This window comes from Gossypium raimondii, chromosome 13 (genome assembly GCF_025698545.1).
Source record: "Gossypium raimondii isolate GPD5lz chromosome 13, ASM2569854v1, whole genome shotgun sequence".
NCBI classification, from domain to species: domain Eukaryota; kingdom Viridiplantae; phylum Streptophyta; class Magnoliopsida; order Malvales; family Malvaceae; genus Gossypium; species Gossypium raimondii.
In genome coordinates, this window is record NC_068577.1 from 39123546 (window position 1) to 39195634 (window position 72089).

The 72089-nt window shown below is 32.9% G+C and overlaps 1 long non-coding RNA gene and 1 other non-coding gene across 2 annotated transcripts; both read right to left on the reverse strand.

The window, feature by feature from the left end:
• Positions 1 to 6283: 6283 nt before the first annotated feature.
• On the reverse strand, positions 6284 to 6390 carry LOC128036496 (small nucleolar RNA R71). The gene has a single exon (XR_008193291.1). It is a non-coding gene; the product is annotated as a small nucleolar RNA R71 (small nucleolar RNA).
• Positions 6391 to 27168: 20778 nt separating this feature from the next.
• On the reverse strand, positions 27169 to 28757 carry LOC128035887 (uncharacterized). Its single transcript, XR_008192395.1, has 2 exons — positions 28503 to 28757; positions 27169 to 28190 (listed from the first exon to the last, which is right to left on the reverse strand). It is a non-coding gene; the product is annotated as an uncharacterized LOC128035887 (long non-coding RNA).
• Between the last annotated feature and the right edge of the window lie 43332 nt (positions 28758 to 72089).

Genomic DNA, 72089 nt, shown 5'->3' on the forward strand with positions numbered 1-72089 from the left:
CATGGTTTGAGGAAGTATGAAAAGGGTCTTCTATTTAAGGACCTTAGCTTTTTGATTGTGCACCAACAACCCTTAGACTTCGAGCTGGAACCAAGATCTAGTAGCAGCAATCTGAGGGGAACCCTATGAGCAAGATGAGAATGTCCACTCAAAGCGACCAGATGGTGATGGGTATGGTCAAAGCCAGTAAGATCATGGATCACTACCCCGATAGACTTTACAAAGGTCCTCCTTCCAAAAAAATCTTCTTCCATTCGCTTCCTCCTAAATTCATTCCATTTTCCCTTGACCGTTTGGCACTAGACAAAGAAACGTCTCTTGCACCATGTAGCCAATACAAGGGTTAATTTTGAAAAACCAAACAAAAATGTGAATAAAACCACCATAAAAATGGTGATCACCGGACTCACCATCACTTGAAGAAAAAGTCTCTAAGGAAACTATGTGGCAATCATCTTGAAGCTAAGGAATGATTGGGTTGGTGCCTGGTGGCACATTTTATGCACATAAAGAAAGGTAGAGCAATATGGTGATATAATAGATAAGTCCCAAAGTCACTCCCCAAAGACATTTGGGTAATGTAGACCTTACATGAAAAGGAAAAGCATAAGAAACTAGAGGCACGGTTTCATCATTTCAAAATCGTCAACTATATCTTAGGTAGTGTACCCACTAACACCCCTCTCCATAAGACAATACTTGTAAACACTTTTCAAAGTTATCTTAAGGGGGACCACCAGTGACTCCTCTTGGTTCATCATCTTGAAATGATGAGAACCATTACGAATATCCCGTAAGTGTGGACGTTAATAGAAAACCTAAGTGGAAGGATGCGTACATTCTATAGGAAAAGTGAATCTCCTTCTAAACTTCAAATCTACAAGGATATACTTGTTGTAATCAACTAACATTGTCACTTTCCCAACATAGAATAAGTTCATTGTTCGGGGGTGGATGTTCGAGGACTGAATTTCAATAACCCAGTAAATTAGTCCTCTTTCAACTCCTTCAAGAAAAACATGTATCGAAATAATCAATCAGAAAGATATATTTATTCTTACGAGCCGTCATAATAAAACCAACAAGTATCCACCAGGAAAGATCCGTTAACTGACTCAGTGCCATGTGTAACTCATACAAAACATCTTGAATGAAATCTGGATGGAAGGGCGAAACCCGCTTAAAAAAGAAATAGCGAAACGTAGGTGGTACAATTGAAATGTGCAAGTGTACACAATCAAAACAAGTAATAAAGTGACAAGTAAATGTCGAGTTATCATACCCACAGAGACTGTGAAAGAAAAATATGTATGAAATGTAAATCAAATTCTTTGGTGATGGGAAAATGTTTTGTTTTGAATAAGTGTTTAAGAAAACTAGATTTTAACTAAGTAACTAGATTTTAACTAAGTAAATTAACTAAGAAAATTTAAAAAGGTAAAAATTTCAATGCACGATTTACGAAAAAAAATTTAATCAATATGACATAATTGTGTTAGATCAATTACATTTCTTAGCTTAATATTACTAAAACAATATTTATGTTGTTACGGATAAATTCACGGGAACTTGGTAATTTGTTAACTATAGCACATACAGACTTACAAAATTAACTAATCTCTTGAACATGTTACTATGTCAATTCAAACAATTAATCAATTTTAATAAGCAAGTAAATGATTAAGTGAAGTAACAATATATACCTACATTGAAACAGTTTAATCACAGTAATCTTGCAAGTTATGCAAGGCTAATGTACCATTTAATACCGTCGCTAATTTAACCCTCAACTACATTAGAAGATTAAACATGCACTAATTAAGTATTGTGTCAATTAATTATAATTTCAATATGATTAATAATTAATTCATGAGTTACCTCACAATTGTAATGCAAGTATAACATAATCATGATTTTACTTGATCAAACAATTTATCAAGACATATAACAACACAAACATGATTTTAATAACTTAAGTTGATGAAATGCAATCAACCTAACAAGAATTAAATTTAAGCCATGTTAATTAAATTTAGAATAAAAAAATAACAAATATTCATAGACATGTTCATAACAACAACAATGTAAGTTAAAGGATAGGAAACTAGAATCAAATTTGGTGTTTCTCCGAAGTCTGACTAGTTTGCTTTGCTCCTCCTTCTTCGCTCGTTCTTGTTGAATTGAGGCTTCTACAAGCACTTTAATGCTACTCCCCAAGGTGGTTGAAGGGATCTTTTCCAAGAGAGAAATCGTCAAGGGAATGGAAGGGAAAAATGGGAAACAAAGAGAGGTTTAGAAGAGAGAAAGAGAGTGAAAATGAGAGAGATGTGTGGAATGAAAGGTGTGATGAATGAAGAGGGGAAGGGGGTGTTCATAGGTGGGATTGGCTGCTAAAAGTAGCAAAAAATCAGCAGCCATATACCCCCCTTGGCCGGCCACACATGTGGCAAGTTTGAATGTTTCAAACTTGTTAAATTTAGCTTGGGTGAATCTTTAAAAGCATAGAAAGTGGAGGGGTTTGAATGTAATTTCAAGGAGACTTCAAGGGCTGATTTTCAAATCAATAAATCAGCTATTTTTAGCTGATTGGTTTAGAATTTTGGATGCTTTTGGGCAGTCCGATTGCTAGGTTGGATCAGTCTCTCGTATTAGCACAACTGGGCCTCCTTTCATAATATAATTAATAATAATTATTTAACCTAAAATAAATTTGGTAAAAATTAAAATTAATTATATTATGTATTAATATTCATAATTTGGGTCGTCTTAGGCTGAAAATTTGCCTCGATACTTCAAAAATCGCTTCACCGTTTTTTGCTTCTAGTAGTGTCTGTCGAGCCAATTTTCACCTTTGCAAATCTATTGAAAATATATGAAAATTTATGAAAATTTATTATAAAATTAATTAAAATTAAATATTTTAATAATTTAAGTATAATTTAATTATTTTATAATTATATGATATTTTTTGACAAGAATTACTACGAAACTGCATGAATTTGAGTTACAAAAGGCATGAAAAATTCTATATGTTTTCATGTTTCTAGTAGAACCTGAGCATCCACTAGTAAAATCAAGGCTAAAAATTTCGCATAGATAATGTGACCCTTCCAGGAAACTAAACTCATATTCATGATGTTTAGCGAGCAAACCATGACATAGTAGCAAATTTTCATCTCCTGATAGATTGTTGAACATGGATAGTTGAGACCAACAGCAGGATCTCATGTTAAAAAAAATTTTAGATTTTGTTGTGGAATTTTTTTATTTTTCACCATCGATCTCAGCGGAACACGACCTAAACAATCGCCACCTTTTCCCTAAGTTTTACCAAATCATTCATTTCCCCTAGCCATTTATTAGTAAAATTTTAACAAAATGGTCAAACTAGCTGCAATAATAGCATAAAACAAGAACTATGAAACAAATTGAAACGAAAGAACTTCAAAAAACTATAGAAATTTTCCAAAAAATCAATACAAACTAGTAAATCTCTAACAACAGTTGCAAAATTTTAAAAAAAGAAAAGGAAGTAAAGTAATCTCAAAGAAAAAAACCTAGAGAATATATAGACTTATCTCTCAAAACGCATCATTTTGAAAATCATGCGACACCCAATTGCAACTTACCACCTATTCCAAAAAGCTATTGTTCATGAGTATTACGATTCCCTAGAAACACAATCCTCATAATAAATTTATGACAGAATCTCATATGTTTGGATATAATGTTTTACCATAGAATAAAGCGACTGTAAACGGAAAAATACATAGGATTTTTCCTATATAATTCATCACCTTTTTACTTAAAATTGTTGTTTAAACCAAGTAATTGTTTAATAAATTAATGAAATATGTGAAAATATGAAATTAGGACATAGAAATTATTAAAATGAGATTTTATGTTTTATTATATAGTTTTCATGCATAAAATGACTTATTTTATATTAATTTAAGCATATTATAGTTTTAAGCTATGAAATGGGCTATGCATGATTAAATTAAATAATAAAATATAATGTTATATTCTAATAATTCATTTTAAATATTTCATTGATAAAATTGGGTTTAATTAATAAAGTAAATTGATTAATTAAAGTGGTTAAATTAATTCATTTGGTCATCTAAACTATCTGCTATTTTTGATAGGTCTGAGAGTTTTCTTCTAATTGTAAAACTGTCCAAAGTGGGGACCAAGTCAACCCAGTTTTTGGCTGCACATGGATGATTATAAACCAATTTTTGGTTTAATTACATAAGGCCCTTGAGGAGTTAAAGAAATCAAAGATTTACCTAAAGATTTGCTGGAGACTGAGTCTTAGTCCTGAGTTGTTATGGCATTCAAATTGACCAAAAATCAAGGAAAAATCAGCCACATTTCCTCAATTCATGGCCGGACACTCTTGGAGGAGGTTTCAAAGGATGGACACTCCTAATTTTAGTAAACTAACTCCCTTGCCTCATCTATAAATAAGAGCTCATTTCTCACTTTTTCAATCATTCCTTAGCCATCATCCCTCTCATCTCTCATCTCTCATCTCTCATCCTCTCTCTCAACTCTCTTAGCTTTCACGCATATCATCATCCTTGCATAAGGATTTTAGCAAATTAGCCTCTTAAAAAGTCCTTGGTTGGCCACCTTGGAGAACCATCAGCAAAGGAGCAACGCAAAAAAGTGAAAGAGCCTCGTCAGTCAGAGTCTTGGGTGACAGCCACTCTGAATTGGGTTGAATCTTTCTTGTCTTTAATTTAATTTAATGATGTTTGCTATGAGTTCTATGTTCTTGTTTACAACAATGATAGCTTATATTTTATTTAAGCTGCGATGATTATTTTGATTAAATAATATTTATGTGATTCATTCTTGTAATGTTTGTGCCTCAATCGATCATGTTTTTAATTAAAATCAAGTTCGTATTTTGTTCATACGTGATTGAAATGCACCTAAATTAGCTGAACGATCCTAACCAGACGACGGCTAATGGACGCATAATTGAAATGTGCATGCTCAATTTAGATCCTAACCTGATTAAATTGTAGGTTGCATAACAACCCTAACTAGGCTCTGTTATCTACATAGTTTTTACATTTGTGTGATTAAATTGTTTCAAACCTAACACGTCCCTGTTACCTCACACGAATGCTAAGAAACCCTTAGTAAACAGGCCTCAGTAAAATGTGTATTTACTAAGTAAAGGATTCCGAAAGGACATAATTTGGTTTCCAAACTCATGAAAGATCGAGTTGCTATGGAATGTTTTTCCAAATATTATTAAGCATGATGATAATAAATTAAGTTTAATTAAAGTAACTGTCCTAGTTTATTTATGTTTTAATTGTTGCAAATTGTGTTAAATTTTGCTAAAATCTATTTCATTCATATAGTCTGCATATTAGGATAATTTACATTAGGGATCATTGCATCTAGTTTATACTACTTCTCAACTATATTTTGTTTTTATTTTTAAATTGTTAATATAATTTTACAAATTAAGTGACTTAGCACAAATACAATCCCTGTAGAGATGATAACTCGATACTTACTTATTACTTGATAACGACTGTGTACACTTGCACAAACCGAGTGTTGCAAGTTTTTGGTGCCGTTGCTTGGTATTGTCAACTGTTGCCATAGTCATTTTTTTCGTGAAATTATTTATTTTCAATTTGATTTATTTCTAACATTACTAACTTATTCTTTTTAATTTTTTTGATTTTCTTCTCAGGTGTTTATGAGCATAGATCGAATTATCGATTTACTCCCTGTAAACCCTGAAATTGAGTGAACTTTCAGACAAAGAAGACGTGAACGAATAGCTCAAAGACAAGTCGAGATGGACCTTGGAAATCAAAATCAAGACCAAGGTAATGAAGCCGATTATGTACGAAATCTCATCTTCATTGCCGATGATAGGGATCGATGCATCAAACAATATGTTGTGCCACTTTTTAGCGAGTTAAACTCAAGAATTAGGAGGCCAGATATTGAGGCAACCTAGTTTGAATTGAAATCCGTGATGTTTCAAATGCTACAAATGGTGGGCCAATTTAGTGGTATCCCCACAGAAGATTCACATCTCCACTTTCGATTGTTTATGGAGGTGAGTGATTCATTCAAGATAGCAGATGTGACTGAAGACGTATTGAGGTTGAAGTTGTTTCTAGACTCGTTGCGAGATCGAGCACAAGCATGGCTCAATTCATTGCCACCATGTTCCATATCTACATGGCAAGAATTAGCAGAGAGATTTTTGGTTAAGTATTTCCCACCTAGCAAAAACACTAAGTTGAGGAACGAGATCACAACTTTCCAGCAATTGGATGACGAGTCTTTGTATGAGGCTTAGGAGCGATTCAAGGATTTACATCGTAAATGTCCTCATCATGGGATTCCTCATTGTATCCAGCTAGATACATTCTATAATGGTCTCAATGCACATATAAGATTGATGGTAGATGCTTCCGCGAATGGTGCAATTTTGTCTAAGTCTTATAATGAGGCTTATGAGATCATCGAGAGGATCGCGAGTAATAACTATCAATGACCAACAAATTGAACAGCTTCAGGAAGACGAGTAGCCCGAGTTCATGAAGTTGACTCTCTCACTTCATTATCGGCTCAGGTATCGTCTATTTCCTCTATGTTAAAACAGTTAGCCGCTAATAGTATTAATAATTTTGCAGCTCAGCCACCAAGTTCGTTTGAAGTAGTTTCCTATGTGTATTGTGGGGAAGGTTATTCTTTTGAGAATTGTCCATAAAATCCCGAGTCAATGTACTATGTGGGTAACCATTATAAAATAGGAGTGGACAAGGAGCCTAGTCCAACTTCTACAATCCTTCATGGCGTAATCATCCTAACTTTTCTTGGAGCAACCAAGGAAATGGACCAAATAATAGCTTATTACAGCAAAGACCCAACCAATCTCAATGGTTTAATTAGCAAGCTCCAAAACCACCTCAAGCTGAGGCATCAAACAGTTTGGAGAACTTGTTGAAAGTGTACATGGCAAATAATGACGCTTTGATCCAAAGCCAAGCAGCAACACTAAGAAATTTGATAAACAAAATGGGTCAGTTAGCTACGGAGCTTCGTAATAGACCGCAAGGAACCTTGTTGAGCGATATTGAGAATCCAAGAAATTTGGGTAAAAAACATATCAAGGCAGTGGCATTAGGAAGTGGAAAGACTTTAGAACCCCGATTGATTGATGTAGATGATGAACATGTTGGAAAGGAGGAAAGTCAACCAGCTGTTGACGTTCCTACACCAAAGGAATTAGAATCTGCAAAGACTGGCAAGGTAAACCCTGACTTAATGAATTAAAATATTTTAACATCTTCTTTGGATGCAGATTTACCTACTCAGAAAAGTTGTCCGATTCAACGGAAAGTTCCATCACCTCCATATCCGTGAATATTGCAGGAACACAAACAGAAACAAGACGTGCAATTCAAGAAGTTTTTGGATGTTCTGAAGTAGTTACACATCAATAGTTCATTGGTGGAGGCTTTAGAACAAATTTCAAATTGAAGTTTATGAGGGATATACTGTCCAAGAAAAAATGACTGAGTGCATATGAGACTGTTGCCTTGACAAAGGAGTGCAGTGTATTCTGCAAAACATATTGCCACCGAAATTGAAAGACCTAAGAAGCTTTATTATACCCTGTAACATTGGTGAATCTTACTGTGGTAAAGCTATGTGTGACTTAGGAGCGACAATCAACTTAATGCCTAAGTCTATTTTCAAGGTGTTAGGAATAGGTGAAGTAAGACCTACAACTGTGACGCTTCAGCTAGCGGATCGATCTTTAGCATAACCCGAAGGAAAGATCGATGATGTTTTGGTAAGAGTCGATAAATTATTTTTCTTGCTGATTTCATTATTTTATATTTTGAAGCAGATAAGAAAGTACCAATTATCCTTGGGAGACCTTTCCTAGCCACAGAAAGAACGTTAATTGATGTGCAGAAAGGTGAAGACACCATGCGAGTTCAAGACGATCAGGTAACCTTTAACATTCTTAAAGCAATGAAATTTCTCGATCCGGTAGAGGAGTGTTCAGTTATGGAAGAGATAAAAACCTTGGTTTCTTTAGAAAGCAACTTTGAAGAATATCCATTGGAGAAAGCTTTAGATCTTGACCCTTTGGAGGATGAAGAAGGTGAAGAAAACATGGCTTTGATGAAAGCCAATCCGAGAAATTATATTTAATCCACACGGTTTGAACCGTTGGAGTTGGAAGTTAGAGAATTTCTACAACCCAAGTTATCAATCGAAGAACCACCTAAACTCAAACTAAAGGTACTTCCTTCCCATTTCAAATACATGTATTTAGGTGATTGTTCTACTTTGCCTATGATTATTTCAGCGGAACCGACAAAAGATCAAGAGGAGTGATTAATTACTGTTATAAAGAAATTTAAGAAAGAAATTGGTTGGAGCATAGCTGATATTCGAGGTATAAGCCCTTCATTTTGCATGCATAAAATCATTTTAGAAGAAGCTGAAAGAGCTCTAATTGATGGGCAGAGGAAGCTCAATCCTATTATGAAAGAAGTTGTGAGAAAGGAAGTGATTAAATGGTTAGATGCAGGAATCATCTATCTTATTTCAAATAGTTCATGGGTAAGTTCGGTGCAGTGTGTGCCGAAGAAAGGTGGAATCACGATTATTGAAAATGAGCAAAATGAGTTAATTCTAACGAGTACTGTTACCGGTTGGAGAATCTGTATTGATTACAGAAAGCTGAACAAAGCCACTCGGAAGAACCATTTTTCGTTGCCTTTTATGGATCAGATGTTAGATCGACTGGCAGGTAATGAATTCTATTATTTTTTAGATGGCTATTCGGGATATACCAAATAGTTGTAGCCCTGGAGGACCACATAAAACAACCTTTACTTGTCTGTATGGTATGTTTGCTTTTAGGCGAATGCCTTTTGGTTTATGCATTGCACCTGTAACTTTCCAATGATGCATGATGGTAATATTTACTAATATGGTTGAAAATTTCGTCAAGGTTTTCATGGATGATTTTTCTATTTTTGGTAACACTTATGATATCTGTTTGAGTAATTTAGCTAAGGTACTGAAGAGATGCGAAGAGACAAATCTTGTTCTTAATTGGGAAAAATGCCATTTTATGGTCAATGAAGGAATTATCTTAGGTCACAAGATCTCAAAGAAAGGAATTGAAGTTGAAAAAGAAAAGGTGGATGTAATTGAAAGATTACAGACCCCAATTAATGTGAAAGGAGTCAGAAGTTTCTTAGGCCATGCCGGTTTTTACTGAAGGTTTATCAAAGATTTCTCAAAAATTTCTAAGCCGCTGTGTTTGTTGTTAGAGAAAGATATGGTGTTGAATTTCAACAAAGCACGTTTGAAAGCTTTTGAAGATATAAAGAATCGGTTAATTACAACCTCAATAATCGTTACACCTGATTGGAACTCACCTTTTGAGTTGATGTGCAATACAAGTGATTATGTTGTTGGAGCTATGATGGGTCAAAGAAGAAATAAAGTATTCCACCCCATTTACTATGCAAGTAGAACCTTGACGGGAGCCCAACTCAATTATACGACAACTGAAAAGGAACTACTTGCTATAGTTTTTACTTTTGAAAAATTTCATTAATATCTTATAGGTACCAAAGTTACACTATTTACTGACCATACGACCATTAAATACTTGCTCATGACGAAAGATGCAAAACCAAGGGTAATTCGTTGGATACTTTTACTCTAAGAATTTGACCTTGAGATCCAAGACAGAAAAGGTGTCATAAATCAAGTGGCTGATCATTTGTCGAGGTTAGAGCAAGATAAGGTAACCTAGTCTGGTGTGCCTGTCAACGAGAATTTCCCAGATGAGCACTTGTTTGCGGTAAGTCAAATTCATGAAATACCCTAGTTTGCTTATTTTTCCAATTATCTTTCAAGTGGAATAATTTCTCGAGAAATGACATACCAACAAAGAAAGAAATTCCTTCATGATAGTCGACATTATTTTTGGGAGGATCCGTTTTGTTTAAACAGTGTGCAGATAATAAAATCCGAAAGTGTGTAGCTAAAAGTGAGATTACTGAGATCTTATATCATTGCCATTCATCTCCAAGTGGGGGACACTTTGGTGGTTCACGTACTACAGTAAAGATTTTGCAAGCAGGTTTCTTTTGGCCTACACTATTTAAAGATGCTTACGCTTATGTAAAGAACTGTGATAAGTGCCAAAGAACTGAAAATATATCAAGGAGGAATGAGATGCCCTTGAAAAACATTTTGGAGATTGAATTGTTCGACGTATGGGGCATTGACTTCTTAGGCCCATTTCCTTCTTCATATGGGAAAAAATACATCTTAGTTACTGTGGACTATGTATCCAAGTGGGTTGAAGCTGAAGCATACCCTACAAATGATGCTAAGGTAGTCATGCGATTCCTACATAAGCATGTGTTTATATGATTTGGGACACCAAGAGCTATTATTAGTGGTGAAGGTTCTCATTTTGTGAACAAATAGCTTAAGTGGTTGCTTGATAAATATGATGTGAAGCACAAGATTGCTATTGCCTGTCACCCCTAGTCTAATGGACAAGTTGAAAGAGTGAACCGTGAAATCAAAGGTATCCTTAAAAAGATAGTATGCCCTAACAGAAAAGATTGGTCTCGAAGGCTCGATGATGCATTATGGGCCTATCGAACAGCATTCAAGACTCCGTTAGGAATGACTCCTTATTGGTTAGTCTTTGGAAAGGCATGTCATTTTCCATTAGAATTGGAGAATAAAGCTCACTGGGCTTTGAAGTAATTAAATTTTGATCTTAAGCAAGCCGGTGAGAGAAAGATGTTACAACTTGATGAGTTGGAAGAGCTGAGGTTGTTTCCGATGAGAATGCCAAAATGTGTAAAGAAAGATCAAAGAGATGGCATGATAGTCATATACAACCTCACGAGTTTAAAAAAGGTTAGAAGGTGTTGTTGTTTAATTCAAGGCTGAAGTTATTTCCTGGGAAGCTGAAATCCTGATGGAAAGGACCTTATACCATCCACCGAGTTTATCCTTATGGAGCTATTAAATTGTACGAAAATTACTGAGGCACGTTTAAAGTTAATGGTCAACGTCTCAAACACTACTGGGATGGTGAAGTTGAGCGAGTTGAAGCTTCGTTCAAATTAACAGACCTTTGATTTTTCATAAACTTGTCTTGTAAATAAATAATTAGAATTTATTTTCTTAAATTAAGTACATTTAATTAATTCTGTCTAAGGAAATTGGAACTTAAGCGGGACTGTTGTGACCCCTCTAACCCTTCTTGGGAATTAATTTAATGTAATTTGTTAAGAAGAAATCTTCTAATTAGGTTTTAAAATGTTTTTCTAGTTTAAATTATTTTGTTAAATTTTAAATTTTTATGTTAATAAAGGGGGTCAAATTTAGCCTAAGTACTAATAAGTTTTTTGAGTGAGATATAGTCTGAGTTTGAGTCCCAATATATCAAAAAGGAGGGAAAAATTTAACCCTTGCCATCACACCCATTACTTGTCGCCCAAGTAACTTTAATTTAGCTAAATTTTTGCTACATGATGTCGGAAAAGGGGTTTAACCTGAAAAGCAATGATGTGATGGTTGTCCCTGTGCCGATTAGAAAGATAATCAATGCTCTCAAGTGGGAATGATTCTGTGATGCTCGTTCACTTCCCGATGATGAACTAGTTCGAGAATTCTATGCTAGTTTGACTACACAAGATGCTACTGAAATCATCTTCGAAAGAAAAAGGTATCTCTTAGTTCTAAGTCCATCAATGATTTGTTTAATTTACCTGGTGTTGAGGAAGATGAGTACTACCCTATGATGAACAATATCAATTTGAGTTTTCTTCAACAAGCGCTTGATGTTGTGACAAATCTGGGATCCCAATGGATTATAAGAAAGTATGGAAGCCATTCTTGTCGAAGAGAATATTTAAAACCAGTAGCAAAGGTATGGTTTTATTTTTTTGGCTACAGCTTTATGCCTATCTCACATAGTTCCACCATCTCGATGGAACGAATGCTCTTGTTATATGCAATTTTGAAAAAAAAAGTCCATTAATGTTGGGAAAATTATCCTCAAGGAAATTCACGATTGTGCTAAAAAGAAGGCAAGAAGTGCTTATTTCCCATCATTAATCACTTCACTTTACTTAATGGCCCGTGTTAGAAAACAACCAAATCTGAAGGGGCAGTATGTCCAAGGGTGCATCACAAGTCATAATCTTGAAAGGTTAGTAGAGAGAGTGCATGAGCTGAACCAAGGAGAGAAAAAGAAACCAATTGAGCCAGAAACTAAAGAGTCAACAAATAAAACTGAAACTGAAGCTGATTCAGTTACAGACTCTAGAGAAGAAGAATCTGATAAGGAACCAAATAGTCCTCAACCAGCTGAAGGAACTGAAAACTCTGAACCAAGGGTTGAGCTAGAAGAACAACCAGTCAAGCTAAGTGTTGAACCAGAATTTATGACTCCAATGATGACTCCTGCGAGTACTTCAAAGAAATCGGAGCTGTCAATTTTGATGGGTATGTGCAAGTTCATGCACAATCAACAACAAACTTACTGGAAATATGAAAAAATTAGGGATGATTCAATTAGAAATACTTTTAAGAATTTCTTTAGCACTTTTGTTCGTGAGTTCCCAAATGCTATCTTTGAGACATGGACTAAAGATACTGACGATACAAGCAGAGATGGAACTAAAGAAGACGAGGGGAATGAGTTAGAAAAATAAAAGGGGGGATTCTTGTCTTGTTATTTATTTAATTGTTTTTTAGGTCTTTAGGAATTTATTTCTTTAGTAATTAGAATTTAATATTTGCAAAATAAAACATAGCAAGCATGAATAAATACTTCTTTAGAAAGAAAAAGACTAAGTGATGTGGCAATGAGAATGAACATGTCTAAGATTGGGTTATTAGGAAAGACTTGGTATTTAAGCAATCTTAATGACTCACCTTTCTTTCTGTACAACCCTACCTGGTGTTCAGTTTTCATTCATTACTTTGTTCTTGCAATGAGGACATTGATTCTTTTTAAAGGGGGTAAGGCAAATAAATTGCTCAAATTTTAAAATTTTCAAGAATGTTTCAATCATTTCTTTCATAAGTATGTTTTAATAAATGAATGCTTAGAGAAATTCTTTTTAATAAGATAGCTTGTATGCAAGTATGAATGATGATTTTATCTCAGTGATTGCATGTTATCGTGAAGAATTTATGATCTCAGTCTTAGGTAATGTTTGCTATGAAAACTTAGTTTCTCTTAAGATCAAACATGCATGAAGGATTATATCTTTAGAATTGACTTAGTAACTTTCTTAAGGCGAAATCCTAGGGGACATAAAAATCTAAAATGATATAGGCACCATTTTTTTGGACCGTTTGAGCCTTTTCAAGCCCACATTATGATATTAGACCCTTGAAACTACAATTTTGAGCTTTAAAGCCTGTTTTTGAAATGAACCTACATTATAAGCCGGTTACCATCTTTTTAAAATTATCCTAATTTTGTGCACCTATTTTAACTTAAGTGTCTTGGGAATCAACATTTGAGGAAATTTTCATAAAGATGAATGTGCTTATGCTTAAAAAAAACAATCACAAAGACAAAGAAAGAACGAAGAAAAGTTCGCCTACTTTTCAAAAAGGAAAAATGTATGAGGTTGAGTTCAAAATAAGTTTGGGGGTGTTCTAAAGGTTCACTTGAAGAAAAAGGTTGAATTTCGAGAAATCTAGGACAAGTTAAAGGTTAAGATTTTTGAAACCGAAATGTCCCATCTCTTAAAATCCCTACCTTTAACCAAGCTCCATTACAACCTTATAAAAGACCTATTGATTTTATGATTATGTCACATACATTAGTGGAGAGGAAGTATTAAGTTCAGCATATGAAGATCATAAATAAGCCTTATGATTGTTTGCTTGATTGATGAGAAATTGTGTTGAATGAAGAATATTATCTATGGCTGTGACATACATGCAAACTATGATTCATGTTGGAATATCTTGGAACTTAGAATAAAATTTTAAAAATTTTTGTATATGAGTTACTTGTTAATAAAGAAGATCTATGAGCATGAATTTGTTGATGCGTGATTATGAGACGAAGATTGATACTACTTACACTTTTAGCAAAATTTGCCTTAGCAAGACCTTGTGCTGTGCATGAACATTACTCGGGATGAGCAATGATTTAAGTTTGGGGTGTGTAAACGGAAAAATACATAGGATTTTTCCTATATAATTTATCACCTTTTTACTTAAAATTGTTGTTAAAACCAAGTAATTGTTTAATAAATTAATGAAATATGTGAAAATATGAAATTAGGACATAGAAATTATTAAAATGTGATTTTATGTTTTATTATATAGTTTTCATGCATAAAATGGCTTATTTTATATTAATTTAAGCATATTATAGTTTTAAGCTATGAAGTGGGCCATGCATGATTAAATTAAATAATAAAATATAATGTTATATTCTAATAATTCATTTTAAATATTTAATTGATAAAATTGGGTTTAATTAATAAAGTAAATTGACTAATTAAAGTGGTTAAATTAATTCATTTGGTCATCTAAACTATCTACTATTTTTGATAGGTCTGAGAGTTTTCTTCTAATTGTAAAACTGTCCAAAGTGGGGACCAAGTCAACCCAGTTTTTGGCTGCACATGGATGATTATAAACCAATTTTTGGTTTAATTACATAAGGCCCTTGAAGAGTTAAAGAAATCATATATTTACCTCAAGATTTACTGGAGACTGAGTCTTAGCCCTGAGTTGTTGTGGCATTCAAATTGACCAAAAATCAAGGAAAAATCAGCCACATTTCCTCAATTCATGGCTGACCACTCTTGGAGGAGGTTTCAAAGGATGGACACTCCTAATTTTAGCAAACTAGCTCCCTTGCCTCACCTATAAATAAGAGCTCATTTCTCACTTTTTCCATCATCCCTCATCCCTCATCCCTCTCATCTCTCATCCTCTCTCTCAACTCTCTTAGCTGTCATGCCTATCATCATCCTTGCATAAGAATTTTAGCAAATTAGCCTCTTAAAGAGCCCTTGGTCGGCCACCTTGGAGAACCATCAACAAAGGAGCAACGCAAAGAAGCGAATGAGCCTCGTCAATCAGAGTCTTGGGTGATAGCCACTCTAAATTGAGTTTAATATTTCTTTTCTTTAATTTAATTTAAATATTTTTTCTATGAGTTTTATGTTCTTGTTTACAACAATGATAGCTTAAATTTTATTTAAGCTAGGATGATTATTTTGATTAAATAATATTTATATGATTCATGCTTATAATGTTTGTGCCTCAATCGATCATGTTTTCATTTAAAATCAAGTCTGTATTTCATTCATACATGATTGAAATGAACCTGAATTAGCTGAGCGATCCTAACCAGATGATGGCTAATGGACGCATAATTGAAATGTGCATGCTCAATTTGGATCCTAACCCAATTAAATTACAGGTTGCATAACAACCCTAACCAGATTCTGTTATCAGCATAGTTTTTAGATTTGTGTGATTAAATTATTTCAAACCTAACATGTCTCTGTTACCTTAGATGAATGCTGAGAAACCTTTAGTAAATAAGGATCAGTAAAATGCGTATTTACTAAGTAAAGGATTCCAAAATGACCTAATTTGGTTTCCAAACTCATGAAAGATCGAGTTGTCATGGAATGTTTTTTCGAATATTATTAAGCATGATGATAAAAATTAAGTTTAATTAAAGTAATTGTCCTAGTTTATTTATGTTATAATTGTTGCAAATTGTGTTAAATTTTACTAAAATCTATTTCATTCATATTGTTTGCATATTAGGATAATTTACATTAGGGATCATTACATCTAGTCTATACCACTTCTCAACTATATTTTGTTTTTATTTTTCAATTTGTTAATATAATTTTACAAATTAAGTGACTTAGCACAAATACAATGTCTGTGGAGACGACAACTCGATACTTACTTATTACTTGATAACGACTGTGTACACTTGCACAAACCCGAGCATTACAGCAACCATCTGAAAAAACTTAAAAAAGAGAAAGTTATCATAATAGAGAGTCTCGAGGAAGGCCACTTTCTAACACTCCATTCGACTCAAAAGGACGCTTGAATAGTAAGCCTACCATCAACAAGCTAAAAGGTTACTAATCTATCGTAATTTGATGCATCAGATTAAGCTCTCTTAAGTACTTAATAAGCTTGTTTTCAAGTAGTTTACGAGTCTTTTTAATGATTTTTATTGATTCTTATATTTTAGTGTTCATGATAGTTTTTCTTATATTTTACCTCTTTTGAGATCCAAATTAGCAACACTATGCCATTAGGAGTCTAATGATTCATTTGTGCTTGTATAGCGAGACAAAGATGGCCAAACCTTGAGGAAAACTACATTTGACTTGGGTGTCGTCACATTGGTGCTAGTATGTTGTGACACTAAGCCTCCATTACCTTGCAGGTGCAAGACTTTAATAAGAAATCAACCTAGAGCTAATTGTCGAAAGTGTCGAGATACTAAGGGTGTTGTGTCACGACATTAAGCCTAAATTTTCAACACCAAACCTCCAAGGTCACGATATCATTAATGGTTGTTTAAGTGAAGAAATCATGTCCACTACTGAGGATGTCGTGACATAAGCCAATCAAGGTTGAGACATCAAGAACCCCCCTAAACCAAAAATTGTGTCACTATTGAGGGTGTCACGACACCGAAGCCTGAAGGGTGAAAATCTACAAAGACAATTTTGTTTCCAGAAAAGCTTAATTCACTTTTCATTTAAAGGCATAATTGTCTATGTTAGGTTAAATGTTAGTAGACTATAAATACTACCTTATAACCTTTTGAGAGGAGATTTTTTTGTGGCTAATTATTTTTCTTTTCTTTTCTTTCCATTTTTAGATTAGATTTTCCCTCTTCTTTTTAGAATAGATTTTATTTTTGTTGTTTTCTTTCTTCTTTCTTGTTAAAGAATTTTTTAAATGGAGATGGATCAAGCTTTTGGGTTTCATTGTTTACACATCTAAAAGAGCATTTCTTACCCTTATCTTTATATTGTGCATATCAATTGTTCGATGAAATTTCTATTTGGGTGTTAAGCTTTATTATGCGTTGATATTGCTTGTTGGTTAATTGATGAATTGATTTTTAGATTAAGTTAGTGTCTATAGTTCATTTTTTGGTTGTTCTTTTATATTGAAATGCTTAAGACGCTAGAATTGATGCCTGTAGTGGAAAATCTAGATAAACGAGACCAAATGGAGAGTTTATCATTAGATAGTTCAATATAATTGTGTCAAATAGAGAGACCACTGGGAGATCTATATTCCTAGATGAGACAGAGAGAAGAGCTTAGGTGGTATCTTTTAGTCTAGGATGAGGTCGAGAGGAGATTCCTAGTTAAAAGTGGTAACCAATATAATCAATATAGGTTTATTAGCAATTAACAAATCAATCGACTATCATTTTAATAATTTACATTATTTAAAACAATAGGAAGAAAGTTTAGTTTAGTTTATTTAATTTGTAGTTTAGATTTAGTTTATAAACAACTTATTTGCACTAATAATTTCTGACTCGGTTAGATTAGTAATTGTTTAACTTGTAATTAACTTGATAAACAAATTTACCAATATGACAATCTCTTAGGTTCGATCCTTGGAATACTCGAAGTGTTCCATTGTAACACTTAAAAACACTACAACTAACATGTTACACTTCCAATACACCGCTATAGTTATAATTGTATTTGTGTTGATTCATAGCCTCGACGCATGCATGCCGGGGCACGGTTAGTCAGCTGTGAACTCACCCCTAGGGGGACTATCCAGACAAAGGATGCCTGATCTTCATTAGGAACATGGACTCGTTTTGTCACCAAATATCACGTGGCTCAACTGCTTTATCCCATTAGAATCAAAATGAATGATAGGATTTATCCTATCATAGACATCCTCATACTATCGAAGACATCCCTCCCACGAGCTTCGTAATGATGACTAGATGGCATGTCCAACACGTTAATACCATATTGCACGAGATCCCTACCTATAAGTACCTCTAAGAAAAGTTGAAGAAAGGATCTCTTCAAGAATACCTAGTGTACACTATCTCCATACACAACATGCAAACTCTCTCCACCTTCATTCTCTATAACTTTCGACTCTCCACCCCGACTAAGTGATTCAACCATTTCAACAAACATTCTCCTCTCCTTTGTACCCTTCCTTTGTTGAGCATTGTATCAACACTCTACATATAAGTGTATGATTGTACATTCATAAATAACACTAATGTTTTACTTCATAGTAAACGCAATATAAAAATAGTAATCAATATCACAGTTTTCAACAACCAAACACATTGATATAGTAATATCTATCTTTCATCTATCTTTATGAAACTTGAGTGTTATTTAATATAACACTCCTCTTTTACATCAAACATACCAAATGAGTCCATCAATACTTAATTTTTCAACACCTAAATTTTCTATTTATGAAACCCAAGTTAAAAGAAAACGTTAAGTATAACTTCTATTTCAATCAAATTTGAGAAATAATCTTCTAGTTAATCTCTATTTATTTGTTTCAATCAAACTCTTTTACAACCTTAAAAAGTACACCCATTAGAGATTAGAACTCATAACACATTTAGAGAATTTTGTATTTACATTTTGAGGATTTTTTATTCTCTTCGATCTTTGTTCGTTGCTTAATCGGGTCGATCCCCAACAAGTGGTATCAGAGCTAGTTCAATTTTTATAGATCAGGCCGTTCAGAGATGGCAGCAACAAGGTTTGAAATTGAGAAGTTCAATGGTGTCACAAATTTCAATATGTGGCAAGTTTGGATGATGGTAATTCTAGTTCAAACCGGTCTGAAAAATGTTGTTATCGGGAAAAAGCTTGAGAATCTAAATCAAATAGAATAGGAAAAGCTTGATGAAAAGACCTTGTCTGCAATCCATTTGCGCCTCGTGAATACGATATTGTAGGAGGTATTGATGGAGAAAACTTTATTTGCCTTGTGGAAAGGTTAGAAACTCTTTATGGGACTAAGTCTCTGGCTAACTATTTAGTGTTGAAACAACGTCTATTTACGTTTCATACGAACAAAAGTGAGCTTCTTAGAGATCACATCAATCAATTCATTACTCTTTTAAATGATTTAAAAAACGTTGAGGTTCAGACTGACGATGAAGATCAGGCTATGCTATTATTGTACTTTTTACCCCCTTCAGACAAGTCTTTCAGGCATACCCTGATTTATGGTAGAGACAAACTCTCGTTCGAATATGTGAAGGGTCATTTGTTGAGTAGAGAAAAACTCGATAATGAGTTTGGTTTAGATAGCAAGGCAGATAGACATGCTTCTATTTTGGTAGCATCAAAGAAGTGAGAAAAGGTGTTGTTACTGTAAAATGTTAGGTCACGTCAAAGAAGATTGTTATAAATTGCAAAATAAAAGAGTTGTTGAGAGTAACGAGGAAGATGTAGTTGTACTAATTTGGCTGATGAAAGTGGTGATGATTTCTTGTTAGTGTCAACGAGCGATAACTCCAAGCTTACGTCTGAATGGATCTTAGATTCGAGATTTTCTTTCCACATGTGTCCCAACAGAGAATGGTTCTCGACATACAGTTCAGTTGAAGGTGGAGTTGTGCGGATGGGAAACGATTCATCCAGTAAGGTAATTGGTATTAGAACTATTAAAATTAGGATGCACGATGGGACGATTAGGACACTCTCAGATGTCATGTATGTACTTTATTTATGAAAGAATCTTATCTCCTTGAGTATTTTAGACTCGAAAGGATGCAGAATCAACATCAAGTCGAGCGGTATTAAGGTATCTCGTAGAGCTCTCATTTTGTTAAAAGGTAAAATGACTGACAGTCTTTATATTCTGGAAGGTTCTACCGTGACCGATGAAACTAGATATCCCTTGTCCGTTATGGAGTCGAAGTCAACTCGTTTGGAGGGGAGGCAACTTGGTCATAGGAGGGAAAAATGTATGATCATTTCGTTGAAGAGAGGTTCTCTTTCGGATGCAAGTTTTGAAAAGTTAGGGCACTGTGTTCATGAAAATCAAACCCGGGTTAGTTTTGATTTGGCAGTGTACAAGTCAAAGGCTAGAAGTCTTCTAGTTTCTAAGCACAAATTCGACTCAGTTAATTCCTTGCACAGTTAAAGATAGGCTGGTGACGGCCTTTGGCAAAGATGGCGTTGTGGAAATATGAGTCAAGGTGGAGATTCTTAAGTATGACTCCTATTTCAGTCAAATTTGAGAAATAATCTTCCAATTCAACTCTGTTTATTTGTTTCCATCAAACTCTGATTAGCCAAGTTATTTTATTATTTGACCTATGAATTTAGCCTATAAATAGGCTTTTTTACACGCTTAGAAAATACACTCATTAGAGCTTAGAACTCATAACACATTTAGAGAATTTTGTGTTTACGTTTTGAGGGTTATTTGTTTTCAAGGTTTAGGTTTTATCTCTATTTTTTGTACCCTTCGTTCTTTTGCCACTATAGTAAACTTATCTTTTCCCGTGGTTTTTTGTCCTCTTTGGAGGAGTTTTTTCACGTTAAATTTATGTGTTCAATTTCTCAATTTCTTCTACTATTTTACTTGCTCATTGCTTAATTAGATCGATCCCCAACAAAAAGCTTGAATCAAATTCAAATTAAATAAAAAATTAATCCAACTTTTCAAATTTAAAATTAATTGAAATTAAAACCCAACCAAAATAATGCAATTGTCTTTCAAGGCTAACCCAATTAATACCTCAATCAGTAAGGGTGTCGAGCACTAAATTCCCAACAGAATGATGTTATTATAATATTATTTATATATATCCAATGTGCTAAAAAGATTGATTTGATGTGTTCACTCATTTATGATATCGAAAAGAAACTGTTGCCTCCTTTAATAATAACACCACTGTTTACTTTCAACAAAACTTTTAAAATGGGAAACAACGAAAAGTGATGAAAGTTTGAAATTTATATTTAATTTTATTTGTTTTAGATTTATTTTGATGAGTTGATTTGAATTATAAATTGTAGATTATAATTTTAAGAAAATTGTGAAGTAACAAATTTAATTTATCATTAGATAATATATATATAACTCAAAATTGTTTTTTTTTCCTTTTACTAAGAGCTCGAAGAATGCGTCTTTCACTTTTTCATCTCTCAAAATTTTCTTTCATTTGGTTTCTTGTTTTTAATGGCTTAATACTTTTTAAAATTTTCATAAAATTTTAAAACTCATTTAGTTTGTAATTTAAGGTTTTAGAAAATTTAGAATTGTATGCCATTTAAGAGTTTTTATGGTGTTTTTAAGAAATTTTAGGAATTCATTTTGCATTTTATGAAATTTTTATCGATGTATAGGTCGGTTGTGTATATTAAATTTATAATCTTTTATAATATTAATTTTTGTTTAAAATTTTAATGAATTTTTTAAAATATCATTAAAATTTGACAAAGTAATGTAGTTAAAATATATTTTAACAAATTTAGAATCACTTATATTAATGTTATTTAAATGTAAAAGAATTTAAGTTTAAAATAAGACAAAAAGTCATCATATTAATATTAATATATTATAATTTAAATAATATTTCTTACAAGTTATTTATTTTATTTATTGATAAATTAATTTATTTTAATGTTAAAATTGTTAATATTCATTTTTTTATAATTTTATGTTTATCTTTGCTCTACTTTAATTGATGAATGTAATTAATTCTTATTATATTTGAAGAATATAAATTTAATTTGATAAATATAATTAATATGTGTTTTGTAAACTATATTTTAAGCATAATAATTTAATTAATTTAAAAATTATAACATTAAAAGTTAATTCAATGAAGTAAAATCTTAAAATAAAGAATAATTTGTTTAAAATTATATTTATATTTGACATATAAGATTATAAAGAAAAATTTTAAATAAAAGACACAAAATAACTTAAAAATAAAAGGTAAGGAGTAAAAGAGTAATTTATCCAAATTGTAAATAAGTGCTTCAAATAGAGAGTATCATTTGTTAAAAAATGTAATGTAGACATAACTTCTTTTTTTTTTTTGTAAATTACATCGCTATAAATTACAATTTTCATAAAATATGATGCCAAAAATTCTTAAAAATTTCATAAAATTCTACAATTTTCTAAAAAAACTTTAAATTCAATAATTTTTTAGAATTTTAACAAAATTCTTAAATCTATTTAAATTTTGCATACTTATAATTTCAAATTTTTGTTTAAAATTTTCAAAATAGATTATCCATTTTATAGTATTTTGAGTTTTAATATTTTTTTGGCTTTTTTATTTTTATGATATATTTGGATTTTAATAACTTTTTAGTTTTGTTATATTTTAAAATTTTAAGTGAACTTTTTTACTTTTCTTGACATGTGGTAGCACGGTATTACTTGGTTTAAATTTTTTTAAAAAAATATAGGTTGGGATTACGAAATTAAAGGACACAGAATAAACTGATAACAAAAATAAAGTACAAGAGCCAAACTGATATAAATATAATACAAATACAAAAGTGATAATTTAACTATAATAGAGGGACTAAAAAAAGATTTTAAGCCTTTCTTAATCTTGTTTTCAATTGGTTTTGAAGTGAGTCCCATAGTGGCACAAATTTCTTGGGTACAACTGATGAAACCTTGTACATAAACAAAAGTCCATCCTACTTTTTTTTGAAAATCATGGTAGTGTAGTAGTTAAATTTATCAGTTTCTAAAAGGTTTATGTTAGGACCAAGGTTGTTTAATATTGTTTATTCAGTGACCTAATCTATCATAGACTTGGTCAGTTATGTTACGAGACAGCTTGGGCATTTTTATGTGTTGCCCTTTTTCACATGGGCATTCTATTAAAGCAAATGGGCATCCTAGAAAGCCTTATTCATGTTCTAAAAAAATAAAATTATCAACATGAGTATTATGTGAAGAGATTGGATTTGTGAAAGAAGTTGAATTTGAATTGGATTAAAGAGAGGATTTTTCTCTCCTCAAAGATATCATCGATGACTATTTTCTAGGAGAGCTTTTTTTTTATTAACTTAGGACTCCGTTGATTGAATATGAAGAAGACAAGTTTATCTTGGTTATTTGGTACATATCATTTCTACCTAAGATGCCTATAAATAGGCAGTATATTGTACTTTCAAAGGTACTTGTTTTATTTGGGTAGAGAGTTGCGAATTGTTATTTTGGCTAATTATTCTCTATGATTACTTTCGCGCTCAGTTGCAGGCATTATTTGTGAGTGAACTTAAACCTTTGTAATCAAGGTTTGGGTGAGTGGTTCTAACTAGTCGGGACTAGCTATTGGGGCTGCAAATACATCTTGTATAAGGGTAGTTTAGGGCTACACCGATAGGTAGTTGGATCAATTGAGGAATCAGAGACCTTTCATTGAGTAAGGCTCCACAGAGTAGAATTATTTTATAACTGCGTAAACAAACAACTATATGCAGATCTCTCTCTACTTTTTCTATTTTAGTTTTTGTTTTATGTTTTGTTCAATTTTGTGATTGAACACGGTATCAAACAGTCAAGTGGTATTCACAAAAAATTATTGAGCTCTTCAAAGTGTATCAGGACAGGCTTCAAAAGTTGTTTGGAGGCAAACCTAACCACTATTTGTTGTCATAGAAACTATAAGAGAAGGAAGTTCTATCACTCGAGCACCTCTTCTAGTTGGTTTTTCAAATTATGCCTATTGGAAAGCTCAGATGGGAGCTTTTATCATGTTAGTTAATGAGTTAGCTTAGGAAGCAGTTAAGAAAGGATGGAGAAAGCCTGAGGTAACAGGAACTACTGGAGCAACCAAGCCAAAAGAGAAGAATCAATACACTCTTGAATAAATGAAGATAAATCAAGCAGATTCAAAAGCTCTCAATGTATTTTTTAATGGAGTTGATATGGAACAATTTAAGATGTTCACAACATGTGAAATTGCTAAGAAAGGATAGACTATATTACAAAATCAACATGAAGAGAATGTTTTTTTCAGAATGTCAAAACTCTAAATTTTAACCATTGAGTTTGGGAAAATGAAAATAAATGAGGATAATAAAGCTTTTTGTCTTGATGAAGATTTTTTTGACGTGAAACTTGTCAGGAAAGTACTCTGGTCTCTTCCAAAAAATTTGCTATCAAAGCTACTGTAATTGAAGAAGCCAAGGATATCATCACTTTCAGGTTAGCTGAGTTGATTGGTTCACTCAAGACCTTAGAATAGAATCTTGAGGAGGGGAGGTGTAACAAGGTAAAATGAGAAAAAAAAAGTTGCTTTCAATGTTCAATCTAGTGTTCAAATGAAGAAGAAATCATGAGAAGATATCAATGAAATTATAGAACAAATTGCTCTATTACCAAGAACTTACCAAGAGATAACGGTATTAGCAACTCCAATAGAAAATTACAACAAAAAGAAAACAATGTTTAGAAAAAAAAAGGATTTAATGTTTTGAATGCAAAGGATATGATCACATTCAATCTGAATGTGCTAACATAAAAAAGAAACAAAAGTCTCTAGTGGTCACATTCAGACTCACTATGTCTGTTCAACAATCTGTTTAAATAGAAAACCAGTCAATCTGTGAATTCTCTAAAGAAGATGAATGTGACATTGGAACTATTAATAATTCATATCTTCAAATGCTAAAAAAAACTGGAGATTGTGTGTTGAATAAATGATGATTTGAGAGATGAGATGAGCATGCTAAGAGAAGAAAATGAGAAGCTCAAAGTGGAAATTTAGGAAAAGGAAGAAGCCTTTAAAGTCTTTGAGAATGACCTTGCTAAGGCTAAAGTTGTACTGAAAAAATTTAGTGAACAAAATATAAAACTTGATGAACTCCTTACTATTGCAAGAGTTGAACCAGGTCACAGGGGTCTTGGAGATCTTTTGAAAAGTAAGTCAATTGACTCTCAAAATCAATTGAGTAAAGCTAACGTGAACAATGCTGATGATCAAAATGTCATGAGGAGAGTAATATCATTTGACAAATTTATAGACTTGTAACAAATAAAGCATGCAAAAAGGCTACTACGAATGCCCTTGATTTTTAGCATAAAAGATTGGGCCACATAAACTACAAAAGCTTACAAAGGTTAGTTCTCCATAAAGCTATTAGAGGGCTCCTTAAACTAGAAGGATCAATTACAAATCCCTGTGGAGATTGTATCAAAATCAAATAGCATCGTGCTTTCCATTCTAAACTTAGATAGATTGTCACATCGAAGCTTTTAGAGCTATTACACATAGACTTAATGAGACCCATGCAAAGTGAAAGCTTAGGAGGGAAAAAGTATGTTTTCGTGTGTGTTGATGATTTTTCTCTTTATACTTGGGTTGAATTTTTTTAAAAAAAATTGAAACTTATGATGTCTTTGAGAAATTATGTTTGAGGCTTATGAACGAGCAGGGAGAAAATATAGGGAAGATTATTCAAATAAAGAGTGATCTTGAAATAGAATTTGAAAAGAAAGATTTCTCTAACTTTTGTGATCAAGAGTAAAGTGCACATAAATTTTTAGCCCCCAAAACCTCGCAGCAAAATGGAGTAGCAAAAAGGAAGAACATGACTCTACAAAAGATGGCTTGTGTTATGTTAATTCTAAAGACCTCTCACATACACTATAGGAAAAAGTAATCAATAGAACTTACTATGTGAAAAATCTTGCAATCTTGAGGCCACACTACAAAATGAATCCATATGAAACTTGGAGTGGAAGGAAGCCAATGGTAGCCTATCTTCAAACATTTGGCAACCTTTGTTATATTCTTAAAGTCAAGAATCCCAAAGGGACGTTCAACACAAGAAGTGATAAAGGGATACTTGTTGGGTACTCAACGACTAGTCGTGCTTATAGGGTATATAACGATCGAACTAAAACTATTATAGATTTAATTAATATGATTATCGACAATAGTCCAGATATAGAACAAAAGGTAAAAGAAGTGTTGAATCAACAAATTGATAAGACAGATGTTTAGACAAGATCTAATCAAATAGAAAACTTAATAGACAAACTAGCAGCTCATGAGTTTAAAAGTTATGAAGATAACATTGAACTGAGACCCTCAACACGTATTAGGAAAAACCATCCCTTGTAGAATGTGATTGGGAGTTTGAATGAACAAAGAAGAATAAGAGACAAACAAATCAAGTTTAAGAGATGATTAATGATATTTGTTATTTCTCAACTATTGAGCTAAAGAAAGTTGAGCAAGCCTTGCAAGATGAACATTGGTTGAATTCCATGCAAGATGAGTAGTTACAGTTCATTTGGGATGATGTCTAGACTTTAGATCCAAGACAAAAAGGATGTAATGTGATAAGATTGAAGTGTATTTTAAAAAACAACAGTGATGAATACAAAAATATCACTCGAAATAAAGCTCGATTGGTGGCTCAAGGGTAATACACAAGTGGAAGGACTAGATTTTGACGAGACATTTGCACTGGTAACTAGGTTAGAGTCTATTATACATTTGCACGGGTAACTTGTTTTCTTAAACTAAAGCTTTATCAAATAGACATCAAATCAGCTTTCTTAAATAAGTTTATGAATTAAAAAGTATATGTAGAACAACCAAAAGCTTTATTGATCCTCACAAGGAAGATCATGTGTAGAAACTATCCAAAGCTCCATACAAACTAAAACAAGCACCAAAAGCCTAGTATGAATGACTGTCCACTTTTTTGTTCAAGAAGGGTTACAAATAGGACAAGATGGAAAAAAATCTATTCTTAAAAAAGGGGCAAAAGAGCACCACAATAGTCTTGATATATGTAGATAACATAATCTTTGGTTCAACTATAGAAAAGGTTAAATATGATTTTGTCAAACTTATGCACTAGGAATTTTAAATGAACAAGTTAGAAGAACTTACTTTCTTAGGCTAAAAGTAAGAAAATATAAAAATGAGGGTTTTGCAAATCATGAGAAGTATATACAGAATACGGTGAAAAGATATAGTCTAGAGCAAGTAGAGAATGCAAGGACACCTATGTGTTCATAAAAAAATATTGGCCTTGATCGAATGGGTACAGAGACAGACAGTAAGACATAATGAAGTATTATTAGAAGTTTACTCTACTTAACTACAAATAAACCATACATTTCTCAAACTGTTGAAGTATGCGCTTGATATCAAGCTGATCTAAAAGAGTCTCATCTCAAAGCATCCAAGAGAATCATCAAATATGTCAAAAGGACTTCTAACTTTGGTTTATGGTTTTCAAGACAATAACCTTGCCTTGGTAGGCTACAGTGATGCGAATTGGGTCAATGACAGAAAAACTACTTTCAGGGCATGTTTTTATGCGGGAAACAACTCAGTTTTATGGTACAATAAGAAACAAAACTCTATATCTCTATTTACGGCTAAAGCTTAGTATATTGCACCTGGTTGAACTAAAGGGTAAGGTCAGATTTACCATCGATGAGGCTAGGCAAACATTCGCCGAGGTGATGGCCAAAAAAAAGCCAAACAACCTAGATAAGAAAAATTAATAGAGCCAATGACAAGGGAAGCTCGGTTGAAACATGACCATGATTATGTAAAGGTAAAAGCCCGATATTTTGTCAACCAAAAAGCAAGGAAAAGGTGGTAATTTGTGACACAAAGAGGGTTGTTAGTTAAGCATGTCATTAACAGGAATCGATTTGAAAGGTATGGGCTCTATGTTCTTGGATCAACAAATTTAATCAAGTCTATTACTTTTGAAAAAGTGTTCCCAGCCAATATTGTTCGAGAGTCCTACTGTAATCTTCAAAATGGGAAAACTGAAAAAGACTCAAAAACCTTTATGCAAGTGATAGTGAGGGGTCAAAAGTTTAACTTCAACCCAGTTGTAATAAACCAATTTCTTGATCATTTGGGAAACAGAGGAAAATGCATAAGAAATATTGAGAAGATTGCCAAAGAAATAGTGAGAAAAGTAGCAGCTAGGTTGCCTGAAGGTGGAACACTTTCCTCAACAAAACTCATGATGAAGTATGCCATTCTTCAGAAGTTAGCGGTGAGAAATTGGCTATCTTCATAGCACAGATCCATTGTCAACAAAGAGCTTGCTCGACTACTGTACAAAATAAATAAAGGGACACCTTTTAACTTGGGTAAAGTGATATTTGATCAAATCATGAGTCAAGTTGATTCAAATACAACGAGACAATTTCTTCCCTTTCCATCTTTAGTGTATCAATTTTTTATGGATCAAAAAAATATTCTTATAACTAGTGATGAAGTATATGTAAACCCCCCACACATTCAAAATAAGTAGTAACTTGTTCTCCACAAATCGCTTCAATGGCCTTCAATAAATATCGACTTTTTAAAAGGAGGGTCAGTCAGATCCTTCACTTAAAGTAGCTCAAAAATAATAGCTCTTTACCTTGCTTTGTAACAAGGTAGACGCCCTAACAGCTGACATCCAACAGTCCATAGCCTAAAGAATTCGACTCTCAGAGCTGATCTACAACATTGAACAAACCCTTTGGTAGCCCGAAAAGCTTTTTGACAAAAAAAGGGGGGAGATAAGAAAGGGAGAGATAAAGTTCTGTAGTTTTTATGTATGGTGTTTAGTTTTGTAAGGACATTGGAGAAAGATGGAGTATTGTGGAACTGAAAAGAAAAAACGAAGTTTTCTTTTTACTCTATATGGTCATTTTTCTTGTGTTCATATTGATAATCAAATGATAAAGAATGATCTTTTCATTTTGTTAGTAGTTGATTAATTATTGGTTGTTGTTATTTTTATTTTCTCTTTGGGAGTTCATGCAAATATGGGGAGAGTAGAGTACAACCATTTGCTTAAGTTTTGTCAAAAAGCCAAGAGGGAGATTGTTAGGACCAATGCTATTCAATAATGTTAGGTTAGTGGCCTAATCAGTCATGGACTTGGTCAGTCATGTTACGAGACAACTTGGGTATTTTTATGTTTCGGCCTTTTTTACATGGGTATTCTTATAAAGAAAATGGGCCTCATGAAAAGCCTTATTCTTGTTCTAAAAAAATGAAATTATCAGGAGGAACATTATATGAAGAGATTGGATTTATGAAAGAGGTTGAATTCGACTTGGATTAAAAAGAGGGTTTTACTCTCCTCAAAGACATCATTGATGGCTATTTTCTAAGAGGACTTTTTTGATTAACGGACTTTGCTGATTGAATACGAAAAAGTAAAATTTATCTTGGTTATTGGTACTTATTGTTGTTGCCTAGGATGTTTATAAATGGGCAATACATTGTACTTTCAAAGGTACTTGTTTTATTTGGGTAGAGAGATGCGAATTATTATTTTGGATCATTATTTTCTTTGTTTATTTTCACACTTAGCTGGAGGCATTATTTGAGAGTGAATTTAAACTTTTGTAAGCAAGGTTTGGGTAAGTGGTTGTAACTAGGTTGAACTAGCTATTGGAGCTACAAATACATCTTGTAGATGGGTGGTTTGGATCAATTGAGGAATAAGAGACCATTCACTGAAGAAGGCTCCACATAGTAGGATTATTTTCAAACTACGTGAACATTGTTGTATGAAAATCGCTCTTTACTTTTGCTATTTATGTTTTATTACTTCTTCAATTCTGTGACTGAACATAATATCAAACAGTCAAGTGATATTCGCGCCAAATTAATGTGTTCTTCAATTTACCATAGTCCTTTTAGTTTTAGTTTGTTTTCATTTAGTTTTAGGTTTTAGTTTTTGGTTGTGTTATGGTGCATTTATGAAAACTACTAAGACAAGTGCGCAACTAGATCTATTAGGAACTGTTATTGGAGAAGTTTATCAACAATAAAATAATGTAATATTAAACAAAAAAAAAATTGAACTTCGAGATGAGGAGAAGAAAACTGATAAGTCATTTAAGACTAATTTTTGTGTAGGCAATGTCTGATTGATTGACTGGAGTTTGTTGTTGAAGTGGCCTTACAATGGAAAATAAGGGTATAGACAATTAATCAAGGCAATACATCTTTCATTAGTTTCTAAAACTTATAGGGTAATAATTATAGTCGTTTTGTATTTCTCCTCTATCAGGTTCTTATAGATAATTAGTGGTATTTATGCAATAATTTGTAGTGTTTTAATCTTGATACTTAATCTACGCATACTAATGTATTAACTATCATTTATGATTCTTCACGACGTAGCTAAAGATAGGAATCCTACTTCAAAAATTTTAAAATTTTATTTTAACTTCCAATATTAGATTTCTACCTTCACCCGATTCCTAGAAATTACATTTTATTAAAAAAAAAAACAAAAGGCTTTGTTAAATCAATTTTCAAATGTCACCATGAGTTACCAGCATGCAGGGGCATAATTAGGGGGCTGGCAGGGGTCCCGATCTCCTTAAAATGAAAAATTTTTCATTTAAGCCTTTCAAAATTTTTAAAATTTTAAATTTATAAAGGCAAAATTGTACATTGGCCCCCCTAAAAATGATAAAAATTTGATCTAATCCTTTAAAATTTATAAATATATAGTTTATTAAAATAGTAAAATTGCATTTTTTTCTATCGTACAAATTACAATTTAATTTCGACCCCTAAAAAATTTTTAGTTTCACCCCTGCCAGGTGGAGACTTTATATGAATGCTTGAGAAAATATATTTTATCCATCAAACTTTCAAAATTTATAAGAAATATATCTGAATAACATATGTTTTATGTAACAATCTCCTGACCTTTTTAAAATTAAAAGATACCACTAATATATGAAAAATGAATTTAAGATTCGATCTTTCTAAACCCATATAGCAGAAATGTTTTATCAATTTCTTTTAGAAAAATACGATAGAGGTTGAAGAAACTGATAGAAGATGGATGGAATTGATAGATTAGATGTTGAATAGAACTTTATGAGAGAAATTACGGAGTTGATAGAGTAGATTTTGAATTGAATCTTATGAGAAAAGTTTTCGGTAAATTCAATTAATATCTCTAATTAATTGTCTAATAAAGATTCATTGATAACTCAAAATTTGAAAAATTTTATCAAATTTTGAATAAGATTAAAAATATTACTGAGATAATAACAAAATTAAATTTTGTTAAAAATTACTTTCAAGAGTACTTTTATTCTATCAATGGTACGTAAAAAGAACTTTTGAGATAATAACAAAATTAAGTTTTGCCAAAAAAATTATTTCATAGATTACTTTTATTCTATCAAAATTAAGTAAAAGAAACTTTTGAGATAATAACAAAATTAAATTTTGCAAAAATTTTCTTCAAAGAATACCTTTGTTTTATCAATAATAAAAATCATTCTTACATAATGAATAGTGAGAGTGTCTTTATATAGTTTAATTAAATTAAATTTCTGATTTGAATAAAAAAATCTAGCTTCATTACACTTTCTTGACAACTAAAGAATCATAAAACTTTTAAAAGTTAAAACACTTTAAAATATCTTACAATTCGAAATAAATAAATACAAAAAAACTTAATCTATTTTATAATGAATTTATATATAATCAAAATAAAGCCTTAAAATCGAACTCAATATGATTTAAACAAGAATTAAAGTCAAAAACTCATAATTCCTTTAATAATCCCGTCAGTAATTTTCTGCTCATGTAGTATTCACTAAAATGATCATAACTTGATAAATAACGTGATTCAAAGTGTGTTTCGAAATTAAGAGATAAATCGTTCATCGATTAAAAGACATCTCGACTTAAAAATGTAACCTCCCCAACCCAGCCTACACGTTAGACCCAAATTTGGGAGGTTACATCGACCACTAAGATGGCCTAGTACGGTCAGAGTTTATAAAATAATCGTTTTTAAAACATTTGTTTATTTTAGAGGAAAACTTAGTCTATTTTCAGCACAACTTGTGTGTTATTAAAAAACTGATTTAGTTTAACTTTCCTATGCATCAGTGACTATTTTGAAAACTTAGTTAACTTCTAGTTTATTTACTAGTCAATATTTAATTATAACCTAGCAGTGAAAAAATGATATTCAACTTACTTATAATTTAATGAAAAACATATTTTATGCATCATAATTTAATATTCATATTTCAATATTTAAGGAAAAAAACAATTTAAATGTCATGCATGCTATATAAACTAACAATCAAAACATAAGTCCCATGCCATAGTTCAAAATAAAATAATGCAGTCTTTGAATAATAATAAGATATCAAATAATAACTTAAAAATAATTTGGAAAATAAAATTGATCTGAGCGAAGCCCTCCGTATGCTGAGTCCGCATCCTAACCTAGTAGGTTATCTGTAAAGATGGAAATAAAAGGGGAGTGAGCTATGAAGCTTAGTGTGAGTTCGGTCACAATAAAACTGAAACAAAATAGTAGACAAAGCACATGAGTTAACAATTCTAAGAATAATCATAATCATAAAGCACTTCAGATTAGCAGTTTTTCAGGTCATCATTTCGCTATACTATTTCAGAAATCACAGTATTATATGCACATGCTAATGAATACAATGCATTTTCAAATTAATAGAAAAGTCTTACCCAACTCTGCTACACACATCACTTATGAGTTCCCCAGAACTCATCTACCATATCACTCAAGATTATAGACAAGCCACCACTGATTTGCAATTAAACTGCCACTATGTAAAGAAAAAATGAGTAAACCACTAGTATTTTAGATAAAAACACTTGCAATTATTGCCACTTGTTGTGAGTGCACATGGTTGCAAATTAAACAAACTGCCATTGGATTTTATGGAAGAGTCACATATTTGCAGTTACTGTCACTTGTTGTGAGTGCACAACATATTCATAGATTAAACAAACTACCACTGGGTTTTTTGGATGAGCCACCACTTGTTTGTAGATTTAATAAATTGTCACTCTTCCTCCGTACAATGTCATGCCTCATGCAATGCACTATGTCATGCTTTATACTATAACAAATCAACACTAGTAGTAGACATGTAACATGTACTCAATTCATCACTAACACTTAACATGTTTATCATGTTCTTTGTACGGCGGAAACAATATTATCACTTTCAATTTAACAGTTTCACTTTATCAGAAAACACATAACATCCACGTATCATGAAATATAATAAGGGCACTTAAGGCTGTTAACGCTGAAATTCAGGATTTTGAATAAAAATGGTGTTTCAAAGTGCCGTTCAACTTGTTTTGATGTTATTATAAGGTTTCTAAACTTGCCCTAAATTTCATTAAAGAATTCTAAGGTTTTATTGAATTTTCGTGAAAATTGCCATAGTATGTTGAAATTTTGAAACCACAAATTTGTGTAGTTTTGTGTTGTTTGAAAGTTGGGAATTGTTTTTAGGTATAAAATTAGATGATTGAAATCAATTTTATGCAATGGGAAAGAGTAGGTGTTAAGATTTTTTGTGTTTCTGCTAAGTTAGTCAAAATTTCAATTTCAAGAGAATCTAAGTTAAGCTTGTGTTTTTGGTTGATTTAGGTGGGTCTATGGCTGAATGTTAATAGTGTTTATTGTGTGATTTACTTTGGTGAAGCTTCAGAATCGCTAGGACCTTCTTCGAGTAAAGCGAAAGGTAAGGAAAAGTTACTTTAAAATTTTAGCGTCTAGGCAAAAGTGTGAACAATGAGTATTTGGAATCACTACTTGTAGGCATGATTCATAGTGTTAATCGAGAGCTAGGAATAGACGAAACCCCAATCTTAAGTTCTGAGTGTAAGCTTTCTTGTACCCCTCGTTTAATTTGCAAAGCATGTGATTGTGTGAAGTGGATTGAGTATTAAGTTGTGAGTTATGATAATGTGACATGTGATATATATTGTGATAGCTATTGGGAATGTGTTAGTTGTGGGCATATTAAATATGCCAAATGTAACACCTCAGACCCACCCTAAACGTCATGGCCGAATCTGATAATGTCACAAGGTAGTGCTTTTCGAAGAATATGTCGTCGCTAAATCCCCTTTTCTATTTAACCATTTTTTTTCATTATCTTATGTTAATTTCAAATCGTTTCATTCGTTTCCAAAACATTATTTATTTACAAATCGTTATTCAATTCCAAAACGTATCCTTATCGTAGAAGCTTTTAAACAGTTTGCGTATTTGTGGTATTTTTGATCAAACATTAATTTCATTTGAAAACCCGAATTTTACCTAACACTAGCCGATTTAAATCATAAAATCATATAAAAACAAAATTTAAACCAAAATCCGTAAAGGCCATAATTATAGCAAAATACTCTCAAATAAAAGTACAATCATAAATAGGTAATAAACAGTGTAAAAGAAGTCATGTGGCCACCACTGAGTCCTCCGCTGCACCGGTCTGCCTAAATCTGGGATTACTTGTACAGATTAAACAGAAGGGGTGAGTTTACGTAAACTCAGTGTGTAATCCCCATACAAATGAAAAGACAATAAACAGGTAACCACAGTTTGGGCTTAAGCCCTTTTCAGTATCAGAATTAGTATCAGTCCAATTTGGGCCTTAGACCATCACAGTACAAAAACAATCATGCAGTAGGGCTTTAGCCCATCACAGTATCAGTAGCAGTAACAGATATGCAGTCACAAAATCCTACCCATCCAGCCTCTACACACCATCTCCGTCTAACCCTACACTATATGTGGGGATATAATCAATCCACCCATTGATACACTCCAAGTAGTATCCAATGCGGCACTAGATAATAGTTTGCAGCTGAGCTGCCAGTAAATTAGGCTCCAGGCCTATCAGTACACTTCCTCCGAACATTACAATCCCCCAACCCAATGCAATGCAATATACAGATATGACATGCTATAACATAATATCATGCATGTAAGCAGGGCATACAGTATCAAACCATTGGGACATCATCAGGCTTAATCATATTAGTCATACAGTTATTTTAGTCAATTAGGGGTCTAGGTAAGCTTATCGACCCTACAGTAGGTCCACAGTCGACTCGGGCGACCCATGCAACCTTAGCAGTAAAATAACGAAAATGGGCCGACAAGCCCATGATGTTCACCTGTGTGGCCCACATGGCCCGAATTGGCATTGGCCTCGTGATCCATTTAATGGAACCCGTGCTAGATAATTATTCACATGTTTTTCCACTATTTACTTATATGATCCTTCAAAGCTATCTACTTGAGTTTTAAGCTACAAAATTCCGAATTAAGATCCGCTTGATGTCTTTGAAACTAGACCCAGGTACCTTTCTACCATAAAATTTCCAGAATTTTTGGTTGAGCAAATAAGTACAGTAAAATCTTTAAACTTACCCCTATTCTGCTGTCTGACAGCTTCAACTCTCCTTATCTAAAAATTAGTTATCTATTAATACAAAATTTGGATGATGTTTCCATTTGTTTCTATTGAAAATATACTCATTAATAATTTAAAAATGTAAATTTTAACCCCTAATTAATTGTCTCCAATTTTTGATAATTTTCCAAATTCAGAACAGGGGAACCTGAATTCATTCTGACCTTGTCTCACAAAGTTTGTTATATCTCACGATTTACAATTCCATTACTAACACTATTTTTTCTATGATAAACTAGAATCGACAAAATTTAAATCCATATTTTGTTCATCCTCTAATTCGATTTCCACAATTTATGGTGATTTTTCAAAGTCAGTCTACTGCTGCTATCCAAACAGCAAGCAATTTTGGCTTTTCACTGAATCCTTATTTTTGCGTTTCAGGTACACACCCGGTTTCGTTTGATGCTAAAACAGTCCCTGAGCACTCCAAAGCCTATAATTGAACAAATAAAACCATAATCAGTCTTACCTCGTGATTAATCAAAATCTCGAAACCAAAATACTTACCCATAAAACGTTGAACACTTACCGTAAATCTTTAAATCGGTATGTTTATGAAAATCACTATAAGAGCCTTAATCCTCGCGAAATGCTGCTGCCAACACCCCACAATTAGACTATTGAACACAAAATAATATCTTAAAATGATACCTAACAACTTACTGAATTTGCACAAGTGCTGCTTAACGCTACGAAATCAAGAGGAAAGAATGGATTAGGGGAAACAAGGGAACTTCGGCAGTAGTAGAGGAAAGAAAAGAAAAGATAATCGAGTAAGAAGCAAAGAAAAAATAAAAATTCAACAGAGATGGGGGAGAAAACGTCAGAAACATGTAGAGAAAAACAACTCTCTCTTTTTTTGAAAAAGGAAAAAAATTATCAGATTTTGGATATACTCCCCTATAATCCCCTAATTCACTCCTAAAATCACTCGCCCACTTCCTACTACACATCCACCACTCAGAAATCTAGTTCAGCACAACTCTTGCCGAAATTAAGATAAAAAAAATACAACCTTTTCTGTCCCAAATATTCGAACCCATGACCTACAAATAATAACACACCATTTAACCACCAGACCAGCAGGCCCATTCTGATATAATTTATCGAACAATTAAATAAAAGTCTACTGAACAAGAGTAAGGCCCAATTCATTCAAAATACCAAAATTTGTCCAAGCGAATGCTTGAACTTGGGACCTCCCAAACACTCCCAGAACACATAACCACTAAAGCTGACATATATTTGTGTCATATTTTCACAATAATGAAATTAGAAATTTTGGGGCGTTACAATTCTACCCCCCTAAGAGAAAATTTCGTCCTCGAAATTTACCTGATCAGAATAGGTGAGGATACTGCTGATGCATCGCATCCTCAGGCTCCCACGTGGCCTCCTCGGTGCTATGAATACTCCACAAAATTTTTACCTGTGGAATGGATTTCCTTTTCAGAACCTTAACGTCGCGATCCAGATCTGAACCGGCTCTTTCTCAAAGGTCAAATCTAGCCTAACCTCAATCTTTTCAACAGAGATAATATGAGTAGGATCAGAGCGGTAGCGCCTCAACAAGTCCTCCAGTATTTGAATCACCTTCTCAGACTGACCATCGGTCTGAGGATGGAATGCAGTGATGAAGTCTAACCTTGAACCCAGAGCCCTATATAACTTCTTCCAAAATCGAGACATGAAACGAGGATACCTATTAGAGGCAATCGAAACCAGTACTCCATGCAGTCTCACTATCTCAAAAATATAAAGCTTCGCCAGCTTCTGTAGATAATAATCAGTATGAACCGGTATGAAGCGGGCAGACTTGGTCAATCGATCCATGATGACCCATATTGAATCCTTCTTAATGGGTGTTAGAGGTAACCCATTAACGAAATCCATAGTTATGCGCTCCCATTTCCAAAGAGGAATCTTAACTAGCTGCAGCAAACCCGAAGGTAACTGATGCTCAGCCTTAACCTACTAACAAGTTAGACATCTGCCCACAAAATTAGTAACCTCACGTTTCAATCCTGGCCGCCAATATAACTCACGGAAGTCTCGGTACATTTTATTTCTGCCAAGATGATAGCATAAGGGTTACTATGTGCCTCTCTCAGTATGCCTTGTCTCAAATCAGTACCATTCAGAACCTAGATTCTCTCATGAAAACAGAGTACCCTATCACTATTCAGTCCAAAATTTGTAGTACTACCCTCAATCTGTCGGAATCAAAGACCTAACGACTCATCCTCCAACTGCTTACCCTTAATCTGCTCAATCCATGACGGCTTAATCCTGAAGCTCGGCTAATTAACTACAATCATCAAATAAACTTAGGCGAGCAAATATCGCCCTGATCAAATCAGTCATAGCCCTATGGCCCAGTGCATCAGCCACCACATTGGCCTTACCAGGGTGATACTCAATGGTGCAGTCATAGTCTTTAAGTAGCTCAATCCATCTACGCTACCTAAAATTAAGTTCCTTCTAAGTGAGGAGATACTTGAGGATCTTATGATCAGTGTAGATGATACGCTTCTCACCATACAAATAATGCCTCCAGATTTTCAGTGCGAATACCATAGTGGCCAACTCCAAGTCATACGTCAAATAATTCGCCTCATGGGTCTTAAGCTGACGAGAGGCATAGGCTACCACTTTACCATCCTACATCAACACATATCCCAAACTGACATGTGATGCATCACTATAAACAATGAACTCCTTTCCAGGCTCCAGTTGTATTAGAACAGGGGCTTCAGTTAGTACAGTCATGAGCTTCTCAAAGCTCTCTTACTGTGCAACAGTCTACTTAAACGGCACATCCTTACGTAGCAGCTTAGTCAAGGGTACTGCAATCAATGAAAAAACCTCTACAAATCGTTGATAATATCCTGCCAATCCCAGAAAACTACAGATCTATGACACCTTCCTAGGTTGCTTTCACTCCAACGCACCCTCAATCTTTCGAGGATCAACTTGAATCCCCTCAGTCGAAACTACATGACCAAGAAATGTCTCCTTACGCAGCCAGAACTCGCACTTACTAAACTTAGCATAGAGTTGTTTTTCCCTCAAGTCTAAAGAACAACTCGAAGGTACTCTCATCCTCAGTCCTCGAGTAAACCAGTTTGTCATCGATGAAGATCACCACAAACCGGTCCAGATAAGGCTGGAACACTCGATTCATTAAATCCATAAAGTTGTCACTACATTAGTCAGTATGAATGGCATCTCTAGGAACTCGTAGTGACCATAACGAGTCCTAAACGCCATCTTATGAACATCAGCCTCGTTAACCCTTAATTGATGATATCTAGATCAGAGGTCAATCTTGGAGAAAACTGAAGCTCCTCGAAACTGGTCAAACTGATCATCTATCCACGGTAGGGGTACTTGTTCTTAATGGTCATCATATTCAGTTGTCAGTAGTCGATGTATATCCGCATGAATCTATCCTTCTTTTTTACAAACAGTACTGGTGCTTCCCACGGAGACATACTAAGGAAGATGAACCCAAAATCCAATCACTCCTAAATCTGAGTCTTAAGCACCGTAAGCTTCTTCGTTGCCATTCGGAAGGGGGCGATAGACACTGGATCTGTACCAGGAAGGAGCTCTATCCCAACTCCACTTCATGATTCGGAGGTAAACCCTGTAGCTCCTCAGGAAAGATGTTCGGAACATTCTTTACTGTTCTGATATCTTTAACTTTAGAGTCTCCAGAATCTGAAACACTTCATAGGCCAAGAATGCCTCACATCCCTTACGAACCAACTTTTCTGCCATTAGTGCAGATATCACATTAGATAAGTAGTTCCGACGTTCTCCAATCATGACTACCTCCATATCCTCCTTGATGATTTTTGCCTTCTTGACCAGGGCAAAAAAATCTCACTCCCTCTGTGAGGCTATCAGAACTCTCAAATTATCTCTAAGGCCATCCTCAAAGTAAGCACATCGCTCATACTCAGATGCCACCATACCTTGCGCATAGAGGATCGGTCTCAAAAACTCAGCCTCATACTCGACCACTGATCGATCCCCCTATGTAAGATTCAGAAACTCCCTCCTACGTGTATCCACATAACTAGCTCTAACATATTTCCCCTGAAAGGTGGTCTTAAAGAAATCCCAGATCAGACGTTCAGATTGAGTGCCCTCCTTAATGGTCAACCACCACTAATGAGCCTCGTCCTACAGCAGCGAGACTGCACCCTTTAACTTCTACTTAGGGTTGCAATCTAGATCATCCATGATCCTCTCTGTCGCCTCAATCTAGTACTCGGCCACACTAGGGGTGACCCCAGAGACACCTATAAAGAGCTCAGCTTCATTGGACCGGAGTCATTTCGTAACTGGCCCTCGAGCCCCAAAACCAGTATTGGGCCCAGCGACCCTCTCCAAAATCCTTGGTATAGCCTAGGACAATGCATTGTCCCCAGCCATGCAATCTTGAGACCCAGTCTCAGTAGCAGGCGACACTAGCATCTCACTCATATCCAAATTTGGTAGAGTGCCAAATGACGAAGACCCAGCTCAAATACCTCTACGACCGCTACCACTGCCTCTTGTACCCCGTCCACGAGAACCTCTGGTGCTCATTGTCTAATTGCGTTTTATCGGTATTAACAGTTTTATGCATTAGTTTATAATGCCAGTGTTATTTAACAGATATTTTATGAAAACAATATTAGAAGTGTAAAGTTTGTTTCATACATCATAGTGTCAATCAATATCTATCAGTTTTAGTACAGTCTCAGTATACACTATTTTAAGTGTTTTTAGTATAGTCTATCTATAGTAGTCTCAGTACATACTACCTTTAGCAGTTTCAGGATGTATTATCAAAGACAATTTTAGTTTCAGTTTAAACAATTCATAGTTTCAGAAAACATACTAGATCGGCGCCGGAGACTCGGTGTACCACACTTTCAGTAAAAACATTTAGAAATCAGTTCTCAGAAATCACATCTTAAAAACCAACATCCACAGTCGAGTTTTGCAATCTGGCTCTGATATCATTAAATGTAACACCCCAGACCCAGCCTAGACATTATGGCCGAATCTGATGATGTCACAAGGTAGTGCTTTTTATAAATATGTCGTCCCTAAATCCCTATTTCTATTTAACCATTTTTTTCATCATCTTATGTTAATTTTAAATCGTGTCGTTCGTTTCCAAAACATTATTCATTTACAAATCATTATTCACTTTAAAAAAATTTTCTTATCACTGAAGCTTTTAAACAGTTTGCGTATTTGTGGTATTTTTGATAAAACATTAATTTCATTTGAAAACCTGAGTTTACCTAACACTAGTAGATTTAAATCATAAAACCATATAAAAACCAAATTTACACCACAATCTGTAAAGGCCATAATTACATCAAAATACTCCTAAATAAAAGTAAAATCATAAATAGGTAATAAACAGTGTAAAAGAAGTCGTGTGGCCACCACTGAGTCCTCCGCTGCACCGATCTGCCTAAATCTGGGGATTACCTGTACAAATTAAACAGAAGGGGTGAGTTTACATAAACTCAGTGTGTAATCCCCATACAAATGAACAGGCAGTAAACAGATGATCACAGTTTGGACTTGAGCCCTTTTCAATATAAAATTTAGTACCAGTCCAGTTTGGGCCGTAGCCCATCTCAATATAAGTAGCAGTAGGGCTTTAGCCCATCACAGTATAAGTAGCAGTAACATATATGAAGTCACAAAAATCCTACCCATCCAGCCTCTACACACCATCTCCATCCAACCCTACACTCCATGTGGGGATATAATCAACCCACCCATCCCTACACTCCATGTAGCACCAAATACGGCATTAGGCAGTAGTTTACAGTTGAGGTGCTAGTAAATTAGGCTCGAGGCCTTTCAGGACACTTCCTCTGAACACTACAATCCGCCAACCCAATGCAATGAAATATACAGATATGACATGCTATAACATAATATCATGCATGTAAGTAGGGCATATAGTATCAAATCAGTGGGACATCATCAGGATTAATTATATCAGTCATACAGTCATTTTAGTCGACTCGGGCGACCTGTGCAACCTTAGCAATAAAACAGTGAAAATGGGCCGACAAGCCCATGATGTTCGCCCGTGTGGCCCACATGGCCCAAATTGGCATTGGCCTCGAGATCCATTTAATGGAACCCGTGCTAGATTATTATTCACATGTGTTTCCACTATTTACTTATATGATCCTTCAAAGCTATCTACTTGAATCACTCTAACTAAATTATTTATACCTTGAGCTACAGAATTCTGAATTAAGATCCGCTTGATGTTTTTGAAACTAGACTCAGATACCTTTCTACCATAAAATTTTCAGAATTTTTGGTTTAGCCAATAAGTACAGTAAAATCTTTAAACTTACCCCTATTCTGCTGTCTGACAGCTTCAACTCTTCTTAGCTAAAAATTAGTTATCTATTAGTACAAAATTTGAATGATGTTTCCATTTGTTTCTACTGAAAATATACTCATTAATATTTTAAAAATGTAAATTTTAACCCCTAATTAATTTTCTCCAATTTTTGATTATTTTTAAAATCTGAATAGGGGAATCTGAATTCATTCTGCCCTTATCTTACAAAGTTTGTTATATCTCACGATTTACAATTCCATTACTAACACCATTTCTTCTATGAAAAAACTTGAATAGAGAAGCTTTAATTCCATATTTTTTTCATCCTCTAATTCGATTTCCAAAATTTATGGCGATATTTCAAAGTCAACCTACTGTTGTTGTCCAAACAGCAAGCAATTTTGGCTTTTCACTAAATCCCTTATTTTTGCCTTTCAGGTACACACCTATTTTTGTTTAATGCTAAAACTGTCCTCAAGCAATCCAAAGCCTATAATTGAACAAATAACACCATAATAGGTCTTACCTCATGATTAATCAAAATCCCAAAACGAAAATACTTACCCATAAAACGATGAACACTTACTGCAAAACTTTAAATTGGCACGTTTACGAAAATCACAATGAGAGCCTTAATCCTTGCAAAATGCTACTACCAACACCCCAGAATTAGACTATTGAACACAAAATAATATCTTAAAATGATACCTAACAACTTACTGAATTTGCACAAGTGTTGCTTAACGGTACGAAATCAAGAGGAAAGAATGGATTGGGGGAAACAAGGGAACTTCGGCAGTAGTAGAGGAAATAAAAGAAAAGATAACCGAGTAAGAAGCAAAGAAAAAATAAAATTTCGACAAATATGGTGGAGAAAATGTAAGAAAGATTGAGAGAAAAACAACTCTTTTTTTTTCGAAAAAGGAAAAAAATGATCGGATTTTGGATATACTCCTCTATAATCCCCTAATTCACTCCTAAAATGGCTCCCCCACTTCCCACTACACATCCACCACTCAAAAATCTAGTTCAACACAAATCTTGCCGAAATTAGGAGCAAAAAAATACAACCCTTGCCATCCCAAAGATTCAAACCCATGACCTCCACCATAATAACACACCATTTAACCACCAGACCAGTAGGTCCATTCTGATGTAATTTACCCAACAATCAAATAAAAGCCTACTGAACAAGAGTAAGACCCAATTCATTCAAAATACCAAAATTTTCCCAAGCGAAGGCTTGAACTTGGGACCTCCCAAACACTCACAGAACACATAACCACTAAAGTTGACAGAAATTTGTGTCATATTTTCACAATAACGAAATTAGAAATTTTGGGGCGTTACACCAAATGACAGTGATGATGTTGTGTTAGCAATATAAATGTGCAGTGAAAGTGTGCAGAAAATGGTAAGTACATATGTGTTAAATTGTGGAATGTGACGTTGATGTGATAAGTTGTAACAACCCATTTTTAGTGAAATCAGAACAGTGGTTTCGAGACCACAAATCTGAGGTTAGAAGAAAATTTATTTTAATATTATTTTATGGTCTACATTATGATAGGAATATCCTATAAAAATTTTGTTAAGAAATTTTAGCGCTTATATGTCTAATTTGATGAAAAAGACCAAATTGCACAAAGTGCGAAGTTGAATTCTAGTAGCTAAAGGTATCAAATAGTTATGAAATTTAAAATTGGAGGTTCTTATATGGAAAATAGACCATTTTGAGGAGTTAGTAGATAAGGATGATTATTCATCATTAGAAATTAAGAAATTATTAAGGTTAATTTTGGAAAGATGATAAAATAATGATGATAAATGAAATAAATAATTAAAATATAATCATTTTCATCATCTTTCCTAAAAAAATACATGGAAACACTAGCCATGGAGGTTAGGTTCAAGTAAGTTATTTTTGCTTAATTAGGTATGTATTCTTGTCCACTTTTTAATGATTTTTATGTTTTCGAGATCGTAATAGCTTAATCTAGCTATCTCGGGGATTAATTTGCAAAACTATTAAAGTGTTAGGGTTTTGCCATGGATGAGTATAGTTGAATTATGAAGTTTTATGGTAGAAAATGAAAGGTTGTTGATAGATAAACAACTTTTTTAAAGAGAATTTTGATGAAATTATGATTTAGGGACTAAATTGAAAAGATGGAAAATTCATGGAAAAATTATAAATTTTATGAAATACATGGGCTGCTATTTTTATATATGAAAATCGATTAGGCTTGAAATAAGGATTAAATTGTATGAATTTAATTTTCCGAGCCTAGGGACAAAATTGTAAGTAATTAAAAGTATAAGGGCAAAATAGTAATTTTCCAAAGATGTGTATTGGACTGAATTGAATGTGAATTGTATTAAATTGAGCTAAATTCATTCGTATAGATCCTTATAGACCTAGTACGAAATTGAATGGAGGAAAAGAAAAAATATCAGATTAGTAGCTTACAAATCTACATGTATTTGTCGAGGTAAGTTCGTGTAACTAAATTGTATATTTATACGTTTAAATTGAATGATATGTATGTGAAATGTATAATTGCCATGTATAAGTATTGATCACATATCCGACAAGTACTAAGTCCCGTTTGAACCTTGGAAATTCAATGGATAAAAATGACATGTCATTAAGGGTTCCCGAATTGGTTGTGGTTTTGCATATGTTGCGAAGACACCACAGCATGCAAGAGTGTCCTATTATCTGGTTCTTGTGAGCTTCCCGTTATATTGCTCTCACGAGCTTCCCCATTAATGGCTCTTTTAAGCTTTCCATTTATGGCTCATATGAGCTTCCCAATAATTGGCTCGCAAGAGCTTCACGTTATACAGCTCACATGAGCTTCCTATTACACGGCTCAGAAGAGCTTCCCGATTACATGCTCATATGGGTATACCTGTATATAAATTGATGGATTACAAATTTGTACACTACGTGTGTACTACCCATGTATCAACGATATTTTAAATGGTTCAATGGGCAAAGTTCTGATATGAGACAATATGAATTCGAGATGAATTATTACGGGTATATACTTGAAGTATATGGGTATGATTTGTACATGTTATATGGACACATGATGTGGAAAGTATATGTAAATGGAAATTTGATATTTGTTGAGCTCATACATGTTTTTTGATATTCATATGAAATACATGACTAACATGGTTGATGAGGATATGTGTTTAGGCTATTGGCTAAATTGCTTTGGATATATATATTGTATGCTTACCTTAAATGTAATTAAATGGTAAGTTAAATTCCATGTTATATGAACTTACTAAGCTTAAATGCTTACTCTGTTTTATTTTCCCTGTTTTATAGTAACTTGGAAGCTCGCTAAGGTTGGAAGCTAGTTAGAGCTACATCACACTATCCATCGGCCCATTTCGGTATATATGGTAAATCTATTTTGGTTATAATGGCATGTATAAGTTCATTTGGCCAATGATGGCATGCAATCATTTTGTTGTAATTAGCCATTTGAATGGCATGAATTTGGATGTATATATATGTGGCATTATCATGTTTAATGTGTGCTTGGTATGGTTGAATGATGGATAATTTATAAGCGTATTGATGGTTGGATTGGATTGGCATATTACGGATAAATATGTTTATATGCGTATTTGGTTAATTTGGTAAGTATGGATTCTTGGATATATGTTATGTTTAAGACTTGAGTTTGGCTTGTTTTAAGTAGTTTTATATGGCTTGATGATGTGCAAAAGTGTTGATGTAGGTTGAAGATAAATTGGGTGACAAATGTTGCTAGAAAAATGGTTTATTTCGTCCACACTGGTGTATGTCTCAGTCGTGTTTGACACACGGCCAGGTGACACGGTCATGTGTCCCATGTATCTTTTAATTAGTGCAAAATAGAATGCTCACAAGGCCTAGCACACGGGCGTGTCGCTTGGCCGGTGACCCAAATCAAAGAGCTCATAAATTTAGACACAGGCTGGGACACGGTCATTTGTCCCTCTTCCAGATGCCCACACGGCCTGAGACACAGGTGTGTCTCTTGATCGTGTGAGACACATGGCCTGGCCACACGGGTGTGTGTCCCTTGCACCTTTGAAAAGAATTTTAATGTTTTTTGAAAAATTCTCTAAGTACTTGATTTAGTTCTGACTTATTTCTAACACGTAATTTGGGTCTCGAAGGCTCACATAAGGGAAAATATGGTGGATTTTGATTTGTTTCTAATATGAATGCTAGTTGATATGAAATTTCTGTTATTTGATCTGTAAATTCTGGTAATGCTTTGTAACCCTGTTCTGGCGACGAATATGGGTTAGGGGTGTTACACAAGTAAAGTAACTGAATATTGGTATGTTGTATGTGATAATATGATTTTTAATGCATTCATATGTGAACAGATATGTGATGGCTCAATGAGCATAGTTGTGGCACTTAAAGTGTAATTAAATGTGAATCCGATAAATGTGCTATGTGTAAAAATTGTGATGCGAATTGATGTTTATGAATAGAGATTAAGTGCATACGAACAGTAATTAAATGTGTGTATTTGTGGATACTATGGCCTTGTGATCTCATGAAATCATTGGATATAGTTGGCATGCCATAGGATTGCGAGTACTCACCTTTGTGTTTTGGGTAAAGAGGCCTTGGGACAAATAGGAGAGATAAGGGAATGTCGAGCTAAGCTCCATTCATTGGGATATGCTGGTGTGTTGGAGAATGTTTAGCTTTATACTACATTTATTAGATATGTTAGACTCTTTGAGTTATTGGTGTGATAGAGATTTGTGTATCAATGTGTAGTGATAGAGCCCACTTTTATGTTTCCTGTTTCCAAGTTGCCAAATTATCAGTAATTGATTAATATATGAAAATGTTGTGTGTAAATGCATGTGAATATATAAGCTAAACTTGTGGGTCATTAAAGCATGAATACATTATTTTGTCTTGATGAATTATCACTGAACGAATTACATATATATACGACTTGAGTGTAATTGCATGTGAGAGTATATGCTAGTTTTATGATTTAATGAAGCATGAATATGTTATTTTAACTTGGTTAGAATATGGTAGTGAATGTGTTGTAGTATGCTCTTTTTAAACCTTTTATGTTGTGTATACCTTGTGCTTGTTCTGACACTTACTGAGCTTATTTAAGCTCACCAACTCTTTCTAAACCTTGTAGATAGTTAGTGTTGTTGTGTGCGCGATGCAGAAATACCAAGAAAGTGATCCAAGTTAGACTTAGTAATTGAGTAGGTGATTGTATAGCTATTATTTTGAATTGTGGGAATGAGGAAATGTGGTAAATTTTTGGTTAATTATTACCACGATGTTTTGGACAATTACTTGATTTTATTACTTATAGAGTTTATGGATGTTTCACATTAGTTTATTGGTTTGCTTAGCTTAAACTATTGATGATGCTTTAAGCTGTAATTTTGGATTGTTTTTTTTTGTCAAATTATGAATTTATAAATGCATGCTGAATTGGTTTAGGTATGGTTATGATAAATGCCTTTTTTCTGTGAATTTTGGTGTTTTGTGCAGATGTATCAATAATTTGGTATTTAGTATCAATACCTTCATATTATTTTGTATGTGCAAGAAGCTAGTAGCTTAATATTGTATCAATACCAATTCTCGAGTATCGATACTCGGGCTAAAAATATAGATACTTTTGCTTTTGTATCGGTAAAATGTTGGCTTAAAATCTTGTAGGGAAGCAGAATGCTAAAATGTTACCTATTTTCTAAACAGTATCGATACCCCTTATGAAAAATACTGATACCATCGAATTAGTATCGATACCTACGTAATCTTTTAGGAATTTACATTAAATGGTCTTTAGGCATGCTTCTAACTTGTTATAAGGCCATTTAATGTATGTTTAGTACAATTCAATGTCGTCTAGGGTAGATTAGACTTAAACCTCCTATAGATATTTGATTATGATGTTAAACGCATGACAATGAGATGTATTATACTTTATTGATGATGAGACGGTAGTGTGCATCCTATTACTCGGGCTCAACAATCGGGACGAGTATAGGGTGTTACATAAATATGGGAAAAACTATAAAATCTAAGAAATAGTGGAAAAACTTGTAAAATTTGAAAAGAAGGGGACACACGGCCATCTGATTGGACCGTGCGAAAAGCCCTAGACCATGTGAAAGGAGTTACATGACCGTATGACAGATTGTGGTTGTGTGGTAGTTGCAAAATCAACCTACAAGGAAGACACAGCAGTGTGGCAGGCCATGTGAGAAGCGAAAGTCCTAGTGTTTCAGGGGGACATGGCAGTGCAAGGTGGTCATATGGTCCACACGGGCAGCCCACACGCCTGTGTGGCTAGTCGTGTGGTCTATTTTAGGCTCGATTTTACCTTGATTTTCTTATAAAAGAGCACACACCTATCGAGATCTTGAGCGACGTTCCTCACGTTTGAATCTGGTTCGGGGTACCTAAAATGGGTCGTTCAAATGACATTTATACATGGGTTAATGTTTTATGTCAAGGTTTATCAAGATTTTATCGAAAGATTTGGCAAGAACCAAAAAAGATTGATTAGATCGTATGAAGGATTAGTTTCAATTAGAAATATTACAAAAATTCAGGGTCTAAACTTTGAATCAGGATGTACTTACCGAACTTGATGGAATTACGGAGGATATTAAGGAAGAGTTCAAAAATCGGTAGAGAATCGATTTATCAGAAATTGATTCAATATGGAAAGCAAAAATAATTTTAGTAATGTAGAGAAAATATTTTGCAAAGGAAAGGGTGGAAAAGAAAGGGAGAATAAATAGAAAGATAGACAGCAATTCTATTAGGATTTGAAAAGGGGAAAATTGAAATTCTAATTAGGAAAATGAGATAAAAAGTTGATAGAATTCTAATTAGGAAATAATTTAGTCAATTTCTAGGTTACCAAAGCTTCTACGAATACGGGTACCCCCAATACATCAAAACTCATTGCCTATGGAAAAGAAATAGTTTCAACATCAAAAACAACAAAAACTAGAGAAAACATATAATAATGGATTCAAAATTGTAACTAAGCATCGCCCATTGGTTCTATACCCAATTCATAACTAGAAACTTTTTCTGGACCCTTTCTAATAGGGGCTAAAACTCCAGAAATTAGAAAAGCCAAAATAGGAATAGCACTTGATATTAATAGAAATTCCCAGAAAATATCATATTCGTAAAGCTAAAACATAGACGAACAACTATGAATGTCAAAAATAGATCAGATCCTAGGGGTGTCACCTACAATTTTCCTAATATTTTGCCAAAATTTTGAAATTAAAAAAATAAGAGAGGAGGCTTGAACCTTGGTCACTTAAGGGGAACTAATATCTTAATCGTTGGGCTACTATTCATTTCTTGTTAATTTTCTACGTTATTTAATATATATTTTGGAGTGACATTCATCATAGTTTGCTAGGAAAAAAAAAGAAATGGGAGAAGAGTGGATAAAACCTAGGACCTCTAAGGAGTGCTTTAATAACTTAACTATAAAGCCTATTCAATTATTTGGTTATTCTTGTTGGAAAAAACACGTTAACGAACAAATATATAAATATAAATAAATATCTATATAAAATAAAATAAATTGAATAATTTGTATTTAAAATATCATATACGAAAAACTAATAAATAAGATAATGAAAACCAGAAATTGAAAAGAAGAATCGAGTTTTACTAGATATTGAGGCCTGTTTTACACAGTTTCCTTAAGATAGATCCAGCCGCTCCTACGGTATTTGAATAAATATTGGTCAGCTGTCTCCCAAGATACAACAACACAATGATCAAAGCGGTAGAACCTCTGCAATGATCAACGAACAAACCTTGCCTTCTTCTATCACCGAAAACGTTGGAAAATATAGAGATTAAAACAGAAGAGTTTTAGAGAACAAAATAAACTCACTGTGAAAAAGTGTATGTCTGTAAAAAATTCTGAAGAATTCTTAGGCTTTTATAAGCATTCAATATGGAGGAATTTTGGAAATATCCATGAATAAGGATACAAAATCTTCATTAAATGAGCAATTAAATCAATTTGATTAAAATCAAATCAAATTGATTGGAATAAAATAAAATCAACATATAACTCTTTCTAAATCAGATTTTGTATATTTGGTGAGAAAAAAATAAATTTAATGTTGAGCTAAAATATCTGCAGGCCCATTTTGGGCTCGATCAGCCTAGACATTTCGCATCGCCTACATCGTGCAGGTGCGCCCCAACCTCGATGGGTTTGGGTCTGCACCCCTTCTGCATGCAAGATAGGGTTTCAAGCTTAGTCATTCAATCTAGGTAAGCAACACTTGCTAATTGCATCATATGTAACTCCTAAAGTTTGGTGAACAACTCTTGTTCTAATCATCTTATGATTTATCCAAATTACTTGCCTCTAGGTTTCTAATCCTATTAGAATAACCTAGTTAAGTCATTATCCAATTTTAACCAGCAAATATCACTTGTTTATTCTTCGCGTTTAACCAAGATAAATACTAGTACTTCGCTTTAGCAGAACCTACACAGTATTGATCGAGGCCTTAATAAGGGTAAAATTGGAAGGTTATGTTGACTTAATTTTTTAATAGAGGGATTTTATTAAGATCGTTCCATCTCACCAATTATGGTTTACTTTAGTCCATTAGCCATTTAATTGATCTCATCAATTATTGTGGTTCATTATTATCAAATTTTAAAATGTTTAAAATTTGGCATGCTTTAGACATCCATAGCATCTCATACATGAATAAAGCAATAAATAAATGCAATAGTTATAGCCCATAAACTAAGGTGGTGCAACCCAAGCCAATGGGAGAACCAAAAGGAAACCTAAAGGTGTAAGCCAGTTTTTAAGCTATCAGTCCACACTGGTTGGCCCATCTTCCTTTTCGGCTAGCCCACAGCAACTCTTGCAAATTACAATATATAGAAACTCGTTTTACATACGAGGGAGTAAGATGAGAAGAGAAATACAAGAGATTAGTAGTAAGGCATGACACGCAGGCCGTATTTATAAAATTACAACCTTTTATCAAATGGGCTATCGGGCTATAACTATGCATTTCAAACACCGTGCATGTCAAAAATAGCATACATAAATAAACACTTTTGTTAAGGTGTATTAAAACATATCCTTTCAACTTTTATGGCCCATCAACTTTTATGGACCATACCCCATTCAAATGAAACCCCACGATTTGATAACTTTTATCAACAGAATCGCGTTTTTGGGATTTTAATCCCTAAGGTTTCATGCCGAAACAACCCTTGTTCCACTAACCAGTTAACTCTTACTGGAAACTGTCAACACCACCATCGCACCATTATAGATCTATTAACATTTAACAGTAATAACATAAAACCGAATAGGCCATAACACCATGATTAACATTTAATCCATTGTCAAAAGAAGCGGTTATCAAGTTACTCTTAAACGATTCAAACAGTCAGAAATTTAATAAAATTGAAGCATGCATCTCATACAATTGCGTCAACCAAGAATTTAAACTAGAGTCCATATCACACAAGTGGCTCTGATACCACTGTTGGATCGCCGGCACCCCTATGGCGCAGCGGAAAAATAATAATTCGGTGATCCCAACTAGGAATCCATGTGTGAGGAACGAATCGGGGTGAAAAGGTTGCGAAATTACCTAATGTTTATTCAGAGTAGATAACAACGCCTCAACAACGAGTAGTCTGATCTGCTATCGAACCAAGCTACAATCTATTGTGATCCCGGCCTCTACATAATTCACCCAGTTGACTACGAACGGAAGAAATCCCCAAAACAGTTTTGAAAGTGATTTTTCTTTGACGGCTGTTAGACCCAAGCAAAGGAAAAATGGGATCCTTATAAATCTTTTATTTTTAGGGTTTTTAGGAATTAAATAAATATAATAATATTTTAAACCGAAAATTATAATTACATTAATTATAATATAATTTCGGTAAACCATATATTTATTTGAATTCATATGCTAACCAAAGTCCTCATTATGCATACAACAACCTTGTACATAATGTGTTGGAAATTTGATTACCGAATTAAATTAATTCTATAATTAATTTAATTCAAGCGACCCCCAAAAATAATACCAACTATGGCTTATTCCGTTCATTTCAACTATAGGGTGTGACCCTGTAGGTTCCTGTAACGTTAGCAGTAATACTAGAACGATTCCAATGTTACAAACAATGAGTGGCATCTAGAAATGCATCATTGCTACCTATGTCACAAGAGATCATGATTCGACATAACATTTTTATGATTAACCTTTTATGCAATAATGCTTAAGTCCTTTATCTCTAGATTGGACACAAGTCATGGAATAGTCACACTTGCATAATCCATTCCGTGTTCCTTGATATCTTAAGCAAACTACGATATACAAATAAGTATGACATCTCATATCAACTTATTTGAGAATAGCCATGCATTTCTAGTCTCACTTAATCAAGTGGCCTAAGATATTACTCCCATTATGTAGGAGGGACTTATTCTATATCAACCAACCATATCGCTCTACATCGATTGTGGTATATCCAACATCAGCCTTTATAGAACAACCAGTTACGGTATACGTTTGGCTGTATCAAGATATACTACTCACGATGTTGGGATTATGATGATCTCAAGTCTGAGGATCATATACATATTAATCACTATGAGTAATGTCGTGACAATTACATAATAATCCAAAAAACATACTCATAATGGGTCAGTCCAATATGTTGCTCTCTAACACACATATTCATGCATCGATTCTGACATTCCATATCGATGACAACTCTTTATCATCAATCAACTGTATGTTAGTCTTAATGCATTATCGTTGTCCTATCCAACAATAATACTTGACTAAGGATCTTTTAAGAATAATCATATTATTCTCAGGACATTATTATAAAACAGTTTATTTATACACACAGAAAAGAAACTAAAATAATAATGGTAACGCCTTATATTAATAAACTTGATAAATCAAGTATGTTATTACAACCATCTCATGATTGATCTTTGGGCATACTCTAACAGTATTTAACCAATGTGGGATCTAAGCGTTTCTTTTACTCAACAAATATTCACAAGTAGCTTAATTTGAATATCAATTTCTCATTCATCACTCAACCATTTTGAGCATATGATATACCCTTGTAAAGGTCTCATGGAGTAGAATATAAAACCATAATTTTATGATTCAACTCTCCACCTTTACCAATCAAGAATATGCCTCAAAGTTTCAAAAAATTACAATTTTTTCAATAATCCCCAACAAAACTGAAAATTGATAGTTTTAACGGAAAAACATTGACTCGATGTGAATCTATGATCGATAGTTGTATAGGTTAGGTATGCATCCACCCTTTAACTTTCCCTTGCGAAACTATATTTACTTTACTAGCTGACCAGTAGACATGATGTCCTTGAACTGTTCTGCATTTGTGTAAATGATGATATACCTCAGACAACTACCTTCCTGACAACGTTTTAGTTCTCATAGGTATGTTCATATCGCCATGAACATCTCTTGTTTCTACAAGAGTTTGATAGAACTATGCCCCAATAGTCTACTCGAAGTGGCCCTACTTCACTCTCACATAGGTGACTTATATTACTCGGCTCACTGAAACACACAACAGTCATTAAAAGCATTGCTTAACCTATCCTATTTTTTGTCATTATTTACATCATAGAAACGGTCTTGGAATAAGAACCCCCATAGTGACCTCACAAGGTCTACGAAATTAGGTTGTCCCTTTGAACCTAGATCCTTGTATCTCTAGTCAACTAGGTAAGGTTTTCCGTCACATAGCGCATTTAATTTCCATGGGCTTTAGTCTCATTCCTTCCAATGTTTTATAAGCTTGATCTTGATTTAAGCCTTTATTTAGCGGATTCGTGATGTTATCTTTTGATTTTACAATATCAATAAAGATAACTCCATTTGAGATCAGTTGTCTAATGTTTTTGTGTCAACGACGCATATGTCTCGACTTACCATTATATATTACATTAGCAAGACACCTCTACACTTTCAAATGGTTGTAGGATGGTTTTTTACCTTTCCATGATGCATATGATATCTTTTCCCTTTTCTTGTGGGGCACCTTATTTAAAAGGTAATTAGTTGGTAGAAAAATTCCCCCCCACATTTCTCTGATAACCCAGAGCTTCCTAGCAATGTGTTCATCATTTGCTTTAGAGTCTGATTTTTTAGCTCGACTACTCCATTTGATTGAGGAGAGTATAGTGGTGTCACTTGATGAAGAATACCATGTTGTGCACGGTATTCAGCAAATGGTTCAACATATTCACCACCACGATTACTTCTCAACATTTTAATCTTTTTGTTATGTTGGTTTTCAACTTCCTCTTATAGAAAATAAATTTCTCCGTAGCTTCATCTTTGCTCTTAAGAAAATAAACGTAGCAATATTTTGTGTTGTCATCAATGAAGGTAATAAAATATTTATCCCCTCTACTCGTTTGAACAAACTTTAAGTTACAAACATCGCTATGTATTAGGTCAAGTGGTTTTGTGCTTCTTTCAACAGTTTGGAATGATGACCTTCGTCAATTTTGCCTCAACACAAGTTTCACGTTTATGTTTAAAATCAATGTGAAATGAAGTAATGTGCTCTAAATTAATTAATTTACATAAAGTAACATAATTAACATGTTCGAGCCTACCATGCCATAACTTAAATGACTCGAACATATAAACAGAAGAAGAAGAAACATTCCTTTTCATAGTTTCTGCTTTTATAGAGATTACATTACATATTCCCTTCTCACAAACATTCCCTCCTTAGAAGAAACATTCTTAGTCATATTTCTTGTGTATGTTAGGCACATAATTCCATATCAGACACTTCTTTGGAAATTTCTTCCACGGTATTGGCCTCATTAGCCCTAACTTTCTTTAGAATCCGACAGCCAGATGACTTGTGCCCCATCTTGTTACAACTGAAGCATATTACTTAAAATTTTTGCTTCTTCGAAATACCACCTTCTGGTCCCAGTTTAGACCCATTCTGAGGTTGTTTTCCCTTCTTAAAGTCCTTTTTTACTTCTACGACATTTGTTATTTTTTCAAGCCTTTTTTTCGTACCTCTATTGTCTTCTTCAATCCGAATTCTGACAATTAAATCATCCACTGACATTTCCTTTCTTTTGTGCTTTAGGTAATTCTTGAAGTCATTCCAAGCAGGAGACAGCTTCTCAATTATGGCTGCCACTTGGAAGGATTCACTTATCACCATCCCTTCAGCAATAATTTCGTGAATGATTATTTGAAGCTCTTGCTCTTGATTCACAACTAGTTTAGAATCAATCATTACAAAATTCAAGAATTTAGCAACTAAAAACTTTTTAGCACCAGCATCTTCGATTTTGTATTTATGGTCCAATGATATCCATAATTTCTTAGTTGTTTTCTTGACACTATACACTTTGTACAGTGCATCTGACAATCCATTCAGGATGTACGGCACAAGAAATTAGAATGTTTCCAAGCTTCAATAGCAATGAAAGCAATAACTTCATCTACCTCGCCCTCTTTAATAGTAGGAGGGTCATCTTTCAAAAATTTAGCCAAGTTCAACATGGTCAAATAAAACAGCATTTTCTGTTTGAAATTATGTCCTGAGAATTTCACAAGTTTCTCGTTGTGGCTTACAACAACCGCTACTAGCAAAACTGAGTTTTAAATCGAAGATTGCGTTTGAACCAAAGATTAAGATTGCGAATTGATTGAATTGGTGGGAGTTTCCATTTTCTGTTAAGAAACACAACTAGAATTAGAAAAATCATCAAATTTTGTTACACGGTAGGAATCTCATAAAAACCCAAAACAAAAGTTTATACAGTCTAATCAAAAAAAGCAATAAAACAATGCACTAGGTAGGTAACCTTAAAAGAGATGTGGTGCACTCAGCACGCTTAAAAACCAAGTCTTTCGAAGAACCAATCCTAGACGTGCATTATCATATTGTTTTTTTAATTCACCATTGATAAATTTATTTTCCTTTGATGTCACAAATTTGAAGCTACAATTAAAAGCCACAATTAAGGTCACCATAAAAAAATTTCTCTTTGATTTGTTAAACGGCAGAATTAAAATTTTGAAACAAAATCAAAATCAAGTCTATTGCACAGCAGGATTAAATCCCAAAACAAAATTATTTACTTAAATCTTGTCTGGAAACAAAATCAAAATGAAATATGTTAAACGGCAGGAATAAATCCTGAAACAGAATTATCTGATTAAGTCTTCGTTTGGAAACAAAATCAAGATCAAATAAAATCATTAAATGGCAGGAATAAATCCCAAAATAGATTATTCAATTTAATTTAATTTGGAAACAAAATTAAAATCGAATAAAATCTATTAAACAATGAGAATAAATCCGAAATAAATTTTATTTAATTTTAATTTCTTGTTTGGCAACAAAATAAAAAATGGAATAAAATCATTGAAAAACAAGAATAAATCTCAAATGCATTTTATTTAATTTTAATACTCATTTGGAAACAAAATCAAAAATGAAATAAAATCTATTTGAATGGAGGAATAAATCCCAAAACAGGTTTTATTCAATTTTTATTTTTATTTTCAAATAAAATTCAAAAATTGTTTTTTTCTCCTTGGTGTCTCGTTTGTCTTGAATTATAGAATTACAAAATAATAAAATTTGTCATAAGATTGTTGGAAAAAACATGTCCACGAACAAATATATAAATATAAATAAAAATATTTATATAAAATAAATTAAATTAAATAATTTATATTTAAAATATCATACACGAAAAAAAATCAATAACATAACGAAAACCAGAATTCGAAAAGAAGAATCGAGTTTTACTAAATGTTGAGCTTGTTTTACACAATTTTCTTAAGATAGATTCGTCCGCTCCTACGGTATTTGAAGAAATGTTGGTTGACTGTCTCCCAAGATACAACAACATGATGATCAAAGCAGTAGCAGCTTTGCAGTGATCAACGAACAAACCTTGTCTTCTTTTATCACCGAAAACGTTGTAAAATATATAGAGGAAAAGCGAAGTTTTGGAGAGCAAAATATACTCGGTGTGAGAGACTGTGTGTTTGTAAAAAATTCTGAAAAATTTTTAGGCTTTTATAGGCATTCATTTAATATGGAGGAATTTTGGAAATATTCATGAATAAATATAAAATATCCGTAAGCCCATTCTGGGCCCAATCAATTTGAATATTTCACATCGCCACATCGTGTGGGCCTCGATGGGTTTGGATTTGTATCCCTCCCTCTATGTCCGAGGCAAAGTTCCAAGCTTAATCATTCAATCCCCCTTTAAGTGAGTTTTCATATATATACATATCTCAAACTTGGTATTTAACCAATGTGGGATCTAGGTTTTTCTTTTCCTCAACAAAGATTAACAAGTAGCTTACTTTGAGCATCAATTTCTCATTCATGACTCAACCATTTTGAGCATATGATATACCATTGTAAATGTCTCATGGAGTAGAATATAAAACCATAATTTTATGATTCAACTCTCCACCTTTACCAATCGATAATATGCCTCAAAGTTTCCAAAAATTACAATTTTTTCAACAATATTTGGTTATTCTTTTCATCTAACCCCCTATATTTTGGGGTGTTACAAGAAATGTCTAGATCTCATTTAAAATTGTGTCGTAAATCAATTGATTTTCCAGACTTTGAAATTGACAACTTTAATAAATTTAATTTAATAAATTTCACCCATTTGTACATATATCAAGTTACATGTTAAAATTTTCCTTAATAACTTTAATTTCATTTGTAAAATCTAATAATCTCATTGATCATATAAAATTAATTTCTCATATATATATCCAGCCCTATAGTGAGGCAGAAAGTACCTCTTCTCCTCATTGATTTCGTCATACCTGTGTAGAAGAAAGCAGCATGTATTATGCATCTCTTGTGGCCTACCACATATTCTTCAATTCAACCAAATATCTCTATTTCCTTCTTCTTCTTATCTCTTCTCTGCTTTACATTTTCGTGTTCGCAAAAGAGATGGGAAATATAAAAGAATCGGCAGCTTTGTATTCATCAGCTGCTACTAATGATGGAAACAGCACTTTCTGGGAATTTTTACATCCTCCACAAATCTCTCCTTCCCATCATTCCAACCATTCTTATTTCAAGCTCTCGACTTCGGTTTCAACTTTTTCTCACATCAACTAATTATCTTCTTACTTCTTGGCTTATATTAATATGTTGTCGATACTTTCTTTTCTTTTCTTTTTTAAGATTTGAGTTGGAGTGAATTTAGATGTTTTCTCATATGAGTTAATTAGATGGAATTATAGGATTTTATATGTAAACTGGATTACCTACTCTCTCTCTCTCTCTCTCTCTCTCTCTCTCTCTTTTGTTTATGTTTCTGTATGTTGTGAGGTGGTATGCATCTCATCATCTTATATGTAAATCTAAGGTTTGGATGTTCTCTCATCTTTTGCTTTCTCTTTGTCTCCCAAATTTCCCCCATTTTCAATTTCGTTTTTCAGATATTATATCAACATACATAAATAAAAAGTGCTTTGTACTGTTTATATATCTATATCAATCTATCTCGACGATGATGTAGCAGTATGTTTGGTCTTTGATAAATTTTTTTATTGCAACTTCTCTCTCCTTTTTTTTTAAAGTCAAAGTAATAGGCGTTTGATTCGATAAGCATATTGATTGTCACTATGTTCTTTTTCCACTCAATTTTATATATTTTTTAGCTATTTGATATTAAATGGTTATGAAAAATAATTTAGTAGTTTTTAAAATTTGTATAATAATAAATTTAGCTTTTAACGTTTATTTATTATATTAAATTTGTTAGAATCAACCCGATTAAGCAACAAGTAACAAAAAATAGCGGAATAAATTGAGAAACTGAGCACACAAATTTAACGTGAAAAAACTCCTCTAAAGAGGATAAAAAATCACGAGTAAAGATAATTTTACTATAATGGCAAAAGAATGAATAGTACAAAAGATAGAGATAAAAACTAAACCCCGAAAACCTGAAAACCGAAAAACTAAGAACCCTCAAAACGTAAACACAAAATTCTCTAAATGTGTTATGAGTTCTAATCTCTAATGGTATATTTTCTAAGGTTGTAAAAGAACTTATTTATAAGCTAAATTAGTAGGTCAAATAAACTATGCTAATAAATGTTAAATATATTATACTAATAAATACTAAATCTTCTAGAAAAAATATATTTTGTTTAACTTGACTTGCAAGCAATCTCTTAAAATTTAGGTCACACAACTCTAACAAAATTTAACACTCAATGTTTACATATTATCTAATTTTATCTTATTTTTATTTTTACATGAACATATAATTTAATAAAAATATGTAAATTAGAAATAAAAGAAAAAATAATTTTAAAAAATCTATTTATTAATAAACTAGACAATCCTCAAATGTATTATTTTCCTTATACTTCAAATGACTAAGAACTTGATACCTCTTTATGATAATTAATTCATTTTTTGTTAGCTTCGTATGACTGCTATTGATGAAGCAAACCAAAGCTTTTTTTTTTTAAGTTGTTAGACTTACAATTAGATTGAATTAACAAATGATTATTTTTTTCAAGCAATCAAATTGGCTATTTTTCAAAATTTAGGTAAGTTGGTTTCTTGTTGTTGTTCAGTTTTTTCATTGAATCAAACGCAGAGACAACGTCAAAAGGTGTTACAAAGAAAAGCAAAATTACAAAAGGATCAAATTACAAAATCTGTAATTTTGAGGGTTCAATATTTTTAGATTCAAGACTAAATTGGCACAATGTTACAGGTTAAAGTTGTTATTATATCAATTCTAAAAGCTACTATGTCAACTTTCCATTAGTCATTAACAGTTGGTGACCAAAAACGAAAAAAAGATCGAATAGTTGAGTCGTTACTTTGCAACTTTTCATAGTTGAATGACCAAAAAAGAAACTTACTAATAGTTAGGTGACTACCAATTCAGTTTACCTCGTTTGATTTACAATATGTAAGATTGTCTTTAATAATAGGAATGTAAGATTATTTAGACACATTACCATATATTTTAAATTACTTTCTTTGATTTATTTGGTTGAAATGTTAAATTTAATTTATTGATTGGTTGATAGAATATAATATTACTTAAAAACACATTTACTAAATTGTTCACATAAATTTGTTTCTTTTTATTATTTACTATTATCCACAGACCCGTCAACCCAACCCGACTTGAACAAAAAATATTTGTCTTTGGGTTGGCCCAACCCTATGACACCCCACATCCGACCCAATTGTTAGATTCGAATGTGTGATATCATAATACGTTATAGGAGCAACTTAGACTATCTCAATTTATTTCGCAAATAATTTGGCATTCAATCATAATGAATTACAAACATTCTCAATTATATACTTAAACATGATTAATTAAACTTAAATCTCATATAAAGTGTTTTAGAATTAAATGATGTCATTAATTTATCAAAATTCTACAATGTGTCTTGAGAAATGAGGTTCATGTCTTGAGAAAATAACTCTCATGTCTCAAGTGGAAACTTACATTTGATGTTTAGGTGTTTTAAGGTAAAGGGGTTCTTGTCTTGAGACCTTGAATGATGCAAATTTATTTTAGGTTCCATGTTTACTTGTCTCGAGACATGCTCAACGTGTCATGAGACTATTACCCAAAAATGTATAAAATGATCAATATTGTTCATAGTGTCTTGAGACCATTGTGAGATAAGGATTTTTACAAAGGATTTTTATGGAGAGATATTCTATGTAATGTGAGGTATTTGGGGAGATTGATTTGTAACAATTTGGGTTCAAATTTGGGGCCACTATTATCCTAGAGAGAGGACAAATTGGCTTAAACTAAGAGTTGTACTAGACGAATTGTTGAATAAAACCATTCTCTAAGCAAAGCTCTGCAAAGTAGGATTGGGGAATTTGAATCACGATAACAAATATTTTGTGTCAATCAACAACCTATTTATAGGCTCTCGTTCAACATGATCAACACCCAGTAAATGAGTATTTATCACATGTTTTAATTCTAGTAATTATCTCCATAAATTATCTTGAAAAATGTTCGCATAAATGTCGCGAAATTTTTGAATGATGTGCAAGTGTACACAGTCGTCAATAAGTAATAAAGTAGTGAGTTAAGAGTATCGTTTCCACAGGGGGACTGCTTAAGTTAGGGAAATATTGTGAAATTTTTTAAATGACAAGTTGGTGAGAAAAATATTTAAGAAAGAGTTGAGTTAACTAATTTCCTAAATGAAATTACTAACTATGCTTAAAATAAATGTAAGTGTAATACAAAATAAACAACAACAATTCACAAGTTTAAATTAATATGACATGAAGGAGTTAGATTAATTGCTTCCCTTAACTTAAAATTATTAAAAACAAAGTCAAAGATATTACAAGTAAAACCATGGCAATTTGGCTAATTACTAACCCATAATTTATAGGTTATGAAGTCATACTTATTTAATCATTAAGTTTTTCTAGCATACTTCTATGTTCAATCAACTTTCCAATTTCATAAGCAAACATTATATAGGGGTTATGCAAGGTAACAATATTGATTAATATTATTACTACTTCAATATTTAAGTGATCAAACATGCACCATTCAAATATTGTGTCAACTAATTATCATCTTGTTTAAATTAAATAATTAATTCATTTACTTCCCTACATTCATAATGCATGAGTAGCATGTTCATCATTTTATTTGAATGAAAAACAACCAAAGCACATAACAACATCAACAAAGTATTAAAAATCTAAGCTAAGAAAATGAAATCAATCTAACATCAACAAAATTAAGTCATTATAATTAAATTTAAAGCAGAAAAATAATTGGCAACCATGTTTATCAACTTTTAACAAAATTAAAAGATTAAAGGGAAAAAAAACTAGAAACCGAGCCCGGTGTTTTTCCATGGCACTGCATATGTGTCTTTTCCTCCTTTCTTATCCTTTTCTCCTATGCACAATTACTCTTCAAATGCCAAATTTGGCTGCTTAAAAAGACCTCGGAATCTCTCTCTTGAAATTGTGTGTTGTTCTCTCAAATGGAAAGTGAATGAATGGGAAATAGGAGAAGGAATGATGAGTGAGTGATGAATGAATAACCCTAATAGCTTGCTCCTATTTATACTTGTTAGCCCCCTCTATTTTTAGTAAACTCATCCCTTGGTTTTCTCTTGGTAGGTGGTTGGTCTTTGCTTTATGGCAGTAGAGTGAACGACATGGAGAGAGAGCTTGAAATGTGGAGGAAGCTTCCTTGAATTGTGAAAGAAAGTTGCTTGAATTGTCGAGGGAAGGTGGACGATCATATTGCATAGTGCAAAGGGAAATGCTTGTTGATTTTCAAGTGTTTACCAAGTCTTTGTGGACGATTTTGGGCATCTCTAATGCACGGTTAGGCTTCTTCCTCCGTAGTGGACGATTTGGGCTCCTTATTCCTTAATGGGTTGTCCAATTTTCTTAACCTAACTTTAGAGTTGGGTTAAGAGTGTTTCCAAAGTCCAGTAAGCCTCTTTGGGGCATCTAAGGATGGCACCACATCAGCCCGCTTCTGCATGGCTTTTGTTGTAAAAATGCTATAACATTAAGCATCAATAGGTGAGCTTCAATACCGTTTTTTCTTTCAGTGCACCAACTTCGAAATTCCAAAAATCATGCATTTAACATATAAATTAATCAAGATAACAAATTTTCCTCAACATTATCCATCAAGATAGAATTATTATAAAAATGACGAAATTTGTTATCAATTGCTCAAAATTTACATGAATTATTAGTCTAAAAGTATTGAAGATAACTCTATATTCTCGAGTTATCACATCCGCAAACTTAATTCATTACTCGTCCTGAATGGTGACACTTAATAGAGGCTAAAACACACAAATGCAACACACTAAGCAAAATTCATTCTTCATCTAGTCATGTATCAGTGAAATTATACCCAATTTAAATTTTGCAAATATGTAACTCAAGTATATACATCATCTGAATTTTCTTAAGCATTAGAGTGCTATTCACAAATTATGAACTCAATGTCTTCTCCTCATGAATGTGCACTTAGTTCTTTCTAATCAATATATTTTTTCTTCGAGTAATGCTAAGCAACAATCTTAAAGTTTAAATTATGTCTTCATATATAGAACTCAATAATTCCTCTCCACTATGTAGTAGGCATAATAATCTAAATCAATAGGTTTCTGACATAATTGTAGCATGGTAGGGTTCGGGTCGGGTCGTAACAAAATTTCAGGCTCGTTCGAGCCCGACCTAAAAATAGGTCTGAAATTTTGCCCAAGCTTGGTCCGGATAAAAAAGCTAAAACTCGAGCTTGGCCTGGCCCGTCCGTATTAAAACTTATTTTTATAAAATTAAATTTAAAAAACTATAATATATCAAATACACTAAAAACATTAAAATAAATGTTTCTCAACAAATTAAAAAGTGTTTATAGTTAAATAACATTAAGATAGGTACAATTTAACAAGCAAATGCCACTAAAATAATAGCAAAATTAACAATAAAAAAAGAGTAACACAATATCCAAAAAATTACAACAAAATAGTTGCAATATAATAATGAAATGGCAGCAAAACAGTGGAAAAATAGCAACAGGTTTTTTTTTTTACAAATTCGAGCTGAGTCGGGTTTAGCACGGGCCAAAAAATTTTACCCGAGACTCGACACGCTTTTTAAACAGGCTTTATTTTTTTATCCAAATCCATTTTTGTGGCCTATATTTTTGCCCAAACCCTCCCACTTTTTGATCAGGTCTATCTAGTATGTATGTCTTAAGATATAGTGGGTTAAATCTAAAGACACAACTTATTGTCTTGAGACATTTAAAGTCAACAATTAAATTTTGCTTGAGGGGAAGCAAGTCTCAAGACATGGGATCTTATATCGATACATTATATCGAGACCTAGCCTCCATATTTTGTATTTTAGGCCTCCATTTGTTGCTACGTGGATTGTTTGAGCTCAATTTTCGTTTGTAATCATCTGTGATTGCTTGAAATGATTACTTTTATTTTCCTAACTCTTATCTAAATATGTTTTGATTTTATAATTAATCAACTAAATTGCTTTAACCACGAATATGACTTTTTTTTATTCTACAAATTGCTATTGTATTATCCTTTAAAACTTGAGTTTGCGTTATGGAGAACTTACTTTTTTTAGTGAACCAAAAAGAGTAAGAAATGATTTAATTATGCAAAAAGAAGATATAGTTGTGCAACTACTCTACTCGTTTTCAATTCGTGTCAATAGACTGTGGAGTTATGCCTAACATTTTTCAGCTTTTCTTCTCCCGAATAAACTTTGTTTTTAGTTTTCAATTTAAACTTTTATTAATGTAGTTTATTTTAATATTATTTGACCTACGAATTTAGTCTATAAATAGGTCGTTTTCCACCCTAGAAAGATAGCCTATATTACACATTTAGGTATTAAGGTTTTATAAGCTTTCAGGGAATTTTGTGTTTAAGTTTTGGGGGTTCTTATTTAAGGTTTCAGGGTTTATTTTTATCTCCATCTTTTGTACTCTTCATTTTTTTCCGTTTTAGTGAAATTATATTTGCCATTGGTTTTTTATCCTCTTCGAAGGGATTTTCCACGCAGAATATTTATGTTCGATCTTTTTAATGTCTTCATTATTTTACATGTTCATTGCTTAATCGGGTTTATCCCCAACAATTTGGTATTAGAACTAGTTCAATTTTCGTAATCAACCCATTCAGAAATGACAGCAACAAGGTTTGATATTGATAAGTACAATGGCATCACAAATTTCAATCTATGGCAAGTTCGAATGATAGTAATTCTGATTTAGAGCGATCTTGAGAAGGTCCTTACAGAGAAGAAGCCTACAAATATGGATCAATCGAAATGAGATAGGTTAGATGAAAATGCTCTATCCACAATTCAATTATGTCTAACAAATAATGTGTTGCAGGAAGTTTTGATGGAGAAAATGACATTCACCTTATGAAAAAGGTTAGAAACCCTATACGCGACAAAGTCCCTGTGTTGAAACAACATCTATACATGTTCTGCATGTATGAAAATAAGCACCTCAGAGGTCACATTAGTTAATTTATTACTCTTTTGAATGATTTAAAATATGTTGAGGTCCAGATTGACGATGAAGATATTGCTATGCTATTATTGTGCTCTCTACCCCCTTTATAAAAGTCTTTTAAGGAAACCATAATTTGTGGCAAAGATAGACTCTCGTTTGAAGAAGTGAAGGGACATCTGTTAAGCAAAGATAAACTTGAAAATGGATTTGGTTCAAATAGCAAATCAGATAGATAAGTCTCGATTTTGGTATCATCAAGGAAGTGAGACAAGAGATGTCGCTATTGTAAAAGGTTAGGTCACATCAAGGCATATTGCTACAAACTGCAAAATAAAAAGGCTGTTGAAAGCAATGAGAAAGATTTAGCTAGTGCTAATTTGGCCGATGAAAATGGTGATAATTTCTTGTATGTGTCAACAAGTGAAAGCTCCAAGGTTATGTCCAAGTGGATCCTTGATTCAAGGTGTTCTTTTCAAATGTGTCCCAATAGAGATTGGTTCTCCACATACAGTTCAGTTGAAGGTGGAGTTGTGTACATGGGGAATGGCTCACCCAGTAAATAATCAGTATTGGTACTGTTCAGATCAGGACGCATGATGAGACAATCATGACACTATCAGATGTCAGGCATGTGCCTAACTTAAAGAAAAGTCTCATCTCCTTGGGAAATTTGGAGTAAAAAGGTTGTAGAATCAACATCAAGTCACACAAAAATAGGGTATTTATGACGATCTCATTTTGATGAAAGGTAAAAGGATTGGAAACCTTTATTTCTTGAAGGATTAATGGTGACCACTGAAACATGACGTCCTTTTTTTGTTAAGGAGTCGAAGTCGACTTGTTTGAAGCGAAGACAACTTGTTCATAAGAGGGAAAAAGGTATGACTATTTCGTATAAAAGAGGTTCTTTTTTGGATGCAGGTTTAGGAAAGATAAGACATTACATTCGTAGAAATCAAACCCGAGTTAGTTTTGATTTGGCAGTTCACAAGTTGAAGATTAGAAGTCTTCCAATTTTTAAACACAACTTCGACTCAGTTAATATCCTACATAGTTCGAGATAAGCTTGTGGCGAGCTTTGGCAAAGAATGAATTGTGGAAATACAAGTCAAGGTATAGATTTTTGGAGTTATGCCTCGTATTTTTTGGCTTTTCTTCTCCCAATTAAACTCTATTTTTAGTTTCCCACTTAAACTTTAATTAGTGTAGGTTATTTTAATATTATTTGACCTACGATTTTAGCCTATAAATAGGTTATTTTGCACCTTAGAAAGGTAACCTATATTACACATTTAGGTATTAAGCTTTTACAAGCTTTCAGAGAATTTTGTGTTTAAGTTTTGAGAGTTCTTATTTTGGGTTTTAGGGTTTAGTTTTATCTCTATCTTTTGTACTCTTCGTGTTTTTGTCATTTTAGTGAAATTATCTTTGCCTGTGGTTTCTTCTCCTCTCCAGAGGGGTTTTTTGCATAAAATTTGTGTTCGATCTTCTCAATTTAGTATTTTTACTTGTTCGTTGCATAATCGGGTTTATCCCTAACATGGACTATAATCCCTTAACCTCCTCGAGCCCTGCAATACTAAAATAACTAGCATGTTTTCTCTCCTCATTGTGGCACTCCCTTCACATTACAAGAAATGTTAGAAAGTGCCATCTTTTCACAATTCCCATTACAACATTATTAGTAACATAAAACTCCTTTGGTTGGGTACTATTGTTAATACCTGCTATATTTAGGCCATAAAGCATCTCATCCAAATGACATTGGCCCACCGAGGGCAAGAAACTCAACAAGGGTTCGCCTCAATGCCCTAAAGGGACCCTCTCTCACAGGAACACAAATGTTTCCTTCCACATAAGATCACCAACACTCTCAAAACACTCTTTTTAAAGAGATTCTATAAAGTTCTCTTATGCAGCTTAGTCAAACAAAGCACCAAAAGCATAAGAAAGATAATGACCCTAAAAAGTTAGATTAGATTATAGCTTGAGTGTTAGATTTGGGAACTTACCTATCTTACCCTAGGTATGAATTGCAGAATAAAAGGTTTCTTGCTGGGATGAAAAAGCTCAATCCAAAAATCCTTTTTTTTCTATAACAGAGCCAAACTGAGGTTTCTCCAGAATACTCATTCAAACAAAAGCGGACGTATACGGAAAGTCATAACATAAAAAACTATTTTTTTGTCCACAAATATAGTTTTTTATGCGTCTTTATATGTACAACCACTCAACTTAATTCAGTAACAAAATAAGCAAGACATCGAAATGCTAGATTCATCTCAAAGTATTTCGAAATAAAGACTTTCTCTTTTTATTTTCAATTTTTAAAGTTGATATGTTAGATACAGATAGATCATATCTTGTAAATTTTCTCTACTTTTCTTTTCTCAATCGGTTCCTCCCCTTTTATCATTTCTTTTGTGCTCCTTAAGAACTAAAGAACTAAACAAGTGGATTTCTTTCTTATAACATAATGATAAATGTAATGATAACTTAGCAAGAGCCTATACATAAGATAATCCCTTTGTAAATTTCCTTGAGCAAGAGCCTAGGTAAAAAGAAAGTGTCTATATTCCTTGAGCACATATTGGAGGATGATTCGGAGATAAACTTTGGAGCCCTTTTGACCTTTCTCTTTTCTTTATAAATTTCCTTGTGTACTTCACCAGCAAACCAACCTCACATCTAAAAAAAACGTCAACAATTTTTGTTGTACCCTTTTGCCCAAGGTGTATGGAGAGCATCAACATTTATTCACTACCCCTCAAGCCAAGGCTTTGGTTCTTTCTTCAATGGTGGATTGAAATTTCAAGAACTCTCTTTGACCTTAGAGCTTTCTCCCTATAGGTTTTCCCTGCATAACTTGTTGGAACTTGTGGAAAGTAAGGAACTAATGGATGATTGACCAAAATTAGGACAACCCAATCAAGGTTTGGAATGATGCGTTTAATGGATACCAGGAATTCATGGAAACCAAAGCTCAAGAACTCGCATGAGCGTCTTGGTCACCTTTCTTTCCCATTCAATTAGAAAAAAAAAAGTCAATGTAGTTCAATAGTGTTTTGCCTCCGTTACAAGAAAAGCAAGGATAAAAGTTGTTGCTAAAGATCGCATAAGGACCATTGTAGGGGGAGCCAACGCGTTCATGTCTTCTTCTTCAATCCGAGGCATTTGCTACATGGCTTAGCTCCTCACTAGTTGTGTCTCATGGATGAAAATGTGACACCAGTAAAACCTATCAAGAACAAAGAGACATGTTAAAATTGACATTCAAAGTTGAGTTGGTCCTTTTTCACAAAACTTTTGGTAGAAGAGTTTTGCTTGCAACTTTGAAATTAGCAAACCTTGAAAGTCCTTTTCACAGCTTGCAGGAAGAAAGTTGTAATTTGAAGAACAAAAATATAGTGGACTGTACACCACCTTCAGTACTAAAACCTATGCCCAAACCTACACAATAAACAGCGCAATGATTTTAACCCAAACAACAAATGGCTGAAAGAGCTTTAGCAATTATAAGTTCTAAATTGACAAGTAATTTTTTTTTAATTTGATAAATATTTTGTTTAAAGCACAAAAGCCATATAATTCTTAAATTTCCATGCATTGTACGGTATTTTTATTTTACAAATTATTTTTAACTTATTATAAAAATTAAAATGAATTGCCGAAAAGGAACAATTTATTTTATAAATAAATATGTTGGATTGAATTTAAAATATGCTGATGATTAAATAAATGTATTTAAATTGAAAATCAAAATCTAAAAATAGAGGGAAAAATATATATATATATATATATATATATTAGAAAAATATCATCTTCGTCATAGAAAAGAAAATAATATAAGAAACTTGTCGTTTGGTTCTAGAACTAGAAGATATGGGTACATTATTTTCTCCAGATTCAAGCCACTATGCTTATCCACTCAATAAATCATAAAAACACTATAATTCAATTAATCGTAATACAATTGATGAGAATGTTACTCTCTAAAGCTTGCATCAATGTGGTTTAATATAAAGAATTTAATGTATAATGTCTTTAATTTTAAATTTGATTTGAATTTAAAATGGTCAAATGATTATTTTAAAACTTTCACATTAAATTAACCAATTTTGATTTTTACCACTTATCTTTTTCGCAAGGGTTTACTATTTATATAAACTATTTGGAATATAATATATTTCTAATATTTTGAATATATGACATGCATAAATATTATAAAAAATTAAAATTTAAATAGTATTAAAATGATTTTACAGGAGATGATAATGTGTTAATTAAAAATATATATTTTATTAATATTTTAATAAAACTATAAATATATATTAACGAAATAATTTAATGTGAGGTAAAACTGTTAAAACCTCCGTGTTTCTTTTATATACATGTAAGGCATTTTACTTCCTTCATTTTCATGTGTAATGAGATAGTTAGAAAAATATATTAAAACTTTTTCTTTCTTTTTCATTCGGTTGTCTTTTAGGTCGGTCAATTTTAATTTAAGTTTATTATGCATTTAAAAAAACATTAACCAATGCATTTATATTTTTATAACTATGGCTATTTTTAATCTATTTAAAATTAAACTTGTCTTTCAAATTCAGTTTTAAAAAAATTAACCAATTTTGATTTGGGTTTAGGGGTGAGCAAAACTCGATTCGACTCAAAAAATTCGAAAAAAAATTTGAATTTCGAGTTAAACAAATCGAGTTATTCGAATCAACTCGAATTTTTTTTCAAATTTCTAGTTCGAATCGAGTTGAGTTTTCGAATTCGAATAACTCGAACAATTCGAATATCAAACTATAATATTTTACATTTTTACCCCAAACTCCCAAACCTTTTTACTTTTCCCTCAAAACTTTTACTCCTTCCCACTTTCCCCCCAAAACTTTTACTCCCCTCCCCTCCCCTCCCCTCCCAAGCCTCCAATCTACCCAAAATCCATTTCCCACCGAAATTTTACTCTCCCATTTACTTTTTCTCAAAATTTTACTCCCAAAAACCCTCAAAAATTTTTATTTTGCCCCAAAATTTTTACTCCCTCCCACTTTTCCCCTAAAACTTGTATTCCTTCCCATCCCACCTCCCATCTACCTCCCCCAAAACCTCCCCCTCCAATTTTTTAAATATTTTCCTCCAAAATTTTACTCCCCTATTTACTTTCCTCAAACTTTTATTCCCCAAAACTTTTATTTTCCCCTAAACTTTTACTTCTCACCCTTTACTCTCAAATAAAAATCAAAATTATCCAAAAAAATCACTAAACATAAATAGTAATAATTTTATTTATATCTACTATTTATATTATTAAATTAAATTAAATTTCACATTTTATATTATTTATATTATTGAATTGTTTAGTCATATTGAATATTTATATTAAAATTAAATTATTAATTATGCCATAAAATATTCGTGTTAAAATTCTATATTGGTATCAATTTCACATTTTATTTTTAAAATAACTTTTATTAAAAATCATATTTTTACATTTAATATATTTTTAATTCCAAAATACATAGTGACAAGAATCAAGATAATTGAAACAACTAAGCAAGCAAAGAAGCTAACCAAGATATAAAAATTAATAAATAAATTATGAGGTGATGAAAGTTAATAAAAAATTTGATTAAGGTGGACAAATTTTACTACGATGGGTGACAGTGGTTACAAGGACCCAAAATTATTTTTTAAAATTTAACTCGAACAAATATATTCGATTTGATACGATTCGAATTCCATCTCACTCGACTCGATTCGAGAAAATTTCAAATCAAATTAGGATGATAAAATATGATTCGTCAACTCGATTAACTCGAAATTTTTTTATTCGATTCGATTCGATTCGATCGAAAGCTCACCCCTATTTGGGTTTATCATGCATTTATATTTTTATAACTATGACTATTTTTAATCTATTTTGTGTAAATTATATGTGAATTTTCAATTAATATTTTCCTAATTTAAATTTTATCATGTATGGGCACTATCCAAATTTATTCTGATCTAGGAATAAATAATTTTAGTTTCAGTCTTATTATACTTTGTATTAATTTTATTATGATTACAATTATTGGGATATGTATTTATGGGTATAATTGTGGTTCCACTCTTATAATTTTTTTAAGAAAATATAAATTATGATTTTGTAGTTTGTGTGAGATTTCTTTACTTCCCACTTTAATATTGGTTCAAAATTCTCATTCTCTCGAGTTTTAAGTAGAGGTGATCATGGGTTGAGTTACCCGGCTCGGTCCGGCCCAACGGCCCACCCAAAAAATGGGAGGGTTCGGGTAAAAATATAGGTCCGAAATATGAGTTTGGACAAAAAAATGAGGCCCGTTTAGAAAACGGGTCGGCCTCGAGTAAAACTTTTTTGCCCGGCCCGGCCCAAATTATATATTAAATATATATGTTTTTATTTTTAATGAAATATATATTAAATATATATATTTAATATAGGCCGGGCAGGGCTCGGGCTTAGCAATTTTCTTTCGAGTTGGGATTAGACAAATTTTTAGGCTCATATTTCGGGCCGAGCAGGGCCTAAACTTAGAAAACGGAGCTAAAATTTTGTTTGGGCCAGCCCAGCCCATAATCACCACTAGCTGAAAACATCATAGTTCAATTTCCTCTTCCTTTTCTAATGGGGTAGGCACACTGTCAACATGAATTTGTTTTTTATTTGTAATACGAGACATGATTTTTTTTTCTTACACTTGTTTGGGGATATGAACGTCTCAAATGCTAGAAACTCCAAAGTGATCTAATTGGACGAAAAAAATGATTTATTGGGTTTTTTTTTTCTTATCTGGGAAAAAATGACATTATGAGCTATTTATTGCTTAAATTAGTACACTAACTTTTTCTCATGTGAATACATGTGTGTCAAATTAGTTTTTCTTGAAGTTATTATCTTAATAACCAGATAAAATTTATGGTATTCATGTTGCAATCTATTGGCAGAATATTTATCTACCCATAAATAAACTAATTTGTAAACATCATTGTAAAAATGTATGTATGCATTTAATTAAAAAGAAAAACAAGTAATGCCTAATTTGTATTAAACATTGTAATAGTGTGTGTTTTTTCTTCATTATGACCAGACATAGAGT